This window comes from Pelmatolapia mariae, linkage group LG10_11, assembly GCF_036321145.2.
Source record: "Pelmatolapia mariae isolate MD_Pm_ZW linkage group LG10_11, Pm_UMD_F_2, whole genome shotgun sequence".
In the NCBI taxonomy this organism is placed as follows: Eukaryota; Metazoa; Chordata; class Actinopteri; order Cichliformes; family Cichlidae; genus Pelmatolapia; species Pelmatolapia mariae.
Window position 1 is genome coordinate 56,100,468 of NC_086236.1, and position 72,089 is coordinate 56,172,556.

The following is a 72,089-nucleotide window of genomic DNA, read 5'->3' on the forward strand; positions in this document are numbered from 1 at the left end:
AGTGGATGCAAAGAAGTACTTTAACTGTGTTTGTATTTGTGTTTGCATATCAATCCCCTGGGAAGACTCAATAATGAAGAACAGAACAGAAGCAGCTCGGGACTCTGTCAACATTGAACCATTGTGTGTGTTTGAGTTTTACTGTGTGTGCACAGGCAAAATGGCAGCATATTTGATAAGCCGATGTATTGTCTCTGTGTGTGTGTGTGTGTGTGTGTGTGTGTGTGTCAGAGTGGCAGTGATCCATTGACCTGACAGCTCTTCCTGAGGGAGTGCACACATCCCTGTCATTACTGCAGTACCCACTGCTGATTGACTGCTTTCAGCACTGCTCAGGAGATGTCTGTCAGTCAGGCAGTCACACTGTTGATTTCAAACCAAAGTCAACACACTTGAGCGCCGCTGACAGAATAGACTGGTCATTGATGAATTTCAAAGTACATTTGATAAACAGTTTTATTTCTCAAAGTTGGTCAGCAAATGCACTGATTTAGCTGAAGAAGAAGAACAGCACTGTTATCTTGGCATCAGTAGTTTTTTGTGCTTTTGTAGAAAAAAAAAACCTATAACAGTTATTTAGAAACTGTGTGGCTTTTTGTATTGTAGTTGTACTAGTAGTAAATGTGAAGCTCGTTTGTCAGCACAAGCAGATTCTTTTTTTGCCATGTTGTGGAGATGACACTGCACAGATGTAGTTTAATAAATAATAATAATAATAATAATAATAATAATAATAATAATAATAATATTGAATTACTAAAGTTATAATTTACTGGTCACTTTTTCTTATGTATTTGTTCATCAGCTACAAATTAAAGAGTGAAAAGTAACCAGTTAGAAATCTCTATATAGGAGTACTTTGTTAAAGTGTGTCTTACTTATACATGACACCATCTCTTATATACAGTGGCTTGCAAAAGTATTCAGCCCCCTTGAACTTTTCCACATTTTGTCACACGTTCGATACAGTGCTTTCGGTTCGGTACGCATATGTATCGAACAATACAAAATTTTTTATTTATTTTATCAACTTTTCTTCTGACGATGCTGTCTGTGTTGAGCGCTCAGTGGATCTGCGTTCGACTACTCCGCCCAGGCTGCACTGTCCAGTGCAGATCCACTGAGCGCCGCGCAAGCTAGCAAGACAGAAGCTAAGCTCGTTGCAACATGGCAACTGCCTCAACGCTACCCGAAATTGAACCTCCCCCACCCTCATTCAGATCTGGCGTTTGGAACTATCTTGGTTTTCGTGTGAAGCATGACCCTGAAGGTAAGCGCGTCATGGACAAAAGTAAAGCAGTATGTCGGATATGCCACGCAATGCTCAATTGGTGGGAAGTAGTGCGTTAGCGCAGTTAGCTTGTTAACGTGTTGACGCCGTCCAGCCCCACGCACGGGGCGATCCGCGGTAACTCGTTAACGGAGATTTGCCGCGTTATGGCGTTAATGTCATTTTAACGAGATTAACGCTGACAGCACCAGTGGGAACAGAACGAATGTGACTGCACATTTACGCCGACATCATCCTAGTGCGAAGACAAGTGGAAGCAGACAAAAACAACAAGCACGAATGCTACAAACTTTACCCGAGTCATTTAGACAGCCGTTAGCACATGATTCTCCTTATGGGGACCTGATATGTTTAATATGCTGCTGAGAATACACCCCAGAAGAAGGGTATAGTATAGCTTTTATTTTGGAAAGAGCCATTTCTCTGTAATAAACTCTCTTTTCCAAAGATGAGTGATTTCTCGATCAGATAATTTTTTTTAAAATTATTTTGTTGTTTCAGCAACATTAAATTTAAAAATTGTACTTTTGAGTTAAAATATATATTTATAATTTTAATAAATGACAAATTAAAAAGACATGAGCAATTTTTTTGTATCGAAAAAATATCGAACTGTGATGTTTGTCATATGTTGACTGGCATATTGATGGTTAGTATAGTAGGACATGCTACAAAAACAAATAGCTAGCATATCAGGCATGCTGTGGCATTCTGTTAGAGTGTGCAAGGCAGTAAGTGCTTGCCCTATGAAATATAAAAATAGGCATCATCAATTAAAACCTACCCAGGTGAAAACAAACTCTTTCCTTACATCTTAGACAATATTCAGTTGCCTAAAGGATCTCTTATTGCCATTCAGTAGATGCTGCCATCTTGAGGCCACAAATGGCAATTGTCTCTGGAAGCTAGATTGACTGTGCTTGACTCTGAGCCACTGGAATCTATAAGATTTTCTCTTAATAACCACCTCGGCCAACATGTATTGTAGAAGAGTTAGTGTAGTAAGAAGAAACATCCAATAAGTCCTTTAGCACATAAGCAAGGAAGCCCTAATAAACAAGAGGGGGCATCCAATCCTAGCATGTCCAGTTTATTAAAACAGGTGCAGGCTGTTTTATTGAACAGGTGGAGGCTCAGATTTACATCTGTGAGAAATCATTGGTTGACTGAATGTACTAAGTTTAACCAGCTGTTTTGCTAATAAACCACCTTAATTTTTCATTAGCATTTTAAATCCCCCTGTAGATATTGTCAGTAAACATCATCATCATCTAACTAAACAACTAATAATACCTTAAATTGCTTTAGACAGGAAGGAGCCCAGAAAAGGGAAAAGAGTCCAGAAAGACCAGCTATCTGGTCAACATCTCTGCTTGTAAAAGTCACTACATGTCACTCCAGATAAGCTCAATTTTTTTTGTCTTTAGGACTTCAGCAGCTACCATTATACCATTTGAGGGCAACAAGGGCTGCCGTTCATCTGCTTTGCTTTGTTTTCTTTCTCAACAGTTTAGTAAAATAGGTAGAAAAGGCTGGCAATGAAACTATTTGATAAAGGATTTCTATTTTTCAGTATAACACATATATCTAAGCTATCTCTATTCACCATGATCACCAGTATACTGTAAGTGAAGGAACACGGAGGTCGCGGAAGGTTGCAGAAGGCAACATTAATCAGATGTAATTTAGCTTATGTATGTATGTAGCCCAAGTTTCAAAATACCACAAAGCTAAGGAAATAATGTTAACACAGATACTCTGAGGAAAAATGAAAAATGAAAGCATGATATAGCCTTGAAACATACGAAGCACCCATGCAGTGTTTTGGTATATAAAACCTGTAAGTAATCTATAAACCTTCTTTAAAGACCTGCTTCAAGTATTTTAATTCAAACTTAGTTGTTTGTTTTTTGGGCTTTATTTGTTGTTGTTGTTGTTGTTTTTTTTAATGAATGGATGTTGGTAGTCACATTTAAATCATATGAATACTTTTGCCATGATTGCATGTATATATAAAATGTAGTTTTGCCTGAGGGGAGTGTAGGTTTATTCAACAAGGAAAAGTTAAAACACACATACATATGCAAAGTACTTAATAAAACATTTTAACTGTTTTTTGTGGGTGTATGGAGTCTATATTTTTACATTATACACCAACATGGTGAATTAAATATGTGATTTCTTTCATCATACTAAAGGGAAATAAACAGGAACAAAACCAGAGAGAATGATAAGTCGAAAATAGTGCAGCTCCCATTTGACACACGCACAAAGAAAAAGAAAAAACAATTTAGCAGTTTCAATTTATTTCTTCAAAATGTTCTGATCAACAGCTTATGACACAGGTTATTAAGCACAGAAACTTCACACACACACACACACACACACACACACACACACACACACACGCACACACAAACACACACACACACAGACACACACACACAGTGTTTTTGAACTCCAGCCTTGTAAAGGATTGTTCTGCTCAGCACCTTCACATCTGATTAATTGACTTGTCAGCACAGTATTTTTATCCTGCTCCCCTGTGTGTGTGTGTGTGTGTGTGTGTGTGTGTGTGTGTGTGTGTGTGTGAGAGAGAGAGAGAGAGAGAGACAGAGAGAGAGAGCGAGAGGGAGAGAGAGAGAGAGAGAATTGGTATGTGTGTCTGTGTCTGCAGTCCTTCCCAGTGTCCTCTCTGTACTGGTGTTACTCCCTAGGTACTATGGCAAACAAACCTATAGGAGAGTCTTTGCGTGTGTGCGTGTGCATGTTCGCGTGTGTGTCTGTGTGTACAATTGTGCTGGGCAGGCCTGGGGGGTATTTTCCTGCTGTGTGCTGCACTCTGATAGGCTGAAGCCTGTGGGCACTTCCTGGTCTCTTCCTGTCCCAAAGCTTTCTGTGTGTACTTGTATTTCAGATGTTGTGGGGACATAAATATGTTTACAAATCAGGGTTTGTTTTTAATTTATTTATTTATTTTGGTGCTAAAAGTAAATCTCCACAATTAAATCTTATGTTGAAGTTGTGAAATGCGGTAAATGAATCTAGATGGAATGCTGATGTTAACCTGTGATAAACTAATGACTACAGTTAATCTGGCTTAACGAATATGAGGCTTGAGAGCTCACAGAATTGAAAAAGGCTTCACAGACAGATAGACACAGAGGTTTAAAGAAAATGACAGTATATCAGAGGAAAAGTGGCTGAACTTGAGAATATATTGTAAAATTGAAAATATTGTACATGCTGCAATGTTGCACCTGCTTATACAAAAAGATTGTATTTCTCTCATTTGCTGTGGTTCCTGTTGCTTTTTTCAAAAATTATTTAAAGGCAAAAATATATCATAGTGAACATAAAATCAATTTTAAGAATTATGTTCAGTATCATAGATGACCCCCATTTGGGCAAGCATTTGGTGACAGTGGGAAGGAAAAACTCCCTTTTAACAGGAAGAAACCTCCAGCAGAACCACGCTCATCGACGTTCAACCAGCTGGACATGAGGGGAAAAAGACAGGGCAAAAGACACGCTGTGGAAGAGAGATTAATAATAATTCATGTTTAGATACAGAGTGGTGTATAATCACATAGTGAGTGAAAAAAGGTGAGTGAAGAAGAAACACTCATCATGGGAAGTGCCCAACAACCTAGGCCTATTGCAGCGTAACAAAAGGAGGATTCACAGGCACCTGATTCAGCTCTAACTAAAAGCCTCATCAAACTGGAAAGTTAAGAGGGTGTCTGTCTCCCAAATTCAAACTGGAAGCTAGTTCCACAGAAGAGTGGTCTGAAAGCTGAAGGTTCTGCCTCTGATTCTACTTTTAAATATCTAGAAACAATAAGTAAACTAGCAGTTTGAGAGCAAAGTGTTCTGTTGAGGTGGATCTGGTACTGTGATGTCCTTAGGATAAGATGGGTCTTGATTATTTAAGACCTTGCATGTGAGGAGAAGGATCGTAAATTCAGTTTGGGATTTTGTAGGGAACCAATGAAGAGAAGAGAAATATGCTCTCTCTTTCTCGTCCCTTCAGTACTCGCTACAGCGTTCTGGATCAACTGAAAGTAATGAATTACAATAGCCCAGCCTAAAAGTATTAAATGCAATGAACTAGTTTTTCATCGTCACTCTGAGACACAGCATATCAGCACAAACACCTCAAATCAACTGTCAAGCATGGTGATGGAGAGGTGATAATTATGCTTTTTCTTGCAACCACAGGAGCTGGGCACTTTGCAATCATTGACTCGATGATGAACTCCTCTGCATACCAAAGTATTCTAGAGTCAAATGTGAGTGAGGACATCCATCTGACATCTAAAGCCTGGACGAAATTAGGTCATACAACTCTAGGACAATGATTTGGGATCCAAATCCAACAAATGATACAAACACAACAGCAAATCTACAACAGAATGACTGAAAAAGAAACGGATCAAGCTGACTGACTGAAAAGCTGTGGTGGGACCTAAAGAGATTTGCATAAATGAATGCCCACAAACCTCAATGATCTGAAGCAATAAAATAAAGACGAGTGGGCAAGTATTCTTCCAGAAAACAAGTAATTCAACTTATTGTTGCTGAAGGAAGTTCTACAAGCTGTTTAATCCTGTGTACTTAGTTTTTCCACATATTTTTTCTGCAGTTTTGGCTTAGCTTTTAAAAAAAAAACAAAAAAAAAAACAACAACTAATAGCTGTATCAATTTTTATAACACCCTGATATGTAAAACATTGTAATCGACCAAAGGTGTACTTTCTTAGTATGCCAAAGCCATGATGAATTTATTTCTTTTAATAACACGTATCGTTATTGACTAGCCGTTGCGGTTTACCCAATCTGAAACCTAATTATGAGAGTGATGACAACTGACAACAGCTATTTCATGAGGTGATAACGTTTGACAACAAATACAATAGATAGAAGAATTGACTCTTCTGTTGTGATTTATAATTGTATCTCCATCTGCCTGGTAGAAATTGTTTTGCTTTATTTGCAGCTCCAGTGTAGAGTTTAAATTACTTCCTCGCTAAGAAAAGAACTGTATTGTTAGTCCTTCAAACCTGCTGCCTATTTGCTTTGTTGGCCTTTTGTTTCTCATCCAGTTCTGTAATTATTTCTATGTTGTAGCTGTTGTTCCCACCTCAAAAGATTCACCTCAAATGTGTAATACTTAATTGAAAATCCTTTCTAAGGCAAAGTAGAGACACACATCAATTTTCTAGTCATTTATTAGGTATTATCAGGATATGTGGAGCATGGCTGTGCTGATCAGCACTAATCATTTCTGATTTGACATAAGTTTATGGCATTTCAAGTTTCATATGTTGTAAGGATAATATAAACCAGGAAAAACTATACCGTTGCCTCTTGCTAAACAATATCCTGCAGTTTAGGTGATTTAAATCAGTGAAATTTGCCATCTTGCACCACATGGATAAGGAGGAAAATGTGTTTGCCCTTCATCTTGTTTAGTTACTCTCACTGGGATCATTATGGATATCTGTCTCTTTGCCTTTATCCTCACAGTGGAATTCAAAAATTGGGAGCTGCTTCTTTCTTCAGGCTCTGGCTACAGACATCGTAGCTACTCAACACTGACAGAGATCACAGTCATTAATCTGTTAAAAACAATAAACATCTGGCTTTCTGTCTTCCACATATTGCACCAATATGGTGCAACATGAGCCAATTAAAAACTTTTATACACACAGACACAAGCTTTTGTTCAAACACTCTTGATTACACTCTGTAATTCAGAGGACTGCATACACACTTACTGGAATTAGCATGCGCATACACACACACACACACACACACACACACACACACACATGTTCACGCATTAAAAATAGACAAACATTAAAGAGTTTGAGGAAATTAAGAGAAACACATAAAGAACTTCAGAACTCCAATTCCCAACCTCCCACTGGGGCAATCCCAGTGCTTTTCTTGCCTTTAGAACCAATCGGGAAAGAGCTAAATGAGCCTCAGTCATCAGAGGACTGAGTGATTGGTTTGGGGCTTTGAGGACGAGATAGGAACTCTCAGAGAAACACATTCATTCCAAAATCCCAAGCAAGACTTAGTCAGGCACCACATGTTGAAGACAAATTTGTTTACAGAGGCTGATTTTCACAGTGATGTGGCTAAATCTCAGATGAGTCACATGAGTGAATATTACAGATATTGTTAGAAAATGTGGCATTAAACCTAACAGTGCAGCCTCAGATTGTTACCTTCTATATTTACAGCACTGACATTAGCTGTTGCAGTTTGTGTCCCTCAGGATGCTGCAACATCGTCATAGGTTAGTTGGGTGTCACATGCTTCTTTTCTTGAGATCACAGCTTCATTTAAAGATTTCATTATGCTGTGCTGTAAAATCGCCTTCATAAATTGCCAAGTTAGTGCGATGAAGGGGTTTGTGTGATCCCAGGAGCTATGTTGTCCAGGGCAATTTGCGCCTGGTAGGATCTCCACAGGAGGGAGATAGGCCTGTGACTGACAGACAGATTGGTGCTGAGCTGAGCAGGAAAGCAAAACTGTGAATATATCAGTCAGTCTACATTGTCACTGTCACCTACGGCCACAAGCTATGGGAAGTGACCGAAAGAAAAAGGTTGTGAATACAAGCTGCAGAAATGAGCTTCCATAGAAATGGGGAGAAGAGCTTGGTCATTCAGAAGAAGGAGCTCAAAGAAGAGATGCTCTTCCTCCACACTGAAAGGAAAGAGTGGAGAAGGTCCAGGTTCTGACTAGGATGGCCTTTTAGGTGAGGTGTTTGAGGAATGTTTAACTGGTAGAGACCTCAGGGGTAGACCCAGGATGCACTGAATGGATTAGCTCTTGGCTGGTTTGGTATGTCACCAAAAGAGTTTTAGGAAGTGGCTGGTAAGAAGGAGTTCTGGGCATCTCTGCTGAAACTGCTGCTCCCAGATAGGATACCTTTGTGTTCTTCTTCCTGACCAAGAAGAACACAAAGGCTCATCTAACATTTGTCAGAAAACATCTTGATGATCCCCAAGACTTTGGAGGAAATATTCTGTGGACTGATGATACAAAAGCTGAACTTTTTGCAAGGTTTGAGTCCCGTTACATCTGCATAAAACTAATACAGCATTTTATAAACAGAACATGATACCAAGAGTCAAACATGGTGGTCTTTGGCTGCTTTGAAACCACAGGATCTGGTGAACTTGTTGTTATTAACTCAAACTCACTTGGTTTCTGCAGCAGGACAATGATCCAAAACACACCAGCAAGTGTGTTTAATGGCTCTGAAAGGCACAAGAAAATAAGATATAGGTTTTTGTGTGCCCTAGTCAAACTCCAGACTTAAATCCAATTAAGATAGCGGACCTTAAACAGACTGTTCATGATTGAAACCCTCCAATGTGGCTGAATTAAATAAATTCTGCAACAAAGTGTGGGCCAAACTTCCTCCACAGCATTGTGAAAGACTCCAGTTACCTGTTATTGCAAACCCTTTACTGCATTTCTTGGTGCCAAGGGTGGCACAACAAGTTATTAGGTTTGGGGGCAATTACTTTTTTACACAGGTAGGTTTGGATAACTTTCTTCACTTATTAAAGGAATTCATCATTTAAAAGCTGCATTTTGTATTTATTAGAGTTGTCTTTGTTTAGTCTTAGAAATTGTTCAGTGATCTGAAACATGTAAATGTTATACATGAAAAAACAAAATAACAAGAAGAAATCAAACAGGAGGCAAATACTTTTTCATAGCATTATAATATTAACAAATTATAATAAGAAGAAACTGATATAGATATAAACAAGGAAACTACCTAAAGCAAGCATACTGAACATGGAGACAATAAGACTCGCAGTAAACATAAAGATAGATACAAGGGAACATGTGAGGACAAAAACATGGACAGGAAGAGAAAGATGAGCCAGAGGTCGGAGCAGATAAGAAAACACAGAAGAAACTTAAACTACTACTGATATAAATCAGAAGTCAAAGATGTCAGAGGAAATAAAGCTTCCAATATACTAGAATAAAGACATCAAACCAAGAACCCAAAAATCTAACAAGCACAGGAATCAAAACTTCGAATACCTGGAATTTAAAAAATAAATAAATAAAAACATCATAAACTGAGAAAAATTCTAAACTCCCAAATGGCAAAAACCCCTCTGATAATAACAACAGATGTTTAGTACATGGACTTCAAATAAAAGAGTGTTTTGCTTAGTGTGCGTACACTGAGCATTGGGCTAGTAGGGTTCTTACTCTGTGCTGTTAGCTAACAGAATCAGTGCATGGACTCCTGTCATATTATTACATTTGAGGCGTTAGCTGGCGAAGTTAGAATGGATATTTTCCCTCCCTGGGTGCTCCTGGGAGGATAAACAGGCCATCCATAATTAACAGCCGCTCCGCCTGCATTCTGATCCACTCTGCTTTAAAAAGAACAACTGTCACCATCAGTTAGAGAGGGGGAGAGGGGGATGAGTAGCGGTAGAGTGGGTGAAACACAGACACACACACACATAGATGGGGAGATCACGCTCGGGAAAAGATTTGCTTCCTGTATATTAAAAGCACCGTTACACATTCTCTCTCCTAGTTTGATGTGCTTTGCATTTCTTGGAAAAAGCTGATCCAGTCAACTTCACTGCTGTTTGGTTTACAGCTGGAGAACCTAGGAAGAGTAGTGTGAGTTAAGTGTAGCTGTTTGGGTGATCTTCATACTGTGTTGTGAGTATGATATGTGTTGTGCTTAGCCTGCAGTGTGACTTTAATAACTGGATGATCATAGGCTCTCTAAGGACAGTGTCTCCACAGCAGCTCACGAGCTCCATCTCATTCTAAACTCAAACTGTAGGAAACTCAAACTGTAGGAAACCTGCCACAGCTTAGTGAGGTCTTGTTTTGGATGTTATCTTTAGTTACTATCTGCTGCTTCGCTATCACCGCAGTGGTTTTGTCACACCTAATAACGGCTGCGTTTCCTCTTTGATTTACCAGTGGCTGGCTCTGTTACTATAGTTCCTTCCATTAGTACCTACTTGGATCGACTCGCCACGGCTCACCACAGCCTGACTCCAATCAACTGGTTTTCCATTGGAATCGAGTGCCACCTAATGTGCGTAGTTGTTGTTATAACAATGCATTCCAGCATCCCGTGACGCAATTATTATGCGCCACAAACGCCACAACAAAGGTGGACGTCGAGGCAATGATATACCTGTTGCTCAGTCTGTGGCTTTTCATCAGACTCAGGGGAACACGGCGTTGTTTTTTGTAGCCATTTCCCTCGTTGCCAGGTTTCAAAAATGGTAGTTTTGATTTTTGTGAACAAGACGCTCTCATGACTCATCAAGTGACACCACTAACTAAAATGTGATGACATCACATTTTAGTTAGTGGTGTCACTTGATGGTGTCACATTTGATGACATCACATTTTAGTACCTGCTCAGATCACTTGGAACAACACCTGAGCAGGTACTATTTTAGTACCTGGTACCAGGTGCTATGACCTAATGGAAAACCCTGAAAACCATGGCAAGTCAACCCGACTAGGTGGTAATAGAAAAGGGTTTTATTAGGCTGGCTTTGCATTTTTTTTTTTTTTAATTATAGCAACACACAGGGAGCAAATTGCACTAACTGTAAACTTCCATGGATCTGGATTACAGTCCAAGACTAACACTAACTAACACTGCAATAGGTGACTTGCAGTTCTTGATCTTTATATTCTTTTTGTTGTTGTTGTATTGTGATAACGGTGTTTCCTCTCATTTAACATGGCAAAACACCACCAAAACCTCTGACATAAAGTTAAAGATGATTTTCACCGGTGGCCTTTTTTTCCTCAAAATTTTTGTCTTATATTATGACAGCATTAGTAGGCAACTAAAATCAGCTGTTTGCTCTAGTCATTATTTCTTGGATTGACGAACGACTTCAGTCACAAACCCATGCCAACTTTCCATACAGACATATTTTAAACAGATTAGAGATGATGTCACTGATCAAGTTCTTACAATGACTCACTGATGACGATGACTCCTCTGGGTCCTCAGAATGATGTCATCAGTTTAAATAACATGCCGGTGATACCCTACAGCGTTACTAATTTTAAAAAAGACACGTGTTTAATTCAAAACATGCACACATCAGGCTCACATATGTGGGAAAGGTACACATAGTTCCATGTAAGTGCTTGCATATGACACACACATTCACACGCACAAGCCCAAACACAGGGAAAAACATATATTTTCTTACTCACCCAGAACACATTTTGCCTCTGGCTCTCAAATGAACACTCTGTGACTTTATAATGTATTTAGTCAGAACATATTCAACATGAAAGCAGGAAGCTTCTACTGTGCTTCTCTGGATGTAAGGATGCAATTACCCAGAGCTTTTACAAAACAGAATATTTCCACCTGCTGAACCTGCCTGCTAATTCAAACAGTAAACAACAACAATGCAATATTTTATACCTCCACCAAGGCTGACAAGTTCCCTCAACACTATACATGGACTGAGGTTTAAGATCCAGAAGTATTTCTGAATCTGTATTAGTTTGTGATATTACCTTAAGAAGATCAAGACAATATATGCCAGTTTTGGATATTTCAATTTGACATGCATATAAAGATATGATATGAAATCTACAATTTCAGTGTAAATTGCAATGGTAAACTGAATCCTTCCAGTCCTTACTAGATCCAGATCTAAAGTCAGATTGATGTTCAAATAAGGCAAAGCCCCACCTTCGGTAAAATTTTAATCCAAATCAGTGGTTAACACCAAATCGTGTTTATAGTTAAGGCAAACCCCCCCAAAAATAGTAAAAAAAAAAAGAAAGAAAAAAGTACAGGCAAATCTAGATATTGTACTAAAGTAGTTGTACTTTTCATTTTGCATTTTTCATTTTGATTCATAATTACAAATAATATTTAACTTAAGTAATTGAAATAATAACCTCTTGTGAATCACCACTCTACCATGATGAATGGGTTTTTGTGTTCCAGTGATTCCAGGAGCTCTGAATTGTTGTTGTTGGGTTCAGTTTCCCCATCACCAAATTGATCCTGGGTGAGGACTTGGAGTAGAGCTGCTACTCCTCCACATTGAAAGTGCCAGTTGAGGTGGTTTGGGTATCTGAATAAATGCCTCCTAGGTGAGGAATTTTAGATATGTCCTACCAGGAGAAGAACAAGGCAGACCCAGGGTATGCTGGTTATCCTTTCCAGCTCACTCTGAGCTCAAATGGATTGCCAGGAAGGTGGGTCGGTGGGTGGATGGATGGATGGATGGATGGTTATTTACCTTATACTGGGCCTTGGTTCAGCACCTATGTTCAAGCACGAACCATTTTAGTACTCTCTCCCTCCATTTGAGCAAACTTTCTTCTGATTGTCCGAAAACATTTGAACAAAAGGTTTGGACTGCAGGACGTTATTGGGAATGCTTGCTATCACTGGCACCATACTACCATACAAAGCTGAGACAGAATAAACAAAAAGCATATCACCAGTGTGGTATTTCTTAACTACTCTGCCTACTGTGTCCTGCATTTGAGTTGTTAACCTGTTGCTCTGTGTATATATCGATAATGTTCTGGATTTTAAATGAATGAGCACATTTGCATACTTTTTTTTGGCAGTTTTACATATTATGTCTGATTTGCAGCTTATTTATAATAAATGTGTGTTATTGTGTAAGATGCTTGCATCAGAATCCAGGACAGTTGTCATGGGGACCAGACGGATGGTGAAACAACAGTTGATTGTACTGAATGTTACTGGCACGAAAAAGTAGCACTGTTCCTTTGTGTCTTCTCTCCTTTGTACCATCACTCCTCCTTTGTCCCCCCTTCTTCTTCACTCTCCTCTCCTGTCTTCCCTTGAGTTTTCTCTCCTCTCTCTTCCTTTCTTTTGCCCCTTGTCTCCCCCTATATTCTCCCCTCTCTCGCCTTACTTGTGCTCCCATTCTCTACAAATCTATATGCAATCATCCTACTGCAGCAGCCGAATTTAAATGTGGAACAAATGTTGTGACAGACTAAAGCTGGATAGAAGTCCTTATCCGCAGAGTGAGAACTGAATTATCCTGCTTGAGTGAGCTGCTGACACACACATATTGAGAGGAAGAGAGAGAGAGAGAGGGCAAGTCTCAACGGAATTAAAACAACCTTTCTGTCTGTCTACCAGTAACCCTGGAAGTCAGTAATTCCTTAATTCCACTGTGGAGACATTCAAACATTTTCTTTGACTTAAAGTTGTCAGGTTTTGCCTTTCCTCAGCGGTAGCCATGAGCCACCAGGACACCTGTGGAAGGAAACTTAAATAGTTATTCCAGCAATGTAGCATTAGCCTTGGATAGAGTTGGGAGGCTTTAAATGAAAGGACTGCATTAGTCAGACCTTGTCTGAAACTCAATCAATTAAAATCCATATTGGAGGACTAAAATAATCTGAGATAACCTGAGACAACTAAAATAATCTGAGGTGTGGCTCTTTGATTTTTTTCTCTTTATTCTGCTAATCTTTTAAAAACAATAGAGTGTGTCTGGTGTCACAAACAACTTAAAATAAAGCACAAAGGAAGTGATCAGGTAGTTTATCTTGAGTAAATACAAAGTAACTACAAAGTTACTTAAGTTGGAGTTAAGCATCATCTCATGCTAGAGGTGCAATTTTTTCCCATGTTTTTTCTTTTTCCCAATATGGAATCAAATATCATTAACACGTTAATGTGGATAAAAATGCTGTGGGAAAAAGTTATGCTGCATAAGAATTTTAACTTTCTGTGGGTTGCAATTCATAACTTGCTGTACCAGGATGTCATCTGGGAAATACTGCAGCATTTCACATACTTAAGTATTAGAAAGAAAAGATGAGGTTGCAGGACAGCTGGTTTAAATTCATTTTATTATGGTGCATGGAAGTAAAGAAATACAACACAGCTTTCCTCTTGTTTTATCTCTTATTATCTTAATAGAGATTTATAAAGATATCTTAAGTAATCAGGTAATTCTTGGATCTTTTGCAGTTTTGTCTACATTTTCATTCAAATATTGCAAACTGGTTCCTACCCCCCCAAAAAGCTTCTAAAATTAATAACTTCCCAAAATGATTATTTTGCACCAATCGGGTCCCAGCAAAGCTTGCTCTAATTGTTCACTGCAGACAAAACAGTTGTTTATTAGAGACTCTGTGTTGTTGCAATCCAAAATGTTTTTATTTTGGGTCATTCAGCCTGGATGATCCAGATTGCTGCTGTTACAATAACAACACATCAATGTTTAATAGTCTGCAATGCAGAGATAACGCCTCTGATAGTCAGTGTGTGTGTGTGTGTGTGTGTGTGTGTGTGTGTGTGTGTAGGTGTGTGTGAGAGAGAGGGAGAGAGGTTTTGCATGTCAGTGACAAAAAAGAAAGAGAAACAAAAATGATCAGTGTGAGGGATAACACTGAGTTGTTTGCCATAAATACATTCAAGTGTAACCATATAACTCAGTTTCCATTAACATTTTTTGAGTCTCACAATCATCCTCAAAGTTGAACTGTTATTTTTGGTCATCCCAGAACGGCGCGCCAATCCTGTTTCATAACAATTTGATTTATTCTGCCAACAGGGACAACGATAAGAAAGCTGATAGTGCTGCCAAGTCCTCAAAGAGCAGAGTACAGAAGACAAAACATGAAACATTCAGCAGAATTTGGCAGCTGCTTTTTGAGCGTAAATAAATCAATTAGATGTACAGTGCCTAGAATAAAACACATTTTCCATTGCTATGGGCCCATTTTCTGGTCCAGAGCTGCTGGTGTTCTTATGAAATGGAGCTCATTTAGTAGAAAAAAACATTATTAAAAAAAAACCTCAAAAGAAACCAGGAGCAATAATAATCACAAATATTTTCACTGCACCACAGTAACTCAAGAATATGCAGCTTACCATTTAATACACTGGGTTAACAAAAATCTGAAAAATTATCTTGTATTTTGCTTTAAATATTTTTTCCAACTTGTCAGGAGAGCAAGCTGCAAAAGTCAGACATCAGCCAGGGGTGAAGTGAAACTATAATTCATGGCTCAAATTTGACTAGGTGCTAATTATAAGTGTGTTTTTTAAATGAGACTTTTCATATATAACTTGCCTGTGTGCACCACAACGTTAGATTTGAAATCAAACAGTCAAAATGTAATCAAAGTCCAGACATCAGTATCATTTCAAGAGGTTTGAATGAAATATTTAACTGTTCAGGAATTATAGCCACTTTTGTACACTGTTCCTCGTTTTCAGACCCACAAGAATAGCTGGGCAAACTAACATTAAAAAAGAACGGCTTGGTCATTGAAGAATATCTCATTTCTTTGCCTCAGTTTTGCAGCATTTGGCTGAATCTGAGCACAAGGTGTAGCCATGTACATCCAAATTTATCCTTCTACTTCTATCAGCAGGCACGTCATCAATAAACACTGGTGACCTGGTTCCACTGGCAGCCATACATGTCCATGCCATAACACTGCCTCCACCGTGTGTGACAGATGAGGAGGTATGTTTAGGATCATGAACTGTTTCTGTCCTTCTCCTTACTTTTCCTTTCCTATCATTCTGTTCCAAGGACTTGTATCATCCTTTCTTGTCACACCAAACCACTGCAGGTCCTCCTTCAACACATCCACTAATCAAAAACACTTAAGATCTTATTTGGTGGCAAAATATATTTTGCTGCTCATTATAAACAGGCAGTTTTTATGTCCAAGTGATCGTTGCAGTTAAAGTTTATTTTGTTAATGCTTTAAAATAACTGCTCACATAAGTGCCTGGAGGCATTGCAAGGTGGCAGCAGCAGGTCTCAGCGAGTCTGCAATGTGCACTTGAAAAGCAGATGTGTTGTTTTCAGACCTAAGTTGTGTTTGCAAAATTATTCCAAAGTCTGTGACTGGTTTTGTTACTGTGTTTTCACCATTGTATGCCCGAAGGCACATACACGCAAACACGCACACAGGTGGCTGTTGCTTTATGCCACGTTGTGTTCCCCACGGCAACCATGCAGCGGTCTCACACGTACACGCACACACCATCCACTTCTTCTATACAGGCTTCTTCCCTCCTCACATAACCGGCTGACAGACAGCTTAGAGTATCTGTTATCTTCCTGTACATGAAGCACCACATACCCCGGTGGTTTTCAGCATTTTGGTGGCACATTTACAAAAAACAACACGATTCTCAAGCAAACTGGAATGACCCAAATTTGTTTAGCTTGGAGGAGAAAAAAAAATAAGCTCATTAGATTTAATTTTAGACATGTGGTGGTGATGTGGACTACATTTCAAACAAAAACGTAAACTTCCTACATCAATGTGGCATCTTTTACTCTTTCTGGAAAATAGTACACTTGAAAGAAAAGTAGACTCGTAATTCAAGCTCGATTCCTGCTTGTTTCCATCGCTTGGTTTTTCCCACCTCTTGGGCCATCCATTATATTGTTGTCATCTCGGTTTTGCCAGTCACTTCATTTTTATTTTATCTTCTCTTATTTGTTTGTGTGCTTGTGTATGTGACCATGACTAACAGGTCACTGCTGTTCAGCACTGCAGCCAATCCCTTTAGGTCCTTGTTTCTGCTGCTTGTTTAGTGACCTTGACAGCTTTTTCCTGTCCCTCTGAGTCTCACTATTCCCACTCTTTGTTCCTGCTCTTTCCCTACATCTTTCTCACATACTTCTTGAAAATCCCATTCTCTTCTATTCCCTCTTTTCCTCTAATCCACCTCTTTTTTTTTGCGCTTGTCCTGGTCTTTCCTCTCCTCTTTGCTCTATGTTTAGCTACCTTCTAAGGGTTTTCCATCCCTCTAGGTCAAATCTTTCCTAATTTGCCTCGATGAGGCAATGAGAGAGCGATGAGGATGGTACCCTCATCGCTCTCTTTCTTTCTTTCTTTCTTTCCTCCTTTACATTTTTTCTTTTTGTTCCACCTTCTGCCATCATTTGCTTCTCCTTTATTCAGCCAGGGTGAAAAATATCATTACAGCATAAAATCTAATGGATTCTGTCAGTATTAAGTGAATGTTGGTGGTTACCTAGCGAGTGATGTCAAGCAAATACTTAAGCATATATTAAGACCTTTGGTCATGACAGCCTAGAGACTCTACCACAAAATATCTAATTATTTGCTAGGTTCGGCATTCAGTTCTGTTTTGGTTATGGTTTTGTCGTATAATAGTCCATCCATCCTTGCATCCTTTTCTTTCTACTTATCCATCTCATTCAGACTATCCCAGGTGTCATAGGGCAAGAGGATCACAGATAGAGGAAGTGGCTGATATTGAGAAATCTTACCAATGGCTGGACAAATCTGGACTGAAAGACAGTGCAGAAGCACTAATCATGGCAACACAAAGTACTGTCAACATCAAGTAGCCATAGCGTGGATGACCTCTGGGGTTATTTCCAAGGCTTCTGCAGTGGTTATTCATTGTCAAGGTTGCACAGATTGTTTTTGTCTTTTATGAGATGAACACAGACTGTTTTATCCATTGCACCTGCAGCTACACATCTCCTACAGTGTAATGTGTTTGATTTTGTCATTATGAGAAAAGACAGTATTAAGGCTGCGGTGACTGAGTTTTATTTCTTGTGAGTGTTGTAACTCCCACTTGGAAATAAACTCTGAAATCACTTCAAACACTGTCTAGTTTAAGATCAGCATGAGCCAGCAGACTCTTTGACTTGCCTCCTCCCATTCGTCTCTCTCCTCCCCCCCATGTCCTCTCCATCCCTCCTCTTTCCAACCTCCCAACATCCTTTTTCTCTAATTTTCTCCTCTCTTTCTATTTGTACCTCTATTTTCCCCTTCTTCCTCCTTCTCTGTGTCTCCCGCCTTTCTTCTCACTTACCCGCTCTTCCTCTGCCTCTACCCTCCTCTTTCTCTCACTCCTCTCCTAATCCCTCCTCTCCACCCTAATTTAAACTCTTTGAAGCCTTCAATAAGGCTCCATAATAAGCTTCTCCCTCTCCAGGCAAGGCAAGGGAGCAGCCTCTCAGTTCCCTTCTGCCTCTCTGTGAGTGGAGGCATGTTTGTGTGTGTGTGTGTGTGTGTGTGTGTGTGTGTGTGTGTGTGTGTGTGTGTGTGTGTGTGTGTGTGTGTGTGTGTGTGTGTGTGTGTGTGTGTGTGTTCGCTGTTTATTAGCATTCCTGCTTGTGAGCTTTCATGCCTGTGTTTGTGGATGTAGCGTACAAGCATGTGTGTGTGCACACTTGTGTCTGTGACAGAGAGAGTAGTGTGAAGCTAAATGCTGAGCAGAGAGCCCTGAGGGGAACTGAGGAGCATATTGTGAGCAGATCAAAATACGACTCAGCTACAGATTAAACTGTATAAGTAGGTTATTGATGCAAAATATTCTGCAAAAGCTAGAATTCACTTAGAAATTAATGAATTGAAATTAATTGAATTCAACTGAGTTTAAATTTTGAACACTTAATAAAACAAATAATCAAACAAGAGGGGCTGTGGCGCTTTCATCTTCTCTCAGTAACTACTACAACTCGCATAATGCAGGCTATCAAACAAAACACAGTCAGTATCAAAAAGATCTTTTTCATTTGAGCAGGTGCAGGTTTTCATAAAGGAAATCTCTGTATTTTCCTAAGTCCAACTCCCTTAACCCCCACCTGTCCACAACCCTCATAGCATGATTCTGCCACCACCGTGCTTCACCACTGGGATGGTATTTTGTAGGGAGAACCTGGTTTCCCCCATGCATGATCCAAGATTAAGGTCAAACAGTTGAATGTTCGTTTCATCAACCATAGAACCTGCAAATGGGCTTTTAAGTGGCTTTCACTAATATATAGGTGGCTATTTGGCCTTAAAGTCCAGATGGGTGTAGTGGCACCTATGGTTGTCCCTGTGGAAGTTTTTCCCTCAACCCCTGTGTCTGGCTCGTGTGTCAGTCTACGTGTTTCCTGTTTTATTGAGACAGTCTCACATCCTGTGTTAGTGTATTCGGTTTTGCTTCCTGTTTCATTTTGTTAGATTAGCTCCAGCTGTGTTCCCACCTGTTCCCCATCCTCTTACTACCCCTCTGTGTATTTAAGCCATTTGTCTTCCTTTGTTTGTTGCTTCTGCGTATCTCCCCTTGTGTTTCCTATGGTCCAGGTTTCTGGTTGCTATTTTCTATGAGCTTATGTTTTAGTTTCTTCCCAGTTTAGGTTTTGTTAGTTTAGTCATTGTCTCTTTTCACATTTAGTTTGTGTTTTTGTGCCTGCCCCTAATAAAGGCTCACTTTCAGTTTAGGTCCATTGTCAGTGTCTGCATTTGGGTCCACACTCTCTCTCATCTCCACGCCGTATGTCACAGCAGACGTGACAAGTACAGTTTTGTGAATAGCTTGCAAAATCTTCTGTAACATTTTCACTTTGTCATTATCTTAGATTTTTTCAAACATGACAAAACGTGAAAAAAATAAAGGGCTCCGAAAGCTCTCAAGCTTTCATGTTATCTTAAAATCTGATCATGATGTCTGGTCGACTTTTCGACGGGTCGAGCATTCTCACAGAGTTTCTGCAATCGAATTCTCCTTTCAAATGGATCTTGGCAGTTTTGAAGGAAGTTAAAACTCTTAGTCTTGGTCACCCATTTATTCAAGACTAAAAGCTGAAGAAGATGGAAGATGCTAACTGGCTATGTTCATGTGGCTGTGTGTGTATGTTCAGTCTTGATAAATGACTGCATTTACGTAGTGATATTACAATTTAAAAACAGGAAACAAACAGAAAACTGCTGTGCACATCCACACCAGAACAGCTTAGGATTTTAGTAATGCTGAAGGCTGCTGTGGAGATTTGATACCTCTGACTGCATCTAAGCAAAAAATATTCTGACATAATTTAGGCATTTATGTCTCCAGAGAGAACTCACTTCACTGGTGATGGACAATGTGTCAGTGTTTGGTTCATTATGGGAGTCCGTGGCAAGGATTTGGCCGGTTATCTTTGTCCACTGTACAGTACATCTCTTTGAGCTATAATAGATTAGAGAATGGTTTCAGCACACACACACACACACACAAACTTGTGCACATGCACATACACACACAAATCTCTTAGCACTTGTTTGACACACATAGAAGTACAAAAATAAGCAAACACACAGTATACACGCACATCCACACAAATATTCACATGGCACACAAATACACATTGCCTATTGGCTAACTGTCCATGCACACACACACACACACACACACACACACACACACACTGCTCCATGGGTTTATCTTCATGATGATAGTAATCAGTATGAAGCCCACTGGCTACAGCAGCAGGCTGCTTGGTAGTCATTACCGTTAGCTTAACTGTTTACACTCGTTAATCAAATTAGCAAGTCACACACAAGCCCCGCACACACTCACACACTAAACTGCACATACACACACACATGCTTTGCATACACTTTGCTGAAACACACTGGTAAACACACACGCAAACAGGAGATGTAAACATGAAGAAGGGCTCTGAGTTCCATGTGAGATTAATTATCTCTGTCCTAAAGCAGAGACACAGCCAGAGACAGGGAGGTGGAAGGGAGGAGGAAAACAGATCTCCACACTTCTGCAGGTAGAGAGATAAAAATGAGATAAATACAGCAAGAGATGGTGAAGAAGAGAAACAGACACCGGGAGCCGGTGGGTGGTAGACAGATGGGAACAAAGATGTACACGGGAGCTGAGGTCACACCTCTACTTCTGATCTTAAAACTGAAATCTCAGAGTACTCTAAGTATCCAAAAAACAAAAAAAAAAACCAGGCAGAACAACAGTGACAACCAGAGCAGGGAGCCTGGAGGCTATTAGAGAGTTTTTAGTGTCTAGTGGTGTCTGCATGTTTTGTCTTGAGGCCAACTTGTTGAGGCAGTGGTAAAGTTTTGATTCCAATGAGGATGGTGAGCAGCAGTGAGGCAAGATATGATATAGCCACACTGAGGATCAGTGCATAGATAAAATAGGTATAATTGTAGGTTAAATAGTCAATGAACATTACCTTAAAATCTGACAATGTAGCTGCCGCTATCAACCTCTCTTTCAGCCATTACGTTAGAACATGTCTGTGAAACACCATACCACATAAATTTGCTGTATGCAACACTCCCAAAGGCAGCAGTCATAATCAAATCATCAATCTTGAGTATAGAAGGATTTTCTTCTTTTAAATTACAGTCTGAGCTCAGCATGAACATCAGCCTTAAAGCGCTTGGTCATTATTGTCCAGTGACAGTTCTAATAAAGTTTATTTGACCTATGCCCTGACTGTTTACCAAATGACAACAGGCAAGGGGGTTATGAGCTTGATTTGTACGAAATTTACAGGAAAAGAAAGAGGCTTGCTCTGGTTCTGAAGCACAACTTCCATTGTTTTGGGGAAGCAAGGAGGCTAATCGCTGGTAGAAAGGTTAGTTTCAGAAATAGAAAGTGGAGAAAGACACAAACTGACAGTTTTAGTGCAGTTAAATTACTGTGGGGGCTACCTGTAATAACCCAAAGATGTGTTAGACTTTACAAAACACAAAGGCATCAGCATAATGGGAGAAAGGAAAAAATATGGAAACATTTGTCAGAGCTTTGTAGCACTCACTCACGGGGGAAAAAAATAAACTTGGCAAGAAACTCAATCCAATAACAAAAACAGAATTGACTCTATTTTTTTTCCACAGCTTTCCATAAGCACTGAAATGAGGAATGGATTTTAATTGTTTTATGATTTTTTTTTTTTTGGGGGGGGGGGGGGGGGGGGGGGGGGGGCAAAAAAAACAATCAGGCCAGTGACGTCACTGCCTCAGAGATTTGATGCATCAGTTTACACTGCATGTTGGAAAATGTTCAGCAGAGGACGATGCTGTCCCCCTCGCTCAAGATGTTCTCAGTAAAGATTAATGGAGAATAGGACACACTGTGCATGTGTATGTGGTTGTATTTTTGTGCCTGGTAGTTGCCCTGTATTTGGTTTCTGTATAAAGACGCAGAAAAAGGATAAGACTAACTAAAGCAGCCAAAGCACAGATTAGCAGGCAGCAATCCACTCTGTGATCCCATCTTGCAACAGACACGCACCATTTTTATCATGGCCATACATTATATAAATGCACATTTTACCATTTGCACACACATGCACATACACACACAGATTAGCAGGCAACCATTTATTTGCAATATAATCTTTCAATCCAGGACTCGCTGCAGTGAATTTTAGTGACGTTACAATAATAACTGCAAAATCAATTCCCATAGCAGTGCATTATGTGCACATTATACGGCAAGCATTCATTTACAAGTAAATGACTAACTCGGGTCCTGAGGAAAGGGATGCTTTGAAAAACAGTTAATGTATTTACATACATATTTCACAATACAGTAGATCTTTTTATACATACAGTATACCGGTGAACTTCACTTGAACGATTTGTTTCTATGGTTATCAAGACGCTAATTGAACCTACTCTGCGTATAAACAGTGCTTTCTTTTAAGCTCAATATAAAAATGGGAGTTTCTAAGGCACACTTCCGATTCTGTTCTTAAACACCTGATCCTTCTCTGGTATTTTACAAAGTTATATAGCATGCGCTCACTGCCCACTTTATTAGATGAACTCTTTTACTTTAAGAGCTATCTTCATGGCACAGATTCAACAAGGTGCTGGAAACATTCCTCAGAGACTTTGGGTCCATATTGACATGATAACATCACACGGTTGCTGCAGATTTGTCAGCTGCACATCCATGACATGAATCTCCTGTTCCACCACATCCCAGTGATGATCTACTCGATTTAAATCTGGTGACTGTGCAGGCCATCTGAGTACAGTGAACTCATTGTTTTTGAAACCAGTTTGAGATGATTTGAACTCTGTGACATGGCTCGTTATCCTGTTGGAAGCAATGGTCAGAAGATCGGTGCACTGTGGGATGGACATGGTCAGCAACAAAATCCACGTAGGCTGTGGTATTTTCATGATGCTCAGTTGTTCCGGAGCGTTACAGAGTAACAGTTACTTTTGCCTTCCTATCAGCTTGAAGCAGCCTGGTGATTCGCCTCTGACCTCTGACAGCAGCAAGGCATTTTCACCCAGAGAACTGCTGCTCACTGAATATTAAAGATAGAGAAAACTATCTTTTTCAGACTATTCTCTGTAAACCCTAGAGATGTTTGTGTGAGAAAATCCCAGTAGATCAGCAGTTCTTGAAATACTCAGAACAACCATCAACAACCTTGCCGTATTACTACATGCCTAAATACATCGTGTTGCTGCCATGTGATTGGTTGATTACATATTTGCCTTAATGAGTAAATGTGTATCTAACAAAGAGGCAGGTGAGTGCCTATGACCTCAATCATGCCATCACTTTCTAGATTGTAACCCAAACATCACTGACATCTCTGAAAAATATATATATTTAATATAGTTACACACCTCATAATTATGCCTGATTATCCTGATTTTTTCATTAATCCTCAAGTAATGAGGTTGATTTGCTGCGTCGCATTTTGCAGAGTTGCTTGTTATCCTTTTCAAAATCCAGCAATTAACTTCTATTCTGTGCAGCATTCTGGGTTTTTTCTTTTATTATTCCAATAAAAATGTCTATTCTTTAATAAATGGTTTAATTTATACCATTTTCGGAAGCAAATACTTGCAGGATGTTTGTTTTTTTTATATTGACGTACTATTTTATATTATCAGTGGCTGTGAAATGTGGGGCAAACATCCCCCTTTTCAGCATGTAGTGGGGTTGTTTATTGCATGTTTACAGCTATGACACATTCATATATGCATGAATGCACTCAAACATAAGCACACAGATAAGTGTAGACACAGAGACCATAAACTCACCCAGACACAGCACACATGCAGACTGCAAAAAATATAGACGGAAACCCTGCCAGGCGCTGAGAAAACACATAGTGAAAGAAAGGTAGTGAGGAGATAATGAAACAAGACAAGAAGAGCTGGATAAAACACAACTGGAGGAAAGTGGAGGTTAAAAACAAATGCACGCGCGCACACACACACACACACACACACATAGACAGCGAGAGGAAGGTAATTCCAACGTAGAGAGAGAAGAGAGAAATGTTAAATAGGTGGAAAGAATAAGAAAGTTATACAATTAGAAGGTAAAACTTGAAGTAAATAAAAGAGATAAAAGGACATCGTCAACAGAGAGAAGATAGGTGTTGTAAGAACACTTAGTTCTTACAACGGTTTTATGCTTCCAGTCTGAGGCTATTCATTTATTTATTTATATAAATACATCCTTTTTAAATAGCTATCAGTTTTACTGACCAAATAAATAAGTTAGAAATGGATAGTCTGCCTGATGATGATACTTAATATTACAATCTGCTTTCTGTGAAACAGCAATACGCTATGCAGCCAACACTTGTTAAATTAAGAATGCCACCTATTGACCCACAGTGGTTTAGACAAAAGCATGACAAACCTTTTATAGCATACTGTGTTTAAACTGTTTTTCTTTGATGCTATATTTTTCCTAACAAACACACATGTCGGATATTGTTAGTAATATGGCTACATTTAGTTTTCTCCTAAATTCCAATGTATTTTAAATATTAATGAAAAGGTGTAGTTCATGGCTAAATTGATCATGTTTTTTCTTAGGGCAATATGTTAGGAGTGGATAAAAAGCCTGATGGACTTTTTAGAGTGGAGCTCAAACATTGTATGTTTTCTTGCATGGATCCATAACATGGTATATACAGCCTTAAAGTCTTAAGATATCCTTAATTTCTGTATATTTTGTTACAAAATTAGAGTTTATCGAAATGTGCAAACATACATGGATTACAGTATATATGATAAAAACAGAGTTTGTATAATTCTACTGAGCTTGAAAGTCGAGATTTGGTGTGACTATCTTTAGTCTTTATCACAGCCTGAACTCTCATAGGCAAACTTTCTGGTAATTCCTTTAAGTAGTCTTCGGGAATAGTTCTCCAGGATTCTTGAAGGACATTCAAAGCTCTTTTTTGGCTGTTGGCTGCCTTTTTGTTCCCTTCTCTGTCAAGATGTCAAAGTATGTTTTTTGCTGCCTTGGCAGTCTGTTTGGGATCTTTGAAAAATGAAGGAGTTGCTTCAGATGAATATATTCCAGATGGTACAGCAAGATGGATCAAAATCTGAAGATACATTTCTGTGTTCACATTTCCATCAATTTTGACAAGCTCTCTAACACCACTGGCTGAAATCCAGCCCCAAACCATGACAGAGCCTCCACCGTCAAACCTGTTGCCACTAATTTTCAGTTCAGTTCTTGTGTAACTTAGCACACCTCAGCCTTTTCTCCCTGATTCCCTTCCTTTAGAACTGCTTCTTGACAGCCACCCTTCCACTGAGACCATTTCTGATGAGGCTTCAGTGAACAATAGATAGATCACCTGAAATGCCTTCAGGTCCTGTGTCAAGTCTTTGATGATTTTTTTTCCTGACAGGACAAGATACTGTTCATCTAATGTAGATAGTTTTGTTTAAGCGTGTCACTTTTTTTGTCCTCCACTTTTCCTGTTTGTCAAAAAATTGAGGAAACACTGCACACCATGCTAAGATATGCCAAGCTTTCAACTAATACCTGTAATAAGAAATGAGGGGTAACAGTAAAATCAATTAATGAGGACAGGTTGTTTATTTTTAAACCCTTAAAGGTGACATTCCCTCCTTATCTTGTGGTAATAATGCAGGTCATAAATACAGTGTAACAAATTTGTCTGATTTCAGTCCATTTTAACATATGCAGTTTTGTTGAATTACTATTTTGCATGTATGTTTTCAAAGGAAATGGGGTTTTTTTGCACAGGGAAAAAGCCATAGTGATTAACAGTATTAGTTTTTCACTCAATTGCATATTACAACCAGAGTGAATAGTCAAAACGAGGCAGGTAGCGGCGGATCAGTAGGAAGCAGTCAGAAGAGACAGAGTTGTTGTGCTAATTGTAGTCTACCCCTGGTGTGGGTGGAAATGAGATCCTGAAATAACTACTTCCTGGTTCTATTTACAGCTGAGGTCAGCAGCGGAGGAGTACATCATGCTGAGAGGTGTGATGTGGCTCTGTCGGTTTGACCCTCACCTGCCGCGTATCCTTTACTCAAACCCTGGAGGGCGAGTGTGTCAGTGTGTGTAAGCAGACATGCATACATGCAACACATGTGTCCAAATACAAACAAGTAACTGTTACAATGTGTCCACGGTTCAAGTGGGCGACCTTGACTGAGAACAGAAGGAGACACATCCACACACACACACACAGACACACAGACGTGCCTCACTAGAAATATATAGTTCTTTGTGTTTAGTTTTTGGGGAGTTTTTTTTAAATGCAAACGCACAGAAATTCTTTCATATGTAGGATTTGGTAAACTTCCAAGACACACCAACATATGCTTGCACACACACCTCACCTATTACCAAATCATTATGTACAAATAGCTAAAAGAGTACAGAAATAACTTAACCTTGCAAGCTGACACACACAAACATATTCTGTCGCTCTCTCTCTCAATTTGCATCTGACACAAAGACACACACACACACACACATACACACACAGTATAGGCTTTAGCGTGGCATTGAGTCATCAACCCTCTGCTGTTAGTCTTCCTCTTCCCTTCACTGCAGGGTCTTTGGTGCTGTGAAGGTCATGCAGACTAATGAACCTACATGAACACGTGCACACCTACACAGTGCACATACAGTACTGTGCAAAAGACGCACAGATACCACCTGGAAGGCATCTGATTGGTTCAAAAATGCACTACAACAACCCTAAACATGCAGCCAATACCAGCTTCAGTGACAAGAACAACAAAAAGTTCTGCAGCAGATGGTCCAACTTCTTCAGAGTCCAGATTGCAACATCATGACTTCAATCTGGGATTAGAGCAGCTTGAAGACCAGAATAACTGTGGCAGGTTCTCCAAGTACCTGGAAATACTGAGTGCATGCTCTCACCACTAAATTTTGTTTTTGTAAAAGTTTCACTTAAAGTTTACTATGTGGTCACTGAAATAATAAGTAAAACCTATTTATAACATTGTTTTAGAAATCCTCCTTGCTCTGCTTTTAGAGATCTGAACCTTTGCTCTCCACTCTGCCTGCCTACGTCACATGTGCCGTATGTACGTAATTCAGCTGTTAACATGTTGTGTGAGTTCAAATTTATATTTTCTTTATGTAATTATACAGACTGTGCAAAAGCCTTTAGCACTGAGATTAAAGTGAGCCTGCTTTAAGAAATAATTATATTTTCTTGTTCCTGAAGGTACTGTGGCTCTTTAGCACTCTTGTTGTATTATCAGGGGTCTTTATCAAAGTACTATACCTTTGTACTGCATTTGCACATCCTTTGCAATCATGTGCTGTGCATAACTGTAGCGGTGTGTGAATTCGATTTAGGTGAGGAATGAAAATAGCCGGTTATGGTTAGACACAGTTGTGAAGGTCAAGGTTAGGATAACTGGCTGGGGATTGCATTATGCCGGTAAATATCCCCACAAACATAGCCATACACACTTGTGTGTTTGTTAGGGGCCTGGTTTTCTCCTGCAGGCTGGTTTGAATCGATAGCATGGGAAAGTGCTGAAATAGCAGCCTGATGCATACACACACGCACACACACACATACAGATACAGAAGGGTGAGTCACAGAAAACATGAACAAGAATGCTGACTTCTGAAATAAGGCAAACATAGAAAGGAAGAAAGAAAGAGCCGAGCTTTTAATGGTGGGAGTATTTGCTGCGCACTTCTCATAATGTGCTGCTAATTCTTTTCCCTTTTTGTATTTATCATGCAGCGTTATTGCTCTCAGCTTTCACCTTCACTTGACATCCATTTTTTTTAATGACCGCTGTCGTTAGTGTGGCAGAAGACAGAGTAGGAGGTTCCACCCCACACAGGGTCCATTGAGGCTGTAGATGAATCACACTTGGCTAAAGAGTGACTACGTTGATGGTGTTAATAAAACCAAGTTACGTTAATGTGTTGAGCATGTAAGAGGGCGGGTTGAGGAATCTGAAAGATTACACTGTAAACCTGCTGTCTTACAGTAATGTTGTTTGCAGCTATAATGGGTGGTGGTGTGTGTGGTAACCGTAATGTTAATGGTTGTCTGGTAACAGTTTAGTGTTGAGTGAGGTGCTCGTGGAGGAGTGGTGGTTTATTTTCTGTGGACTGCTGCCATCCTTTTGTCTAATATTCCCCTTCATACTGTCACATCTTTTAGAGCATTTTGCAAGGTCATGAGGATTAGAAAGAAAACAGAGAAAGCAGTTAAGAAGTTATGTCCTCTGTTTGGACTTCACGCCTCCGTTTGGCCTTCTTAGTGGCTAATTCAAAGCTTTTAAAGGTCAGTGCAGCACAAAGGTAACAATCCCCTTAATGCCTCAGATTATATTAAGACAGGTGTGGAGAGGCTGGGCATTTTGACATGTTTAAGTAGGAATAGCTGTAAATAATGACAATAATCAAAACTGGCTGACATTTATGTAGCTGCTTCAGTTTCAGGGTACTGGTAATGTGCATACTGGCTCGCTGCCACACTTAGATAGGACAGATAAAGTATTTACCAAAAGTATTCACTCACGTATACAAATGATTAAATTCAGGTGTTGCAATCTCTCCCACGGTCACAGGTGTATAAAATCAAGCACCGAGGCATGCAGACTGCTTCTACAAATATTTGTGAAATAATGGGTTGCTCTCAAGTGCTCAGTGAATTCCAGCGTGGTACCGTGATAGGATGCCACCTGTGCAACAAGTCCAGGCATGAAATTTCCACACTGCTAAACATTTCACAGTCAGCTGTTAGTGGTTTAATAACAAAGTGGAAGCAACTGGGAATGGCAGCAACTCAGGGTCAGTGGATGCTGAGGTGGAGAGACTACAAGCCAGTCACAAAACAAGGTCTGTAAATACATGAATGAGTTTGGTGTGGAAGAACTTGACTGGCCTGCACAGAGTCCTGATCCCAATCTGATAGCACACTTTGAGATGAGTTAGAGTGGAGACTGTGAGCCAGGCCTTCTAGTCAAACATCAGTCTCTGACGTCATAAATGTGCTTCTGGAATAATGGTCAAAAGTTCCCATAAACACACTTCTAAACCTCATGGAGGTTCACTATCTACATCATATCAAACCCTCTGGATCAAGAATAGGATGTTTCAAGTTCATATGCATGTGAGGGCTGATGAGTGAATACCTTTGGCATAAAGTGTACTTTGTTACTGTTATTTGTTATTTTTCTAAGACTTTAGGTAAAAATGTTCTGCTGTGTAACATCTTTGGCTAATACTAAATAATGTTTTGTAATAAACAACAGTTCAAAAAGCTAGAGAAACTCTTACAACTTGATGAGTTATCGATATGATGTGGTAAGATTAGGGATGGGTATCGTTTAGGTTTTATCCGATACCAGTACCGGTACCGGTGCTCAAACCGGTGCTTAAAGAATGGAGAACACAAACTTTGTCCAAAAACCTCACATGTTATGCTGTTATTTTGTAAAAAGATAACAATGTTAGCCTTCTGCAGCTATAGGGCATATATTGTATCACTCTTGGCTGGAAGCAGTGCTTAAACAATGGAAAAAAACACAAACTTTGTCCAAAAACCTCTCATGTCTAGCTGTTTCCCACTGGTCATTTTAGCCTTTTTGGCCAGGGTGAAGGGAGTATCTGCCGTCAAACAAGAAGACAGCCACATGAAACTACGACGGTGTTTGCTAGTTCATCTTACATGCATTCATTTAATAACGTGGTTAGCCTACTCAACGTAAATTACACACAAACAACATTAAGCTACTCACGCAGAGAAGAACGGCTGCTGCTGCCATCATCATCCGTCATCATTTCTGTTACACTGGCAGGGCTAGGGGCCAGGACTGTCCTCTTCGGGTTCTTGGGGGATGTTGCTAACTCCGGGTCCGATAACAGGCACCACACCCGCAGTAGATGTCCCGGTTTGAGGTCTCGCAGCAAGCTATCAAACACGGCGCATTTCTCGGCTTTTAAAAAAACGCTATGCATCGCCAGGTGTTTCATCAGATTCAAGGTGTTACCTCTTTTGCACAGTATCACCTTAAAGCACTTGTTGCAGGCTGCTGAGTTTGCATCTTTTGCTGTGAAGTACAGCCAGACTTTTGACCGCTTTGCCTTGGGCATTTTTTTATCTGTAGCTCTGCTCTAAAAGAACGTACGTACCTGGGCCCGCCTACTACGCTTGCAAAGGTAAAATGATTGGCTAGAATCCAAAGTGTATGACATCTCAGGAAAAAATAAAGCACCGAAATAAAGCACCAAAATGTGCACTGCGTTTCAGTCTGGTTACTACCGTTTATGTCAAAACCGGTGCCATTATGGCACCGGATACCGGTACCCATCCCTAGGTAAGATACATGGCAAAAGCAAAATGCATGGCTGTTCTTGTGAAACTTTTGATGAATTGTTAAAATTTCCATGCTTCCTATTATATTGCATTAAAAGAGATTTCATTTAACCGTGATGGGAAGTCAAATAAAGGAATAATTGTTTATTACATACTAGAAACAGCTGTCGACTTGCGGTTTTAGCTCTGTGTTGGGTCCACATGTCACATGTGAACACACCAAATTTGGAAGGATAACTTCCCATCTCTGGAAATGCAACCGTCCAAGAAGCACACTAATGCACAGATGGTATGTAGGACATTATGTTGCCGTCTTTCACTCTGACTCTATAGACTCACCCTATGTGTGCGTGTGTGTAACTCAATGTCATAGCAGAAAAAATACTTACAGCACAGGTACCCCATGTGGATTAAATGATCTGATTCGATTTCTCTTACATTAAATTTGCATTAAAAAATGAAGGAAAGCTGCCAGTTTAAAGCAATAAACATTTTATTTCAGTGTCTGAATTCTGTGAATTTTATCTTTTAGTGAAAAAGAAGACACCATAACACAATGAAAAAACTCTCAACGGCCTTCTGCTGACCATCCCATGATGCAATTTGATGCATTTTATAGATGCAAACAGAAAGCATTGCAAATTCACTGTGGGGTGTGGTGGTGGTGGTGGTGGGGCTGGGGGGGGGATTTGACAAACACCATCCTCACTGTTCTGTTCTTTTTCTGGGCAGCTAATAGAGTGCTGATAACAAAAAATAAATATTTAAATACCATAATGTTGCAAATGTTGGGTGGAAGATTTCCACGTTGAGTCTGATTCCTGTGCTCCTGCAGAACCAGATGTGGGCTCCGCTTACAGCCTCACCCACCAGTATCACCAGTAAATCCGGTGCATGGTAGGGGTTTTTGTTCTTTTCATTCCACATACTGTAAAGTGATTCAACAGGCGCAAGCTTAACTCCAGCAACAAGAGTCCTAGTCAACAGTGTCTGTGTGTTTCTCTGTGTGTGGGGGTGGATGGATGTGTGCATGTGTATGTGTGTCAGCGTGCAAGTGGTTGCCGCTATTAAACATTCACCAGCTCACTCAGCTGCTGCTGTTGCTGCTGTTAGGCTCCCAATCTGGGTCAAGTCTCCCTCCTCTCCTCCCCGAGCTACCTCTACCCCTCCACCCCGCCTCCTTCCCTCTCTGTCTCTCTCTTGCCCACTCACTCGGTCTCTTTCTCTCTCTCCCTCTCTCTTTCTGCTCAGCTCCCTAAGTGCTTTCTCTCTGTGTCTGTTTCATTTCCTCTTCTCCCTCTTTCTCCTCCCACCTTCTCTCTTTCTCTTTTGCCCGTTTCTCTTGTCTCCTCTTGCTCTCTCTAAGGGAGTATTTGCTTAACTACACAGCTCAGAGGCAAGCCCGTGCTCTCTTCCAGTGTCCAAGTCAAATAAAAGACTCTTATAAATTTTTGAGTGACATGATGAATAATTTGTTATTTTTTTATGTGGTGTTTTCAGCATCATATTTTTTTTGCACTTCTTTGCTAATGAGGCATTGTGTTCAGGCAGAGCACCTACATGGCATCAGCTGCTCCATTCATGCTTCACCACAAGTGGCTCCTTCATCAAGGGCTTTGCTATCACTTAACTAATAACAGAGCTTATTCTAGTGTCACAGACAGTTTCACAGCCACTCTTGCTGCTAAATGCAACATAGATTATCATGTTTGAAGCTCTTATATGTGTCAACAAATATGATGATGACTTTAAAAAAAAAAACATGTTTTTTGTTTGCTTTTTTTGTTTTGTTTTTTTCAAATAAACTGGACAGTGGAAAGACCAGGACAAGGTAGGCCTTGGGGTGGATTCATATCCAGTGAGCTAAACCAACACCCAAGATGATGATGGCTTTAGTAATTGCGGCTTTAGAAACAGCAGCATTATTGCTGTGCTGTGTTTCCTCACGACAACGAGGAGAAACAGCAAGTGTCCTTGTTCTTGCAGAGTCTCTAAATGTAGCATTAAATGGAGCAATAATAATCAACCTTAACATCCTTTATGTAACTTCAGAGAATAAACAATAAATGCTGTTGTCGCGCATGTATACGTGTATACAAAAACATACATTTCGGTAAATGAGTGAAGGACATTTCAGAGCAGGCTGCTAAACAATAAATAAAACATATCGGCGTCTCCCGTCGCTGTAAGTGCAAGCACCGCTGCTGCTGACGCATCAGATGTGCTGCCTGCAGTGCACCACAGAAGTTGGGAATTAGGAGTTACAAATAACATATGTCATGATGATGTCTGGACTTTTAGTTGGACTTGAGCTTAGTTTTCCCTTCTGTCTTCATGACTGTCACCAGCCCGACACATTGTGCTTGGTAGTGAAACCATTTGATTGACACCGCTGTAGAAATAATACGGGCTTGCCTTTTCAGCTCACTTATTTTCTGGCCCCGCAGCTGTCCTTGGAGCAGTTTTGTCTTCTTGCTAAAACAATAAATCATCCACTGTAAGTGAACCACATCGCCTTTGGCCGAACAACGATGAACACACATGCACATGACTGCACAAAGAATTTAAACACAGACACATGCAGAGTGCTCGCAATATCGCTGCAACCATCCGACTGAGTAGAGCTGTTGAACTCACATTTTAACATCCCTACTGTGTAACGTACGCAAGCTACAGGTAAGATACGTTGCACACTGTGTCTCCTGAATGCATCTTACATATGAAAGAGGTTCTTTAGCTATTAGGTTTCCTAGCAGCATCCATCCTGTTTCCTCCTGCAAATGTTTTAAATATGTTTTTCTTGCCTGAATATTGTTGTTTGGCGCAAAAAAGCATTAATAATAATGGCATAAATGTGTAAAGCTGCTATCACAGTATGTCAGCTATCTAGAAATATATAAAAATAATAATAAAATGTTATCTGTTTGCAGCAGCATGCATGAGAAAAAACTGCAAAAGAACAGAAGAAAGAGAAACAAGGAAAGCAATCGTTCCCCAGCTATCTCACTACATCAGTATTGTCTGCTGTATATATTTATTTTTGCTAATGGCATAATCACTAAGTCATGACAGGAAACTCCTTTCTGCAGCTTTGCATTTCATTAACTGCTTGGTGATAAATTGAGAAATTTGAGCTCAACATCTCCCCTCTGTTCCATCTACACCTCCACCTACCAGAGTTGTGAACAGCACTTTTTCTCAGCCTGTTGATGTTTCTGATGACAGCTGCCATTTCTACAAATAGCCTCGGATGTGGTGAGAACATTCACAACCCTGTCCTACACCGCTTTGCTCTTGACAACGTGCACGAGTGGGTGGGGAAGCTGTAGCTACATGGATACAGATATTTTACTGTTCACTGTTTGCCTGCTGATAAAGCAGGATGCAAATCTAATCTGTGGAGTAGATGCACGTACTGTTTATTTATCCGTATCCGCATGGGATTATATCGAAGTGGTGCAACATAGCCTCATTTATGATGGTAGCAGCTCTGGGAGGGTGTGTTTCATTAGGATCACTTCTAAAATTTCGAGCCTAAAACTCAATTACAAAGGTAGCATTAAAGAAAAACTGCAAATTTTTATCAGATCAGTTGAGGAACAGCAATGCTGCCTTCATCTTTTTGCCCATAGCAGTTATGAGTATGCCTTCATTGTAAGAATAGCGCATATTTACATTTCCTTTATCACATTCAACAGAGTTAATTTGGACTTCAGTTAAGAAGTGCAGGGCAACACACTAAAGCAAAATGAAAAATACTGTTGAAGCTAAATTTTTCGGTCTGATCACATTTCAGCTTGTTCATCATTTAAGGCATTTTCTAAATTAATAAGTGTTTTCCCTGCACAGCATGGCACTACTTAGTTCATAAAGCACATTACGATGCCTGTTTTAACAGATGACATCACAGAACCCAGAGGAAGCCGGACTTATCACTGCACAACCTCATATAACGAATGAGATGGGAGGAAGTGAAATGAAATGATGAATAATGTGCTCGTTAAATTTGTACTTTTTCAACTTGCAAAACATTTCCCGCAGCTGATCACACGACAGACAAACCCGTGATATCACTGCTTCTCACATTATTAAATATCTCTGCTCTCTGATACCTGGTGTGACCTGCTCTGCAGGAGACAGCACGGAGGAATTAGATTCACTCTAAATGTCCGGGTCAGGCCGAGAGTTTTTCTTTAACGATGGACATTTGGCAAAATCCTTTGATCCAAGTTGGATCTCGCTGAACTAATCTTACACCTGCATGAGTCAGCAAAACTTCCAAAGCACAGTTTCCTTTACAGCCAGGACACACTAGAAAGAAAAATAGGATGACAACCTCCGTGGGACTTGGAGAAATTGATGGTTATCCAGAGATCACAAAGGTTTTTTTCACTTTCAGCGACCGACTCCAAGTTAACCAACTGAGCTGAGTTTGCAACCACTGGCTGACCACAGGTCGAGTAGTGGGAGGCAACCGGTCTCCAATCACTGCAATCACTCTCAGACAGATTGGTGAAGGTTCACAAAGTATTGACATGTAATTTATAAACACAAACAGATTCCAACAAATTTCTGTTAAGTGTGAATTTCTCTGTGTATGTCAACATATTTGCAATTTTCACTTATCACAAACAGATTGCATACAGTCTCCAACTTGATTCCACTCAATTGCAAACTGACACCAGACTGATTTGGTCTTATTGCCATTTCACTATAAGTTGGGTGCAAGAGGTGACAGACCCAGTATGTTTCTCCAAAACAAAAGTCAGAAAATGTACACGCATTCTGACTGGATATACTATTGTTAATTGACAGTGTCATCATTTTTAGTTCACTTTTTGCATTAGAATTAACATAGACTGCATCAACAACATGGTGATCAAGTCAAATACTAATGACAAAGTGCATTTTGTGAGGATAGGAGTGTTGAAAGGTTCACAGAGTTAAACGATGTGAGAGAAAGACGGGTGGAGGTGGACAGCAAAAACGATGACATCAAAGAAAGTAAAAGAGTGTGGAAAAGAGGGCAGGTGTAGACATGGAGGTTTCTGCGCTGTTATCAAATGCCATCGAAATTAAAGTCAGCGTGAGGTTAAGTGAAGAGGTTAATGTCACTACTGGAGACCTTTAAACTTAACTACAGTTTTCACAGATCAGATGTGAACTATTTGAATATAACCTGTGGTATTTTGATTTTATTTTGCACCCTCAGCAGTCCTTCACTTCCTGTTACAAGTAGTGGTTGATACACACATGCACACACACACCCACACACACAGTGTTAATTTGACTTGCCAGGGAGGAAATAGTGTGATTCGCTTGAGTAGGTCCCTGGACATGAATCTAAAGACAGTAGGGAGCGTGCAGAGCAATCAAGTGATAAAGCTTATTATCTGAGAGGAGCTATATTCTAAGACTTATTATCTACCAGGAGTTAAATGACTTTCAGGTCCTCAAAGGCCTGGTGGCCTGGTTTGACTCGGCAGGAGAGAGAAAAGAGAGGTGGCAGGAGGAAGAGGGATGGTAGAGAACAAGTGAAAAGGGAAGGAAGAGAGATGTGTGAGAGAAGCAAACAGGTGATGCCGGTGAAGGGGAGGGAGATGAGAGGGGGGAGGAAAGGAAACCCAGATGTTAAGAAGGAGGAAGAGGAGGCACAGAGGTGGAAGAGAAAGCCAAGAGGATCAGAGGGGAAGTTGAAAGGCAAGGTTGGGAGAGGAGAAGGTGATTCATAGGTGTGGGCAGTCACTTTTCTGTCTTCATACAACTGCTGAGAAACCAATCTTCTGTTTAGGGTTGGCAAATATACTCCACAAAGCTGCAGGGTTCTGCATTGTGTCTTTGTTGAAGCAGTTCAGGTAGTTTACCACTATAGATACTGTAGATAGTTTATTGCCTTGGATACCACAGGTGTTGGCATAGCAACAATAGATTTGGAGTGTCTGTACTTACTAGGAGCAAACATCGGGGCTGAACTGTTACTTCACTTAAGGATGAGCTACCACATGATTGATACAGTGGAGCAGACTTACAGCTGCAGCTGTACTGTAGTGCATGCTTAATGTGTTGTCCATTATCAGAGAAACAGATGTAATATAAAACAATCAGATTGGGTTTTTTTGCATTTTTTCCAGCGTGAATGAAACAAGCTGAGGGAAGGAAGTGATGTGATTCATTCTGGCATAGCACAGCACATGAAAACAGCGATGTCACATTTGCAGTTTACGTTGCAAAAGCTTTGAGTTAAAGTAGCACACATAGTACTTTTTAGGGATGAAAAGTGACTAGACTACTGTCTCAAACATGTAGGACTGTAATCTATAAATCCATGCTTTTTCTGTTCCCTCAGGGGTCTACTCACTGGTTTGGAAATAATTTTGGATCACATACTTCTGAGCATCAATCAGGGTTTGTTTGTTTTGTTATCTTTGACTTAGATTTATCCAATAAGGTTATTAACAAATGCCTTACTGAAAAAAAAAAAGTCCAACATTTCCCTACTTAACAAGTGTTTAAGGTCCTAATACAGAATTATCACGGTGAACATATTTAACCATCAAGTCAGCTTTGAGTTTAATGTTAGCCCAGTGCCTGTCTAAACATACAATATTGACAAAGCTAATGCAAAGTATGGGCTGTTTAATCAGAGCAAGTGTTTTTCTATGTAAATGAACTGAGCACTCTTCTGACTTAAAAGGCAAACTCACTGCAACAGCATGAACTGAAGAAGGAAAAAAAGCTAACAGGAATTTTAATAACTAAATCAATTAACACAGTGTCCATTACCTGCAGGTCAAATTACTTCCTGATTTCTATTATCTTGGAAAGTAGGAAATACTTATTTCTTAAGACATGACACAGACTACAACAAATTGCCTTGGTTCGTTAAGATTATTCTTTATTATGAAGTGCCACAAAATGCTTTGTGTTCATTGTGCTTACATTGTCTGAATACTGGCTCAAAAAAACCCAGGAGGTCCTCACTCTGCAACAGAGATCCAACCCTCCTGAGGTAAGGTGTGTCAGATATCACTATACAGCAGTAAAAATGTCTCAATCCAAAGGATTCTTTACAAACCCTCTTGCAATAAATGATTATTTAGGTTTATTACCATTCTTTAACTTGAAAATACAAAAAAGAAGAGAGGTCAAGCTAGTACAAGGTTTTTAATTCTTCTCTACCTGAATTCTAGTTAGTTTCATTGTGCTACTTTCTTTAGGGTGGAGATGACTAAAATGGAAGTGCTTAAAGAGGCCAGACCAGGAGCTTGGCCAGAGACAGACACACAGACAAACAGACTCAAAACGAATCCTTTCTCCTTTAAAAACCACTTAACAGCCACACGTCCACTTTAGCCCTAATACATTTAGACTGCAGTGCAAAGTTTCAACCAGAGTTTTAATAGACAATGATACAATTTGGGATAAGTAAACAGTTAGAGAAACTGCAGAGATCATACCTTTTTTGTCCTATTCTTACGTCTACTATCAGTGTCTGAGAAACGTGTGTAGAAAAATAAAGGTGATGCTTTTGTTCTCTTTGTGTAAAGGGAATCGCAATCATGCTTTTAACACTGTTTTTGCAGCTGTTTGCCTATTTTGTATTTATAACTGTTGTTGGGTATTTTGGCCAAAATCATACATAAAAAGGCAAAAGTGCTCAGCCATAACAGACTGGAGCGCTATGACTAATCATCTGATACAATTCAAGTAATTGCAGCTCAAATCTAGTTCATACATCAAGAAAGGAGATAAGACCTACAATTTGCTGACTCACACACTGATTCCCTCAGTCACAACAGAAGTGCTTCCTTTATATTACCTTTAAAAAAAGTTTCTTTGTAAAATATAATTGTATTGTATTGTGTTATTGTGCAGCAAAGCATTTATCACAAACTGTAGACTTTTTGACTTTATAAAATTATCAACCATGGCTGCCTTTGATCATTCATCTCTGAGATAAAAATTAGTTTAGCTAATGCATCCACATAACCGTGCTGTCCTTTTGTCCGTGTGCCCTTATAAACTGTCTTCAATACCAGCCAGTCCGGACTTACACTGAGTGTGTGAGGAAGCACTGCAATTACAAAAAGCTTTGTTTGTTAAAGATTCACATCTGAATATTAAACCTGTTCTATTTTTTTAATTGCTCAAGCTTCACTGTACACAAAAGTTTAGTCACCCCAAATGGCTCGTCAGCAGGCACCGTGTGCTCACATGTGAGGACGTGCACCCATGCATCTGTGCACCCATGTTTATGTTTCTATGCGAGATTACGATGTCGACGTGCTGCATTTTATGATGAACACGCAAACATTTTCCTGTGCAAATCTGTGTGTCCTCAGTCTGTCTCCTGGGAAGCTCCATGAATCTGTAGAAAAGGTTTCTGAGCTGCAGAGAACTGGGTTCAGCAACACTGGTATTGACCACCTAGATTAAAGGTTAAATCTTCCATGGGGTCGGGGTTGATTAAAGTTAGCCTGTCCGTAGGTTTCTCGATCTTAGAGTTACCCTTCAGTTGGCCCAGTAGGGGTGAGTGGGGCCTACTGCAGAATAATCAGGACTCAGTCTGGTGTATCTACAACAGTTGTAGCTAAGCTGCAATCAGACCATCAAGCTAAAGTGCATGCTGTTCCTGTGGTTTAAGAAAGCACGCTTTATGGGTTGGAAGCGAACCGGAAGAGCAGATGAGTAATTGCATTTCGGCTGAAGTCGACTTTGGTTCAACTTCAACTAAACTTTGTTGTTAACAGATAGCAGCTGCATGTCATATATGCTAGCTGTCAATTAAGGGTGATGAATATCTTATTGCATATTTATCCAATCTGATTGCTATTTTAACCTTAACATAAAGATAAAATTGGTGTTATTAAACTTGGCCGACTGTGACAGGAAATACTGTTTAAACACATTTAAGTGTCATTTTGCCATCTCATAAACATCAGTAAACCACTGAATTTTGATGTATGGCCAATTATCCAATCTAAGTATAATGAAAAGGCCTGAGCCAAAGTAAGGCCTTGTTTGTTTTTGTTAACAATTGAATCACTAGAGCTAGCGCAGAGCAGGGCAGTCAGGGTCATACAGTAGTTATCCTACAATAGGCCTCTCACCCAGCAGGCAGCTGATCCCAGCCTCTCTAGTCTACATCCTACATTAGTTCTACTCACTAAGAGGCAGGCAGTGCATAACAAGAGAGGAAAGACAGGACTTTTCTTTTTGATACTCTAACACTACATTGGCATGTTCCCTGATGTCTGTAATATTAGTATTTTTTCTGTTTATGACTATAGGTGAAGTAAAACATACCTGATTTTTAAACTGCTATACAGTAGTAGGTAATACTTCATAACTTCATCATAAAATACCATGCATTAAGTGATTATTGCTTTTAAAGAGTCCTATGGAGGCTCCAAGAGAAAAAAATAATAATATTGCCCTCGGGTTCTAGCTATAGGATTTTGGCAAAAATCATAAGCTTTTTATGATGTTGGCATAGGTTTTCATAATTTTTTTCTTTTTTCTTTTTTTTTGCATGCAATAACGTTAATAAGAAAAAAGGTATTAACAACATAATAGGAAAAAATAGTACTCAAAAAAGTGACATATGCTTTGGCCTGTAGTGGTAAAAAGAGGTTGGCAAATATCCTACATACATATACAGAAATTAAAGTGCAACAAATAAATGGCAACACTTTTCATTGTTATCAAATCAAGTATAAACACATAAAAAAGAAAAAAGAAATGTCAAAATAAATAAATCAATAAATAAATAAATAGTATTTTGACCTCAGTAGTGGAGAGAATATGGTCACTTGGTGCAGCAGAGCATTATTATCATTATTATTACTATTATTATTACTATAATTCTTCCAAAAAAGAAACAAAATCAGAATGAAAAACCTTTCACTGCATTTGAGTGCAGGGAGGAAACTAGTAGCTATAGGCTTACTATTGTCTTTGTCGTCATCCTCATCGTCATCCCTTTTTCCAAAATATACGGAGTCATACTGTATTTAGAAGCCAGGAGGAAGCCGTGTTAGTATTAATGTCTCCATCCTCAATGGACAGAGGAAGAGGACGTGAAGAGTTTTGTTTTTGTTTTTTGTTTTTTGAGGAAGTGCATGCGTCGATCAGTTAAATCCTTAAGTGGGCAAATCTCAAGGAGAAAAAAATTGTGCTATCTTCATCATATTCATTATCACGAATAGGCTCCAAGGGAGGCGAGGCGGGGGAGGGGGCAGAGGGCCAGTGAAGAGGGGTGAGGAGGGAAAGCAAGGTCATATTCTGACCCAAAAATATATTGTTTGTGTCTGCAGTTAAGTCTGTAAGGGTAATTGTAATTCACGTCTGCAGTTTTGTCTCGTTTGATCTACATGGGGGGTCATGCATCTAGGGGGCCGAGAGGAGAGAAGGGGCCTTTGAAGCAGGCAGACTCATAGTGCTTGTTCAGGTAACTCTTGAGCGCGAAGGTCTTGTTGCAGCGTTTGCACTTGAAGTGTTTGAAGGCCGAGTGGGTCTGCATGTGAGCGCGCAGGTTCGAGCGGTCTGCGAAGGCCTTCCCGCAGTGGGCGCACCCAAACGGTTTCTCCCCTGTGTGCGAGCGCATGTGGCCCTGTAAAAGCCAAGGTCGGCTGAACGCCTTTCCGCACACGTCGCACTTGTGCTTGAGGTCATGAGTGAGCAGGTGCATGGCCATGGCGGGCATGGACACGTACACCTTCCCGCAGGTCGGGCATTTCTTTGCCAGCTTGCTGTCCAGCGAGCGATGCGTTTGTTTGTGCCGGCTCAAGTTGGAAGACGTGGCATAGGTTTTGCCGCACTCGTTACAGGTGTGCCTCTGGATGGTCCTGGGGCTGCCGAGAGCTTTCCTCTTCGAGCGGCCATCGGTGATGAAGAAGGCATCGACTGTGTAACCCTCGCTCACTGCAGCATCTCCATTGATATAACCATCTGTGAGTTCTGAGCCAGGGCTGTCAGGAGACTCAGAGTCGGGAGCCCCATAGTCACTGTGGATACCGTCGTAGAGAGGATCAGGAGAGGGGACCTTGATGCCGCTGTCACTCTCACCATCGTACACAACAGGGCTGATGTAGTCACTGATGTAACCAGCTGTTAAGAGAAAACAGACAACAGTATTAGCATATTGAAAAGAGAGCTCATCTTAACATGGTATGGAAATTTAGTGGTGTACAGGACTTGACCAAAACATTAGTTACTGGTGCCCCTATTGACATAACTTGATAGGTAGTAAAGAAACTGCTATGTTAAGATTAAGGTGGCAAAACATTTTCTATGATCACAGAGAGACCCATACCAACAGGAAATGTGAAGGCATTAATTCCTGCACGTGGAGAAAACTGCAGGAAACACATGAATAAGTCCAGATTAGCATTAAACTGCTGTAGCCTGCTAAACAAGCTTATCTTTCAGTACAGATACAGTAATGACAGAGATTCAGTACGCTGACCAGAATTACACAATCTGAATTGGTGGAATTAAATAAGCGCTTACTCACTGATGCAAACTATTATAATATGCCATTTGTGATATACAGCTGGCTTTACACAGCTGTGTGATGTTTTCCCCTGAATCTTCTTCCCACTCGAGTGCATTTATGTTTATAATAAAGACATAGAGATGGGATAAATATTTCAAACAGCTGGTTCATCCCACCAGTAACTTGTTGCTGACATGTTACTGTAGAAACACAAGAAAGCCTCCACCAAGTGTTATGGGCAACAACAACAAAAAAACAGTGACATGACAGGTGTTACTGTATTATATTTGATGAAAAACCAATTTGAATTTTCTTTTAAATAAAACCACATATGGCACCAAAGTATGTGAAACATAAGGCAACAGTAAGATCTATTCCTCATCTCACTCTAAATGTAGAGATATAGATTTTAAGAGGCTTTTCAAATGTGAGTGAGCACACCACCGTAATACTGCCACATCTGTGGCCAAGTCAGATCCCTGCATTTGTCTTGCAGATATGACAGTCTCTGTAATCAGCTCACAAACAGCTGATCAGCAGCAACAGGAGCTGCACGTAAAAAAATGTGAATAGACATTTTAAAATACTGAGCGTTAGTCACTTGCCTGCATAACTGTGGACCTTAGCGGTGTATTGAAAGGGTCTGCAGGGTTAGGGTTTGTTCACGGATAATTCAGCAATACATTTCCCTTAGCCATCAAAGGCTGCAGTCAAGACACTTCTTCTGTAAATGGTAAACGCACACAAGCTGACCCTGAACTCGAGAGAGCTGATTTAGCGTGTGAAAATGAGCATCAGCACCACGGACAGATCCAGTGCAGTGCGTGTCAGGGGCACGATGACTGCAGGCCTGCAGTACCGGCTTGTGGTGTAGTGTTTCTTTTCTTTGTTTCACAAATCTGTGGAGTTGATGACTTGGAGGACAGGCTTTAATTACAGGAATCCATTCAAAAGCTGTACAGGGACACACAGCACAGTCAGCTTAAGCTCCTGTTCCCTGATGATTGATGCATTTTTGGAGAAAAATAACGCTCATTCAAATCTTATGTGTACAGTAATGCATATGTACTTCTTTAGTGTGTACTAACCAGCATTATATATAAACAAATGGGTCATACATTTTTAGATTTAAGCGTAAATCAATACATTTGTCAGTATGCACTTGTTGTACACTGCTGTTTATATTTTTAATATGGATCCACAGGTTGGATAAGCTAATAGCTCCAATTCATCCTTAATTGTCCCTGAAGACAAGCTAATAGTGGCAATATTATCTGAGCTTATATCAAGCTGCTCCAACAAAAACTATCAATAGAAACACATTAGGTTCAACACATAATAGAGTGTAAAAATGAACCGGAACAATAACTAACCTATAAGATAAGATCCAACTAATCAATGTTTTTGAGATGCTGTTATTATGATGAAAGCACGAAATAATGACCACAGGTTTTAGGACACCTGCGTCGTAAATTCCTGTGCTCATTACTTATGTGGTCTCGGTAAAGAACAAGCAACAAGCTCCATGTGACGCACATATTCTATCTCTCCACGTATGATCACAGCCATGTAACATCCACTACAACGTCCCGTCACATCATTCACTCACAGAACGCAGGGCGGGACATAAATTATTCCAAAGCCGGTTCGTTCAAGCAGAAGGTTGTTCCCAACACTGCGTTCTGCTGTGGGCTGACTCTGCTCCGAGCCATGTAGAAGCTGCATTAAGCTGTTAACATCGCATGTTAGGGATGGAGACAAAAGGTGGACGGGACAGGCTGAACAGGCGGCTGATGGCGTGTGAGACTTAGCAGGGCTTGTTAACTTCGACGTCATAAATACATCGCTGACAGCTTTCTTGCTTTACGTGCTGAGAATCACAGACAGGTCCGCGCATGGGACGCACATGTTAGCCTGTGGATGACACTGGGGCGGGAGTCATGCGGTCTACACGGGCAGAGGCATTGCTCTCTTTCTTTTCTTTCCCCTGTAAAATGTGACGCACATAGTTGCAGGTTGTGTGGAAGTTTGCAGCTTTGGAGGAGCACAAAACAGCCAATCATTTTGAGTCTTTTCGGGATAATTACAAAAGTCACCCTCACGTTTCTAAAGAAACATCTGAAAATGGTATAAGAGAAGAAATGCATCCACATTCAACAGTTACAGCGTCATAGCCACGGTGCAGAAATCTGCCAACACTGCAAAACTGGGACAGGCACACCTGTACAGAGCACGAGGGGGAAGGGCCACGCACAACGTCGAAAGATGAGCCTGAGATGAGACTCATTTTATATGCAAAGAAGAAAGCAATGTTTCAGGGAAACACTAAAAACCTGTTAGAGTGTTTTACAAGACAACGTTGTTATATAAAGGATGTTAAAACGATGTGTGCGCTTCACCTGCAGGCGAAGGTGAAGACTTATGTCAGAAGACCATTATGCAGCTTTTACACACACACATATATATATACACTTATCAGGAGATAACCACGGTGTTCCATCAGATTATTTTCTGCAAACTCAGAGCTACATGGGAGGCAGCTCTTGTGCATCTCAAACATCACCCCGAGCTTGCAGAAGCATAACCGCAAAGGGTTTCGACTAAAACCAACTGAAAGTGAGCTCGATATGAATAACCACTGTCCCGTTTCTGTCTCGTTTAACCTTACTTACACTGCGAAGGGAGAGAAAGACCCCGCTGGGTGTAAGCCAGAATCGATGAAACATGCGACGCGCTTGATTTAGTTGATTTCACAAGTGACCTTTTCGCTTCGGCGGCAGCTCAACTCCGAGAGTTGAGCCCAAACGCTTCGACCGAGGATAATGTAACTTATGTACTCCGGTAAATAAAGTCTTAGACTGTGCGGTGTGGTAACATCCAGTTATCAGAATGCATAGTTTTATGAGATTGACAGGTCTTCTGTGTTTTACTGTCTGAGCTCTTTTGCAGAAGTGAAGCAGCATGCAATTCTTTCACAGTCTGTGCTATTGATAACGCTTTGCTCCACTTTGATATTTTTCAATGCGCTGATTAGTGGAGGGCTTTGAAGCTTTTATTACCCGTGAGAAAAGTAACAAGCGTGTGGTAACTCTATGCTGTCTGATGTTTTGTAATTATCTGCCTTGATTACACCCACATCACCCCACAGGTAGCCAGCCACTCTGCAATAAGTTTCAGAGGTTATTGATGTTAGATGATGCTACGCAAGATAAAAGGTGAAGAAAAAAAGAAAAGCTGTGCTGATACACTCTGAGTTCACGCTTACATTTTATAGTTATTGTTTGGCAGGAATGTGCACCGGTGTATCAAGCCCTAGGGTCAATTTTTAACGACCAATCACAGGAGGGAATCCCTTTAAGGCACAACAGGTAAATCCTGTTGAAGTCTCAGTCTTATTTCGGAAACATGTTCCCACCTTCGCCAACCTCCTCCTCTGTGAAATCGATTTTCTTCCGAGACACCTGTTAGTGCGCGCTGTGTAGGCTGCATGACCTACCTTTGTCATGTAGCCGCAGGCTGAGGTCTGTCCTGTGCCGGTAGGCGTTCTCCAGATCCGCCCCGGTGGAGAAATCATCCAGTTTCACCTTTTTTACCAGGAAAGACCTTGGCATGGTGGTGAGACACCGACAAGCTGCGCACACACACGCACTCACAAACACAACGACACACACTCGCAAACACAGCCGATCGCCGACAGGCAGGCCAGCGTGGTGATTCGCCTGTGACACACCAATCAGACCGGCGGGCCAGGGGAAGATTGTCTTCAGATTGGGGAGAAAGCGCGAGCCTTGAATTGATCCGGTGAAAGAGTTGACGATCAACAAGCGCTTGTGTGTTCTTCCTCTTCTGCTCCGGTCTCTCTCGCTGTCGTCTGTCCGCCCCGTTTAGTCCTCGCGCACAGGAGGAAAGAAATGCAACTTCAGCACCGGACAGCTCCCTCCGAGGCGCGGGGAGGGGGTACGGGGGAGGCGAAGGGGTTGCCTCGTGCTCTTTTGAGCTCGCGGGAAGGCTGCAGACCAGGGGACAGAGGGCTCGCGAGCAGTCAGGGGAGATAAATAAATAAATAAACGAAACAGGCGATGGAAGACACCCCGCAACGCGCTCGGGCCTCTTTAAAGAAGAGGAAGAGGAGATGGAGCAGGGAGAGGAGGAGGAGGAGGAGGAGGGAGGGAGGGATGCGAAGAAAACAAGAGGGAAAATTGAAGGATAATTTTTGGAAGCTTTTCAGTAAGAGAAAAAAACGGTCGGACACCTCGTCCTCCCCTCTTTGCCAGAGAAATTAGTCCTTTATTCCACCTGATGACGACCACTCAGGCCGGTAAGAAAAAAAAAGAAGAAAGAAATCACAGTAAGACTCCCTGCGGACGGATACATCAACAGCATCCCTTCTTTCTCTCCTCTCTGTATCCCTCTCTCTCTCTCTCTCTCTCTCTTCCCCTCGTCTCTCTCTTTGCAGCTTCCGCGAGGTGTTCCCGTGAGTGTGCCGTCTCGCGATCAGCTGTTGGCATTTATACGGCGCAGTGAGAGAGAGGGAGAGAGAGAGAGAGAGAGAGAGAGAGAGAGAGAGAGAGAGATGGGGGGGATGGATAGACGCACGAGTAGAAGGAGTGCTTAATTTAATCCATCCCACATCCCCGGGGAGCGGCGACTGGCCCGGATGATTTATTGAAGCTGTTATCACCCCCCCTTCTTTCTCTGTCTTTCATTCTCCTTTCTCCCCTTCTCTTCATTTGTGTGTGTGTGTGTGTGTGTGTGTGTGTGTGTGTGTGTGTGTGTGTGTGTGTGTGTGTGTGTGTGTGTGTGTGAAAGACAGAGAGAGAGAGAGAGAGAGAGAGAGAGAGAGAGAGACGCCATGTTTTGAGGAGATAAGACTGAAAATTATTGTTATGGTTTTTTAAGCTCTCATCGATTTGATTGCGCTATCGCGGAGTGTAACACGAATTTTAAATATTGTCCCATTGTGCACGATTCTTAGCAGTCCATGTACTTTCGTCTTTTTGGGTCTCCCCCTACATTTGAGCATATTGTATCTTTTCTTTCTCTCTCTCTTTCCTTTCCCATCACATGGATTTTACGGCGGAATATTAACTAGCATGCTGAGAGCCTACTAATTATCATTAATGTCGCCCCGAAGGCAAATGGTTGCAGACCAAATGGAGTGTTTTACAGTGGCTGAAGGTAGAGTACTGTCAGCTCCAGGGTCACACCGGGTTCACTGAAAACTTTTCCTGCAAGATGTCGATATTATGTAATAACAACAGCGATCTTTTAAGATGAATGAATCACATGTATTCAGATTTTTCATGTTCCCTGAGTATGAGATTAATTCAAGTTATTCCACTGTGAAGTGGAAGAGGGGAAAGTCATCATTTCAATTAGGCAGTCCAGTGTTTTAAATTTGAGTGTCATGCATGATCTAAAATGTGGCTTTGCATGGGCTGACACAATAATTACACACTGCTGTGTTGCTTTTGGCCTAAATGCAATTGCAAATGTCTAAGATTAAAGGTAAAGCGTTGCTTTAAGTTTGTGAACAGCTGGAAAGTTGATAAACATCTGTTACAGGTTAGAGGGAGCTCAGTGGATAAGTCAGATCCAGAGAGAACACACTTAAAGATCACCAGTTTGTCCTTTTAATAACTGGTGTTAGAGGTTATTGGTGGTAATACAGTCTGCATAAACTTGGTTTCACCTAAACCAAAATCTGTGGGAAATTTGAGGGTAAAAACATTTAGCTTCAAAGGTATTAATTAAAATTTAAATAAACACATCACTGTCTTAATAAATGCTTTAATGTGTGTTCAATCATCTCTATCTGCTATTCAGAGAAAAATATTGCATTATCGCATTGTCATTATTAGATTAATAGTACTGTTCTGGTTCTCAGCTCCAAAACTATTTTATTTGAGGAATATAAACATGTGAGAAAAAATTATTCGCCAGATAAATATTAAAGATTTAGACTATTTATGTCTAATGACAGAAACGTAACAAAAGGGATTTTTGTCGGATATTTATTTTTTTTAGTTATGAGGATCATCCTTGACTAAGACTTTTTTTTTAATCTTCAATCTTTCTTTTGAAGTAAATTAACTCATAATCTCTGTCAGACAGACAGATGGAGAAGGACAGCACACGGATGTCAAGTTAGAGAGGCAGATTTGGAGAAGGAGGGGTTTATTTTCTTTGTTTGCAGTGATGATAAGAGCTTGTTTGAGCTCAGTGGATGGATATCTAGGGACCGGAGGAGTCATGTGAGCAAAAATAAGTGTGCAGAAGTTCAAGGTGGTTTGGTGTGACTTGTTTGTATGTGCACCTTATATTGATTACAGCCTATGTGACCAGTGCAGTCTGTGTGTTCAGTATTTTTTGATGATAAATCATGACTGTGAAAGCATTCTGTGGATTGTGTGTGTGTGTGTGTGTGTGTGTGTGTGTGTGTGTGTGTGTGTGTGTGTGTGTGTGTGTGTGTGTCCATCTGTTGTCCTTAATCAGGGAAAGAGCAGATGAGTTCCGTCACCTGGAGACTGGCTCAGGGAGGTCCAATTAAACACACACACACACACACACACACACACACACAACTGGCCTCACACATGCACACACAACACCCTCTACAACAACTGTCAGTCGACTAAAATAACCCACAACATTAACAATGTGTTTCATCATCACTAGTGGATATGTGGGTACACACACATACACACTGACAAACACATATGGACTAATAAGACACACACACATACACACACACACACACACACACACACACACATCCGATGCACTGAAACAGGTCTCAGTACACACAGGCACACTTAAGACTCATGCATAAAGGTTTAAAGTGCTTCCTGTGTTTAGATTAAGTATTAATTGACATTCGGCATTTTGAAAATTAGTTTTACTCTTAATTCAAATGCCAAAGCATGCTAGGCGTCACTCATTGTGTCTGTATCAGACCCAGGAAGTGAGAGTAATTTCTAAAGATATTTCACTGCAAAGTACATGAGTGTGAACTGTAGCCAAAAGTGGAAAGCTCTGGGTGTTCTCTGTTTGCTGTCATCCTCACACTTCGCTAACAGCGCCATACTTTATTTTTAGGGAGGTTTTTAATTTGTGAGGAATATATATATATATATACTGTTTGAATGGTGTAAAATGTGTACTTTCATGTGTCTTATTTATTATTGCAGTAGAAACAGAAGTGATTACACTCCTCATAATTTAAGGGGAGCTCCCTTACCTCCTTCCTGTGACTTCATTACTGTTTTAGTAAAGTTTAATCTTGTAGTTTCTGTCAAAGAGCACCCAAAGCATTTGTTTTAGGTATTTTTCTCCACCAGCATCCACAGAGGCTGACATTATGCAATGTCCTTCACACTGTCCGAGCTGTCACAGAGACTCTGACTTGCACTGATAACGGTTGTGCAAAGAGCCGGACTGTGCAGTAGTCCATGGACAGCCACTGGCACTATGGCTACTTGTATACCTCCTGATTGTTGCTTGAGCTGAGCACCACTGATTTTTGGGGAGGGGTTTTAAAGGGCTCATTGATCTTCTTGTATCCTTTTTCCATTTTTGTAAAGTCTTGCGGTTGGATTTTTCAATTCCTCTGCTAATTCTCTTCAATGTAGAGGCACAGCGCAGAGAAACAGACACCATCATCTCCTTTTCGTTTCACTGATGTTTTTTTAATCACAGGTGTAATTAGTTTCACTGCGTTGGGTTTCCACTTGTTTAACAATATAGTTTTCCTTAAGCATTTTTTGAGCAGTTAATGAAATATTTTTTACTTTAAAGGAAAACTGTGCTCTTCAATTTTGAAATTAGACAGGTATTTGGAGCCGATACAACTTTGAATCACGTAACATGTAAAGAATATTGCTCAGCGGTGCGCTCACTCCTGTTGTAATCATGTCATGATGTTTGTTTTACATTGTAAGACTGATAATGATTCATAGTGCCAGAGAAAAGGACCTTCTATATATTTTTGTTTTAAACTAAAAATAGAAAATGAGGCAGTATGGTCGTTATGTAAAGAGTGATCCATCCACTGTTAAGGTAACATTTTCTTCTATTTTCCCCTGTTTTTCTGTGTGTGTACATGCTGTAAACCCTGTTTAAGCAAATTCTTTAATTTGGATTTTGAGCAAAGAAAAAAACTGGCTTAATTTGTGTGTGTGTGTCTGTGTGTGTGTGTGTGTGTGTGTGTGTGTGTGTGTGTGTGTGTGTGTGTGTGTGTGTGTGTGTCTGTGTGTCTGTGCATGTGTCAGGCCTGAGGTTAGTCGTGATAGATGTCCGGTGCAGTTTAATTGCTGCGGTGCCACGTCAAAGGCCGACACCTGTGTTGTACACCAAACACAGAGACGCTGCCCATCTGCTCTGTGTGCATTTTGAGTGAGGATGTGTGTAGGTGGATGTAGGTGGGTGTACAGGCAGGCATGCGACAGGCAGGCAGCATGTGCAGGTCCACTTGTTTTTCATCATTGTATAAACAGACCTAATTTTTTCAGATGTATCTCTCATTATCATATCTCACCCCTATTTGACTACACTTCTGCAGTATTTAAGCATCTTTCAGTATCGCTTAGTGTATCAGCATTACATTTAACTTATTATTTGTGTTATAAATTTATTGTAATCATTTGGTTTGGGTGTTTTTTTTTTCTTCACTTAAAACAAAATATTTCAAGTGTCAAAAATCACATTTCTGCCTCTTTCCCACTCTCTGTCTCTTTTTGCCTCTTATTTCGTCTTTCCTGAAGGTGAGTCTCTGTTCCGTCCTAAAGCTGTTCTGTCGCAGTAACGCTAAATATTGCTGAGCAGTTCTTCTCATCAGGCACACACATACACACACATACATACACACATGCACACTTGCAGACACGCAAAAGTGCTGGGCTAGGGGAGAAATGTGGCCTGTTTCTTTGCAGTTTTTGATGACTCCCACTGTACTGGTGAAACAGAATGCAGTGTACATTAGCACAGGATAGAGTGTCCCAAAACGGAGGAGAGGAGAGGAGAGGAGAGGAGAGGAGAGGAGAGGAGAGGAGAGGAGAGGAGAGACATTTTTTTCCAGTAGTCCACTTTGGTTGAGATGATTTCATTTGATTTATGATTCATCTCAGCTTGAAAAGATAAAGAGATCATATCTGTGGGTTGTACAGGGTGGGTTAAATATCAGACAGTATCACTCTAATTCACTATACATAACTATGATCAGTTGATTCCAATAAAAAGGGATCATTCTATATTTATTAAACACTTTTCATGCCAAGAGGGACTCTGTCAGTGACTTTAAACAGGATAAAACAGTTATCCTTGCTCGTTGCAAAGTACTGACATCTGCCTTTCAGCAGCTCAGTAATTAACAATTTATGTCCTGTTTGTGTCATTTGAATCCAAATAATAGTGTAAAAGCTACAAGCTGTAGCACAGGTTGCATGCAGGATTACCGCTTTAGTGGCTGCACTTGCCTGTGTCACTGTTAGGTTGCCAGATTTACCTCACATAGCCCCTGAAAAATCACATCCTATTACACTCTGGGTTTCTGAAGGAAACCAAATATAATATGTTCACTAATCATCTATAGAGGTGCTGGTAGGCAGATTTTATTACATTTCGACAGAGCTGCTTTCCCTTTAAGTCTATGTGTTAAATAATTCTAGCTGTCTGCTGGCTCTCAGTTAATACTGAACATATGAACACATTAGGGGTATTGATTTTGCTATCTAACTCATGCCGAGAATTTGAGCGTACATGTTATCTCCATAAAATATCACATTATTACTATACGAGACAGAGGATCAATGCTATGGTTGAAAAATATAAACCAAATAGACAACAACAATAAATCAGTCATTGTATTTTGTGGTTCAGGACTTTGTCCATTAATATTCAGGGTTGGTAGTGAAATCATATGTCGAAGTGTTCTCAAGCAAAACACATTACTCCAACTGTGTAGATTAATATACATTTACTGGCCACTTTGTTAGGTACACCTTTCTACCACTGTTGCTTTCTGAACTGCTTTAATTCTTCATGTCACAGATTCAACAAGGTGCTGGAAACATTCCTCAGAGGGTTTGGTCTATATTGACACGATAACATCACAAAGCTGATGCTTATTTGTCAGCTGCGCATCCTTGATATGAATCTGGTGTTCCACCACAACCCAAAGGTCCTATATTGGTTGAGATCTGGAGACTGTAACATACATGAAAATAATCTAATTTTGAAATAAAATATCTCCCTCTGTTACTGCAACTTCTGCATGCGTGTCCTGTTCATGTTTTGGAGAGGCAAAGCGTGAAATGGACACACTATCGGTAACGGATCAGCCTGTCAGTCACCAACAAATGTGCCACATTTAGATTAACCTCAATCACTTTTCTTCCCCATTCCGATGCTCAGTTTGACCTTCAGCAGGTCATCTTGACCATGCCTACAGTGCATAAATGCACTGACTTGCTGCCACTGGCTGATTGAAAACCTAACCCAGTGGCTGATGAGTGCATATGTGAGGAAACTAGAGAAATAGTGGAGCAATAAAGTAGAAAACCATTATATATTCAGTCTATATAACATCATACCACTTTATTGATTTAAAAAGCAAAAGTGCATCGGCATCGAGATTCGATCAGTTTTCATACAAATTAATATTTTTGTTCTTCTCATGACAGAAACTGTGATTGCGTTCAAATGTATAAATCAATTCTTCTTCAGTCTTTTGGTCTCGCCAGCACACACACACCCCCGTTCTCTACTAGCCATCGGGGCGGGGGGGCTGGGAGGAGGTGTTGGCTGTCCGATGGGCCTCCCTGCTGCCGCGGAGCCTGGGGCGGTCTGCTTGCCTCCACCCCGGGGGAAAGGGTCACATCTCTTGGGTCTGGATGCCGTTTCCCCCTCTGGGGGTGAGGGTACCTGGACCCGGGGTATAGAGTATGTTTGGGGAGTGTGATTGTGTGTACATGTCCATGTATGTCTATTACTACGTTGGATGAGTGCTGAGTGTTTGTATATGTGTGCATGAGGGTGGGAATGCATGTTTGTGTCTGTGTGTGCCTGTTTGTCTGTGTCTATATGTCAGGTCGGGTCTTAGACTCCACCTCTCTGGGAACACCCAGGCCCTCCAAAGTGTGGAGGTCTATCTCCCCTCACCACACTCCCTGCCAGTGACTGATGCCCTCAGCGGTTGGTGCATTGGTGGTTCTTGGTGTCCGGGGCTGGGCGCTCAGGTATGCACCAGCTCACTCCCGGTGGCTACTTGGCGGGGCCTGGTGCCTGTCGCACGGTCAGGCCTCTTCCGGGGCAAAGGGGACCCCCCGGGCCTCCGGCCTCGGGGTCTGCGGCTCGGTTCACTCTGGCACAGCTGGCTGCCGGCAGAGCCGGCGGGCACGCCAGTGCAGCCCCCTCTGGCTTCTGCTCCGTGGCTACTGGGTGACCCCTCGTCTGGGGATCTCCTCAGCCCTTCCCAGGAGGGTGGCACGGATGTCCCTCCGGTGGTCCACCTTGGGCTCTCGCACTCTGGGGCCTCTGGATGTCTGGAGCCTGGATCTTCTCCATGCCTGCTTCATGCCCTGGGGGACGGGGCTATGGCCCCCCACACCCTCTAGCAGACCATTACATGGAGAAACCTTTTGTATACAAGCGCGCTGATCCACACAGGTGTGCACACGGGGTTTCACTGTTCGTAGACATAAACTACACCTTTCTTAGCTGCTACTTCAAAGCACATTGTGCGCTGTCTGTCCTGTGTGCTGCACAACAACATTCAATATTTAGTATTTACTGCTGTTCACACTTAGCTAGATTAACGGGATGGTGTTGTGTTTAGTATGTTGCTTTGTTGTTGTTTTTTTGCTTGTTTTCTCTTCTTTTTCTCTCAACAGGTGATCCAGGAGATTTTTTTTTTCTTTTTCTCTTTGTCTTTGTAAGTGCCCTTTCTCACTGTCCCTCTTCCCTTCTGTTTTTCTTTTCCTTCCTCTCTTTCCTATCCCCCAGTCATGTCTGTCCCATCTGTAACAACCGAAAATAAAATAAATAATAACAACAAAGGTTGATCAAATGGACCAATACGGCAATGCCATGATGATCCATTTGGCAAAATAAATCCATTTGGTATCCTTGTTGGTCTTCAGACAACAATTCTGACGGCTAAAGAACCAAATGAGACAGACAAAAAAAAAAAAAAGATTAACCTCAATCACTTTTCTTCCCCATTCCGATGCTCAGTTTGACCTTCAGCAGGTCATCTTGACCATGCCTACAGTGCATAAATGCACTGACTTGCTGCCACTGGCTGATTGAAAACCTAACCCAGTGGCTGATGAGTGTATATGTGAGGAAACTAGAGAAATAGTGGAGCAATAAAGTAGAAAACCATTATATATTCAGTCTATATAACATCATACCACTTTATTGATTTAAAAAGCAAAAGTGCATCAGCATCGAGATTCGATCAGTTTTCATACAAATTAATATTTTTGTTCTTCTCATGACAGAAACTGTGATAACGTTCAAATGTATAAATCAATTCTTCTTCAGTCTTTTGGTCTCGCCAGCTCTCCAAAGCTAACAAGAAGCTTCATTTCATAAATAAATCTGGAAAACTATGTAGGATCAATGAGCTCTCGTAAAACTGTTTAATGCAGTTGGATTGTGTATGTAATGAAGTGATAACAGAAGATTTCACACTCAGCAGAGTGGAGATGAATGCTTCTGACATTTATTTCCGTTGTAGGAGACAAACAGTACACGTATTCTCCAAACAAACAACTCGTGTTCAGACACAGACTGCTTGCTCGGTTGAAAAAGCACTCGGGTAGCCTTTCTGTGTATTTCCCTAAACTCCTTCTGACCCACAATGCTACTGTGAGAGATATTTCTCTTCCTCTCTCTATCTTGGGGTAATTGTGTGAATCAGGAGAGATTGCATTTACCCAGACAGCTGAGTGGCGAGCTGGCAGGGTAATAAATGGCCTGATAACCAGCACTACTCTCATCCCTCTCAACGCAGAAATAAGAACAAAAAAAAAAAAAATCATTACCTCCTTCAGACAGGCCTATTCTGCGATGTCACCTGTGATAAAGAGATACATATTTCGGAAACACAGGGTGGCAGGAAGGAAAGGAAAAATGGGAGAAGGGATGAGAGACAGAGTGATATCTTAAGTAAAACAGTTATGACAACGTTCCAGGTAACAGTTTTATTTATTTTACAGATTGCCCCATTTCTTCGATGTTTTTGAAACAAGGAGCCTGAAACCAGATACAACAATGAAATGGAATAGTGCCAGTGCCAGGGTTTTGTGTTACATCCTTCACCTGCAGCAAACGACTTCACGTGGGAGCTTTAACAAAAAATCAGAGGATGTGTGACCTGTTTCACATTACCTTTAGTTTATGTCCATCCTGACTGTGTGCACCTCTTAAGCAAGATCAAGCCAATCAAGGAAGTAATCAAAAAATTTGGAAGTGAAATGATACCAGTAGACCCACACACAGTCTCAGCAGTGTATGCAAATACAAGCTCTGGCTTTGAAACTGGCATTACTTATTTAGCTTGCGTTCATGTACAGTACAAAGGCAGTCGCTGCAGCATCAGGTTGATGTTTTTAGGTTTTTGTTTGTTCCAGGACTCGATCACATGACTACAAAGCTATGCAGACAACAATTTGTGTCACACTGAGGCAGATCTGTCCGTAGCTCCAAGAGTAACTGGGAATAAAGACGAGTTTCAAAGAAATACATTTTGATCTCTAAAGCCGCTATAATCAGTATTTAGATCACTACGTGTACATTTCAGGGCGATGAAGCCGCAGAGAATTATTACTTGACCTTTGCTGGGCGTTTAACCGTCCTTAAGCCCAGCATTGTTTTCAGCCAGAGCAGGCAATTCTTCTCAAATGAATAGAAAGCTCTAAAAAGATGCAAGTGGGACTGGTGTTTCCCCAGGAGAACAGAACAGTTTAACTGGACTAAGTGAGCAAAAACACAGCTTCAGACTAATGTCCAATAAATAATAACTGCTTGGGAACAGCCCAAGCAGCACAGTGTTGGAAAGTGAGGACAATTCCAAATACCCTGGAATCCACATCCACATGAACCTGATACAAACCAGTCACGGAAATACCGTCGATTAAAAGGCCCGACAGCACCACTGAACCCTCAAGCCCTTCAGCCTAAGGCCTCAAATCCCAGTGGACCTCAAGTGAAACGCCACAGAGAACCTTCTGACAGGCTGCTTCACCACCTGGTGCCTCAACCACATCAGCAAGGACTTTAAATCTTGTAGAAAGCAGAGCATGTGGGACAGCACATAACTGGGTGCAAGCTCTGCAGCCTGCAAGAGCTGCACACCCAATGGTGGCTCAGGAAGTACCAGAGAGTCCTAGAGTCTCCCTAAAATCTCTGGAAAGTGATGCAAGATTGACAAATTGTGCATCAGCAGATTGAAGAGGGTTTTTTTTTTTCAATAACTCATAGGACCACACACACAGATTCAAAACACAAAAAATAGGAAAAAAAAACCCTGCACTGCACGGTTCTTTATATAATATAATATATTTAAATTCTTTTAAATATATTTTATTTGTCATAATGAAGCATCCCAGCTTGCATGATTGTCCACATGACCTCACAACTTTTTATAACCAAACAAGGAACAAACACTGACTGGAGTCAGCGTTTTCTGTTCTCATGACATAAACCATCCTGCTGGTACAAGACTTGATTCACAAACTTCAAATACACCTAAATGGTTCCAGATTTTGGTTTAACCACCCCACTGACAAACTTTGTTCTGTTTGTTAAAACGCTCTTTATAAAGTCTTCTAATCATGGCTCTGAAGAGTGCAGTATGAACAGCGCTCAGTGCTGGCGGTAACATGGAGCGAATATGTTTCTTATTTCAAAATCATCAAAAGGAGCCAGATAACCCCTCAGTGGCTACACAGGCTCACTGCTCTTGCTCCCTTCTGGCCTCCTCCTCCTCCACCTCTCAGAGTGTTTCCAATATTATCAGGGGTTTCATCCCTTTGTTCCATCTACACCACTATTGCTTCTGCCTTTTTTTTCAACCCCATCTCACACACAAGCAATCTGTCTCAGAAGCAAACACTCGCTCACACACACATATATGTGCTATCCTGATTACAGATACACATAACCACCCTGAAGGGCACGTGCACAGCACAAACCCCTGCTCTCGCACACACTCGCACATGCCCTGCGTGAATGTTCGCCTGAGGCTGGAGCTTCAGTAGCCGCCTGATGTTCCATCAGCAGGACAGCACATAACTATTCCAGCAAACTACGACTCGAATCTTGCAATGTTTTGTCAATACCGCTAAATCAACTTTATTTGCCCCCAAAGGCCAAATGGTTTACAAACGCACTTCTATTATGAACAAATGAACTTTGAATGAACCCATTACATGATGTTTTTTTTACTCACGTTGTTGTTGTTTTTTTTATCTATTTATTTTACAAAAGTGCCCCTGCCTATTTTCTGTTACAGCAGACTAGCCCTCTGAGGTGCCACCAAACTCTGTGTCACCAGATGTAACGTGACTGTGGATTTAATGCTTGTTTCACAACACAAAAGCATGATGTACAGTCAAATAAACGTCTGTAGGTGCAATGTCGGGAAGGTTGTGAACAGACGTGACAGCCGAGAAATGTGAAAGGAATTGCATTTACATAAATATAGTGGGGAAAGCTACGAGAAGGTGAACGATACAGGTGAGTGAAGACTTGACTGTTTCTAATTCTGGGACACAGGCGGTGAGGTCTGTCTCCAGGGTTTCTCCCAGTGTTTGGAGAGTGTCATGTGAAAATGTCGCCTCTGTAGTGCGTTTTGTGTAGCGGTGACCTTTTAAGGATCACAAGTATGCAGGAGCTCCACAACACAAAGAAGCCAGACTGTTGGAAGTAGATTATGTTTAGGTTTAAGCAGAAGGACTGAATAATACAAACTATCCTGGGGGGGGAAAGTGTTCACTGAAAGGAGTCACAATGCCATTGCAGCTTTCATGCCTCAGTGACTTGAATTATTTACATTTTTTTCTTTTCAGTTTTATTTATATAGCATCACAACAACAGTCACCTCAAGGCGCTTTATATTGTAAGGTTAAGACTCTGCAATCACACGATCTGCTATGAGCAAGCACTTGGCGACAGTGGGAAGGAAGAACTTGATAATATGAGTCAAGTTTCATATTATCATTATTCAATATTATTGCAACCTCAAAACATTTAAAACATTTTTCAATATACTGAGTTTTATATAATGTGACTGATCACCTGTTTCTTATGTTCCCCACAGGTAAATTTGTCAATATCTATTTTATACATGCGATAAAGTTATCAGTCTGTTCCTTTCACTTCTGCTGTTTTTATTCTTGAACAATCCTTGAGCGCAACGATTCTTGTGCATCCTACCACACAGGTAATTTTACATTACTGGGTTTTTTTTCCTTTGCATTTTCACTTCTTTGGTGAAGTGGACTCCTCAGATGACAAAACACAGGTGTGTTCCTTTATATATAGTCTGAAGCTGCTGACTCGAATTAAAATTTACCTGCACCGCGTGCAAATGCCTTCAGGTTCTCGTCTCAAACTATGTATGCCACATGTGTAAAACATGATTAAATATATCCATTGTATTCAGCCACTGTATTTAAGATAGAGGGGCAACATGGCCCAAACCACAAACCGGCACCAGCTCCTACATATTGTTAACGGATTACTTCTAAGTTTGTGAGAATGCATCAGATTGCTGGAAGATGTAATTACACACAAATCAATGTATATTTATGTATACATTATTCTTTTTTTTCTACTAAATAGATTTTTCAAAATTATTGACTATACCTTTAAGAAAAGATGAACGTATTAGTATAAACAAAGGTGATTCATTTGTTAAATTTTGCTCTACTAACAGCTTCTTTTTAAGGCTAATTTAATCGAGCACGCTTATGACTAAAAGGAAAATATTACAGCCATAAAGTATTAACATTAATTATGTTATTTCCTTTTTGTCTCTGCCATTGTTTTGACTGTGAACCTAATAATAACCACGAATATGTTATATACAGTTAAAATATCATAGAAATGATAGGATAAATAATGGATTATTTTTCTTTTCACTAGTGTTTTCCTCACTTTGCACTTTAGAGACTTATAATAACTAGGAAAGTAGGTAAAATAAGTACTTAGTAAATTAAATGTTGCTTCACAGCAAGAGGGTCCTGGGCGCCTATGGGGTTTTCTCTAAGTGCTCCTGCTACTATCAAAAACATGTTGGATTAATGCTGCATTTATTTGGCCCAGGACACTCATAATTAACACTGGAGCTCTCTAGATTAGGTTCTTATTTGTTTTAGTTTAAACATGCCCTCAGCTATAGCTGGCAATGGAATATGTACAATAAATTAAGAAGACCAGCATGGAAAAACTTATATACTGATGTTGATTAAGTAGATGTCAGAGCTGAACCTGCAAGGTTAGGCACACAGAAATGAAAAATCAGATGTCTCCTGGTGGGTTGGACTACTGTATTTGACACTGAATCTATTTGAGAACTCACTAAATAATAACCATGATTATCACTATGACCAGATCCTGGACTGAAAGAGGTTTCCTATTTAAATCCACTTCCTGCAATATGTATCAAGTGATTCAAAACACTCATTTTAAAAAGTTATTTGTAAATCAACCAGCACTTTCTCTTGTCTTGTTGTATGCAAGTCACTGCGCTATTTTAAAATACTGCTAATTATAAAATGACCATATGATCTTCCATATGGCTCATTCTAATTGCATCTCTTCTCATCTGTCATTACACACTGATAATCAGCTACAGCTTTCTCTGTGTTTATACCTGTTCTTTTTCAGTCAGCTTTTTGTGCCTCTGCTCACGTATCTGCGTTAACCGAAGACTCAGAGACACAAATAAAAATATCACCTGGATTTGTTCCATCATCTTCTCTTTGTCTCACACAACTGTTTGCCAACTTCTCTATTTATTACCTTCTTGTCATATTTGGTTTGTGTTTACACATTTCTTTCTTTTTCTGTTGCATCTCTTTGAAGATGCACTGTCTCCTGCCAAGACATCCCTATCCTCCGTAACATTTCATGCATAAATGCCAGGAACCTGCAGAGGCAAATTAAAACTCTATCATTTGCCAGTGGTCATTTGTGTCAAGACTAACTCAATGCAAACCAATTTTCCTGAAGTGTTTTAAAGGACTTTGACATTTTAGGAAGCTTATTCACATTCTTCCTGGGACTAAGATGAGGAGATCAGTTCCAATGATAGAAAGCATTACCTTAGCCTTACATTAGGACTGTGAACAATGGGAATCAGCTATCCTGGCTCTGTCTTCCATACACCCACCAGTTTTTAAATCTCACTAATTAACACTTTCTATTTCAATTGTTTGAGATATATTACCAAAAAAAAAAGTACAGAACAAAACATTGGTGAATTAATTTTAAATCAGTCTCTCTATTTCTTCATACAAAAGCTTGGAGCAGTAACTTCCCAGCATCTTTTGCCAGATGTGTACATACCACCCAAAAATGCCCAAATTCTATTTTTTACATGTCAGCTCTGGATCATTCTGGTGTGTGTTAATAGACTGCCATGAAGAAAAAACATCAACAATGATATTAAAGAAGCAATTGTTTTTATCCATCAATCTGGGAAGGGGTTTAAGTCCATTTCCAAACAATTTCAAGTTTGTCATTATACATGAAGAAAGGAAAACACTCAAAGAAGATGCCAAGTTATCTCAGGAGTGGACATCACAGCAAATTCGCTGCAAGGTCAGATAGTGCAATGCTCAGAGAAACTGCAGAAACCCCAAGCATTACATCTCAGATTATAAAGGCCTTATGACAAATGTTAAAAGTTCATGACAGTACAGTTAGAAAATGTCTAAAGGGTTACCAGGACAGTCTCTTCTCTCTAAAAGTAGCATGGCAGCACAGCTTAGGTTTGCAAAGTTGCATCTGAACAAGCCACAAGACTTTTGGAACAATGTCCTTTAGAGCTGATTGGTTACAATACACAGCAAGCATAGTATATCAGCACAAACATCTCATACCAGCTGCCAGCACAGTGGTGGAGGGGTGAAGATTGCAGCCACAAGAACTGGGCACCTTGCACTCACTGAGTCAACCTTGGACCCCTGTGTGTACCAAAAAGTCACATGTGAAGCCATCTGTCCGACAGCTAAAGTTCTATAGGAATTGAATCACGCAACAGGAAAATGTTCCTGAGCACAGCAGCAAATGAACAAAAGAATGGCTGAAAAGAAAAGAATGAAGGCGTTGCAGTGGTCCAGTCAGAGACCAGACCTCAACCTGACTGACATGCTGCGCTGCAAACTTAAAAGAGCTGTGCATAAACTCAATGAACTGAAGCAACACTGGAAAGAAGAGTGGGCCAACATTCCTCCACAACAGTGAGAGACTGATGACATCATACAGAAATACTTCAAAATGCTGCTAAAAGTGGTTTTATAAGCTACTGAATGATGGGCTGTACTTAGTTTCTCGCATACTGCTTCTGCCTTTTAGGTGAGTATGTGTTAAATAAATAATAAAACAGTGTCATGTCACATGTCGTCATTCTATCTCAGGTTGTCTTTACCTAATTTTAAGACCTGGTAAAGATTAGATCACTTTATTTTCCTGATATACAAAACCTTAGCAAAACCTTAGATGTGACAGAGGGTGTACTTTTTTCTTTTTTTCTTTCTTTAATATTCGCTGTTGTACCACAGATTCCACCAACTCTGTTTCAGGGGTCAACGGTCATCTTAAAAATGTATTTTTTTAAAAGCCTTGCATGTTCCTTTTTCTTTTAGCACACTCTAATTACATTATTCTAATCACAGAAATGAAGTGCTAATAATGTGCATATTTTCTATAGCGCTTAATGAGCACTCCACGAAGTGCAGCTGCTGCTGCTGCAGTCGATAAAAAACACGGGGAATTAATGGCAGTCTGTCTGGTCGGGTGGGCAATTTGTTTATACTACAATCTTTGTATTAATAGCAAAACAAAGACCTGGTGATAAAACCACTGTAGCTACCTGCTTGTTCAGGCAACAGCAAAGTGGTGTCCCATCAGCGATGTCAACCAGTTGAAAGCACCTGTGTGAGGAGGACACAAGAGGAGGTAATGGAGACTAAAGCGATAATATTTCTGCTCTGCATACTCTCATCCTCCCTTCCAGCCTCTTTCCATACACACTGACTTTGTCCCTCACTGTCTCAGTCTCCACGCTGTCATTCTCCTCTAACTCTCTCGGTACCTCTTTCAGTCCCCATTTGTCGCTCCCTCTTTCTTCCCTCCCTCCCTTTCTCGCTCTCCACTCAGTCGGTGAAGATGGATCACTCTGTGTCTGTCAGCAGTAGTATCACAGAATGAGAATGTATTGTCTGCTGTCTCAGATAATAAATGCTGCTATCTACGCTGCTGTTCCCAGTCATAATAGATGGCCCATATCTACACAGCTACTGTTTATGAGATTATCACAACCCTCTGCCGTCCCACAAGCCCCCAACAGGAGAGATGGAGAAATTACTTTATCGCTAGGGGGGCCCGAAAGTTATCATTTGTGAGGAATTCATCGAGTGGGAGCTTTGTGAATTGGCAGTTACTGCCAATTCTGCTGTGGCATCACACGCACTGAAAAGTGTGAGCACAGAAGCAGGAGAGGTTAAACTGTTCTGTGATTTCTCTTTTATGCAGCGGGAATCTGTGATGTGTTATATGAGAAAGGCCACCTGAAGGAGGGAGAAAGAGATTAGCATCAAACAAGACTCTCTCTGCTGTCTGTAGGGGTACATCACTATTTATCTTTTTTTTTTATCTTGTTCAGATTTCTCTAAGCATGTACTTAGTTCATATAAGTAATTGCATATAGAGAACTATATATAGTAGGGACACTGCTGAGGGCAGTATTAAGATATTTGGAGCTCTTTCCAACTGGCTTTTATGGCTGCTAATTCAAATCAGTGCAAGTCATGTGATAAATGAAGGTCTGGACAGCAGAAAGAATCAGTCACAGTCACTGGTCACAAGGTTGGCGGTCATTACAGTATGCGTGTTTGTATGTGTGTGCTGGTCACTGAGGGAGTCTGCTGACATTTGACCCCACTCTTGACCACCTGACCCTTGCTTGACCTCGCTGTCTGGCTCAGACTGCAGAGCAGAGGGTCTTGATGGCTCAAGCTGCTGACTGATGGTTCTCCTCTCTTCTTTTGGCTAAAAGCCTCGACCTGTGCCTGTCCGCAACAGGACTGAGCAGGGTGAGCCAACCGGGGCAGCTCAACATGACCATCATGTCCAAAATACTGGGCAACTGGATCATGTGGGGCCTGTGATGGAGCCTGTTTGCTTTTCTCATGTCTTCATGTTCAGGTAGTCACCATGTATTCAATTTTCAATTCAATTCAATTCAATTTTATTTATATAGCGCCAAATCACAACAAAAGTCGCCTCAAGGCGCTTTATATTGTACAGTAGATAGCACAATATTAAATACAGAGAAAAACCCAACAATCATATCATATGTATGGTCTTATTCCACAGTACAATACAAACGCTATAATAATTAACTAAATAATGTTATTATTGTTCATACCAAGCGGAAAAAAACAAAAAAAAATTAAAGATATTCTGTCGATATCAACATCAAGACAGGTAGCATTAAGTCCTCTGACCGATATGCCATGCATGTCCAGTAGTCTGACCAATAGCTCTAATTGGCCCAAGACCTGAACAAGGGCATTAATTGGCTGCTGGCCCGGTCCGCAGGAGCAGAAGGAGCCGCTGGCTCAAAGCTGTGCCGCCTGCTCTGCTGCACATGGCTGTTAATCTGAACTTCAGTGGAATTTTCCTGAATTTTATCTTCACACAAATCTAAAAAGTCAAATTTTTTAAAAAAAAGAAATGTGCACATACTATTTCTGCAGTTTTTGTGAAATACATATCAGATAACATTCCTCATAAACCCAAAGCAAAAGCAGGTGCTGAGACCAAGACTAATGATGTATGTTGTTTTTTTAGAAATAAAAAAGTAAGCTACTGTACTCTGTGTCTAGAACTTTAAGTACTGCCAAAAGCTTGGAGTTGCATTGGAGATTAACTTATAAAGGTCATCTGTGCAGCATCTGGCTTCCAGCCTGTGTCTCTAAAAAGAAAGAGTCTTTATCTAGAGAAGATAGGAAAGATAGAGAGATAAACATCTTTCAGTCATGTTTAATGTTTTAATGAATTGGGTCTTGTTAAATTAAGCCAAATTCTACTCAGAAGGGAGGTATTTGTTGTATTTTGTCCAATTCAGCTAACTGGTTAACCAAAACTTTCCCACTGCAGGGCATCAAACATAATAATAATAATTTTTGTCAGAGATATGTGGCTTTGATGGTATGATACACAGTATGTTTTAAGGAGTGAAAATATCTTAACACTTAGACAGTAGTGGTGTGTTTTTAGGTTTGTTTAACATTGTTTCTACACACTGATAAGTCATTAGGCACCAAAACACTACTTGGTATCATATAAGAAAAGGAGGCTGGGGTTTCGCCTGCTAAGTGGTACTTTAACTTGTGTTTCAGTCACTGTTTGTTTGGGTTAAATATATACAACTATTTGGTTAGTCAAGGAAAAGTCATGTTTGGGGTTAAAACTGACCCCGTTACTCACATGTTAGAAAGTTTTCAGCTTAAATCTAGTGATATTTGCTGTGTGCACAGTATATACATAAAAGATGGACGTAGGCACAGTGGCAACGAAGTAAAGTCTTGTTGTGAAGTTTAAGCACAGTGTTTTGATCATTGCCATGCTGCTATTTTGAAACCAGGCATTATGTGGAGGCGTGGATCTGACTGTAAAACCAACTAACGCTGCATGCTCATACTGTAGTAACCGACCAGTCATGAGGTAGACCAACTCTAAAACATACCCTTCTTTATCATCTATTGACTTAATGTGTAAAAATACAGCATCATGCTGAATTCAGTATGACTTGAAACACAGAGGGGGGAAACAGTTTATAGCACTTCCACATTGGCTTTTCAGAATTTGATGGTACGTTCATCTTTTATATACAGTCTATGATTGTGATCATAGTCTTTATTCTACACTTCCCGAGTCACACTATGAAAAAACAGGCTTTACAAGTAAAAGTAAATTGAAATTCAAACTGAGGGGGAACAAAGTACGGAATGTTGATATGAATATGAGAGAAAATGACGTGATCTACCACAAACAGAATGACCTAATATTTATATTGTGAATACGCAAACTGACATGAACAGGTCAACATCAGGGTACACACGTAATGAAGTGCCACACATAATAGAAAAAAAAAGAATATATACTAGCTGCTGTATATACTAGCTGCAGATGCAATTAGCAGCTATGGAGTTATTTGGATAGCAGCATATCTCGCTGTCTCCCATATCACTTCCTCCAGATGGAGACACCATATGTAGAGGAAGAAGTCCTTTAGGAGTGTGTGGAGATGGTCTTTTGGTAATTCTAATCTGCTGTACAGTCATCATGTCTTTCTGTATGTGAATTCAGTTGATTCATTCAGTTCATTTATTCATTATCAGCTTGAGATACAGTGCTTAATTTACACCATACACTGAATCATAGAATTTTACAGCTAATTGGCCAACTGTTCCCATCAATCAATGGACAAATAGTTCTCTCAAATAATTTCAGAGTCCAAAGATATCACTCATGTCTTTAGCCAGAAGAAATATTTGCACACTTTTTGTGGGGTGGATACATAAAAAGATAAGTGTCCTATAATGTGCAGTAACTTTGTTACCATTCTGGGAACCCACTGGCTAGTTTGCAGACTAAGTCGGTGGGAACAACTTTCTGGGTCTTTCGGATACTAGACCTGAGTTTAACGACCTCGGTTTGGTATGGCTGTTGTTTCTGAATGCAGATATTTTTTTAAAAAGCTAAAAGAGAATAAATCAGACAGATTTTACCTAAATGCAACAAAAATCCTGCTGCAATGTTGCTCATAAACAGAGCTGGAATTATGAGCTGACTACAGACAGAAATCAGAAAATGCATCTCTTGCTGGTAAGGTACTGTCCAAAAGTCTTGAGCCACCCTCCATTTCTTCAGATTTGGTTTCCAAGGAGCCAGATTTCTAGGAATTGCTCTTGAGCAATAGTTTTCCTGACTTTGTGAAAGTTGGGGTTTTTTTGTTTGTTTGTTTTTGGACATATGCTGATTTTTCATTTATTTTTGTCTGTTTGTTAAAAACACAGAAGAGGTCAAGAGAGAAAACAGCGAGTGCCTTCAGCCATTTGGAGACAAGTTGGAGGCTCTGTCATGGTTTGGCTCTGCATTTCAGTCAGTGATGTTTTAAATTTGATCCACCCTTCAATGCCATAGGGAAAATATCTGCTTACCTAAAGCTTCATTTTTCAGCATGGAGACCACACAATGGAACACTTATTGGTCATGGATTGGCCTCCCCAGAGCTTGGACCTCAACATTATAGAAGCAGAGACAGTGAACAGAGCAAAAGGCAGCCAACATCACATTTTCCTGGAAAAATATAAAGAAATTAGTGATGACTAAAAATGTTTTGCACAGCACTGTAACTCCACATTCATATACAGATATCTGCTTTGAAACTTTTGAACTTTGATGAAAGTTAGTCATTTAGACCATAAGTTTTGTGTCTGTTGGTTTCAGGATTTTGTTGTTTTATCACATTTGACATTTCTGCCTTTTAAGCCACGCTTTAAAATGAGAAAGGTCCATGCTTTCGCTAAAACAGTCCAGAAAAGGTCAAACTCTTCAGTTATTGGATTGAGTCAGGATTTCTCAAAGCCTTTAAGCTCATCGTCTGAAAAAGGGAACAGTGTGCTGATATGGTCCACAAAATATGCTTCCCCAGTTGCACATCCACTGTCTCCTATTAAAAAATGCTTCTGTCATCTAGATTGTAATGATTTGTAGACCTTGACAAATGTCAGAGGAGACCAGGTGCAAAGCAGACAATTCTATACTGTAGTGAACTGTAGTGTGTGTTTTTTTTCCTTCCTTTTTTTTGCATTTGAGGAAACACAACAATGAATCTGCACCACATGTTTGGACACATGTCACATTGGTCATTCTGCTCCGGTCGGTCGTCGTGTGTTTTGACTCCATGTGTAGTGATCAGCTGGTGTTTGAGGGGAACATCCATCTAACTGTCACACTTTACTCCATAGGGAGCAACACTAGGACTAAACACACACACAGAGACACACACATACACACACACACCTTATCTCTGTCTGGCAGACCATTGGTTACTCATTAGATACAGGGGGTAGAGGGACAGACTGGAGACAAAGAGCAGCTATGCTAATGCTCTTTGATTTTTGTCTCCCCTCTCCTGTCTCAGCACTTGTGAAATCTATTCTTCTTTTTTATCTGTATCGCTTTTTTATACTCTGTGTGCTTGATATCATGGAACAGCAACATAATATGAAATTTATCTCAGATGTAAAAACACGCACGTTTTTTATTCTCTTATTGGGCTAACTCCTACTCTACACACAGACTAGACTAATAGGGACAATTTCATGTGTCACTGCGTGTAAGTCACTTGAGTGTGTTTTTTGTTTTTCCAAGTAGAAACAATACTAAAAGAAGACATTAGAAATATCTCAAGTTAAAATCTTGCCTGACTGGCCTACATCTTTATCACTCTAATTGGGCTCTTGTAGCAGATATTAGCCCTGTCTAATATACAGTAACTGGTTGACCTTTCTACTTCACCTGTCTTCATTAAAACACTAATTAAGAGTGTAATTAATATCTGCTAGCCTGCCAATTAGTAGATCTTTGAAATACAAAGATTGAGGTGTTCCCATTTGTATTTTATTGAGATGCTCACTCATTATGGGAGCCAAATGTCAGCTTAGTATGAAGAATTGGTAGGTTTTCTTTGAAAAAAATCCAACACTGATTTAAAGTGTCATTACTTTAACTCTAGAAACATGAACACCGTAACTCATCAAAGCATAGAAATCAAAGAATATACAGTTGGAAGGTCAGTTGTTGGGCAAGCTCCCCAAAGTTCCCCAATGGATCACATCTGTGTGTCTGATAGAGAGTGAATGTGGTTTGTAGTGCAAAGCGCTTTGAGTTTTTTGTCAAGCTAAAAAAGTGTTATATAAATCCAGCCCATCCGTTTAATCCTAAAAGTGCTTCTTAAGCTTACTTATATACTTATGCTTTCTTTCTATGTAGAGCCTACGACGCAGCCTATGTAAGTGACTGATGCAGTTGGCGGCATTTATAGTTGTGTGCTGCCAAAACACTAGTTGGCGGTGGGTTTTCTCTCTTCGAGTTGATCCATTGTCTTCCAATTGGACTGAAAATTTTTGAAGTGGTCAGAGATGCGTGGGAGGAAAAGACAGAACCGAAGGGCTGACGTGAAGTTTAGTGCACAAGTTTGAATTTATTTTAGGTTTTCTCTGATTGATACAGGCTCAAATGTATATACACATTTTTGACAGTTTCCCTACTTCTTGGTGATTAGATGGCATCTTTTCACATAAGCTTGAGTCTTCTGTGCCTTGAGGCAACTGTTGTTGTAATTTTGTGCTAAATAAATACAACTGAATTTAATTTAATTTAATTCTGTGCAATCTACTGTCGGCCATGGCAACCAGCTAGTGGCCAAATCAATCACAAGGAAGCTTTCAGTGCAGCATCGTATTTCTCTTTGTGACCAGTTTCACACCAGTGATTACCAGCAAACTCCAGCAATCTTCAATCTTTCCAGTCGCAGAAAATACTCTTTTTTTTCTAGCAACCGGTGAGTACCAGTCTCTAGGTTTGTGTGACTGGGCCTTTAGCAATCATTTCAGAGTGACTGCCAGAAATCAACACACATTTTTCTCTTATAACTAGTGATTTCCAAATGGTCTGTAAGAATGACTCAGGCCTAAAGTGTCTAAGTGCTTTTACACTGACAAGTAGCTAACAGCTATATGCCATGTGCTGCGAGTAGCAGGTAGAAAGGTGGAGTCTAAAATTCTGCTCTCATCCTCTGTGGTTGTAAACTCGGCTATGTAGCGAAAGAAGAGGCCCCACCTGCAAATTTTTAACAAGAAGGAGGAATACATTGTCAGTGCAGATGGCAACGCTAAAACTAGCTCGCTAAAGGCTGAATGCTGCAGTTGTGCTTACCAAGTGTTTCAGTTTGAGAATTTTAACACTAGTGGTGTAATGACTGCTGTCGTAATGTTTTCAAATACGCAAATCTCAGAGTGCAGGTGCCTCTCCATGATTGGTGGATCCAGAGGACGGACCATACGGATTGGCTAACTAGCTGGAGATGACACCTATATGATGACTGCTATTCATTCATCCCCGGCTCATCCCAACCAGCAGACCTTTTTGCAACATGCCCAATGCTGTTCGCCTTATACGTGAGCATGTAGGGGTGGACTGCCTTTTTGTTTGATTATAGTTTTCTCCTGTTTTTCATAGTTAGGGAGGCAAGTTGTTGTCATTTGGTTGAATTCTTTTGATTAGCTAAGTTTGGTAAATCCTCAAGATAGGCTCCTTTTGTTTGTCATTTTGGCATTAGGTCCACCCTGAAGCTATAACCAGCTCCTTTTTATATTGTCACATACCATATTGTAAATAAATTATTGTCAAACTTTACCAATGTGTGATGTGGCTGCTTGGGGTCTGACGAGGATGGATCACCCTTGTGTAATGGTCTGGCCATAAGAAATGGTAAAATTCATGACTACACAGGTCAGTACACAGTGTACAAAGTGTAAACGTGGAACCGTACTAGTAGAAGTACCTAAATTGAGACAGCGTAAAAGTGGGTAAATAATTATGTTTAAACTATTTGTGTGTGTGTGCGTGTGTGTGTAAGGCTCTTTTTTTTAATTTGGAGGTAAAACTGAAACTAAATCTAACATCACTACATTGTCACTTTTGTCATCAACTAATTTTTGTATCAAACATTGTAGATAATAAATAAAAAGCAAGTACTTGACAAACATTTTAGAGATTTGGATGTTTTTCAGCCAATTTTATTACGTTGCAGACATTTCTTTAAGCAAAGAGCATGTTCTTTGAAACCCTCTCCAAATTATTAGAACATTTAAATAACAAAAGAAAAAATAATAAAACACTAACAATGACAAGCCATGAACAATAAATGGCAGCCCTAGAGGGAACGCATTGTTACAGTAACTGAGAGTTTAATTAATATCTGGGATCTTGTAAATTATTAGGTTTCTGAAAAACAAAGACTGAGGTGTTACTGTTTAAACTTTACTGAGCTGCTCATTCATTGTGGAAGGAAACCGTCAGAAAACTAGTAGATTTTCCTTGAAGTGCCATGACTTCAAACTTGGAAGCATGACCACTGCACATACTTAAGGCACAGAAAAGCCCTTTGGAAGGTCAGTGGTTCAATTTTCTAATTTGCAAAAGGACTTTTGAATTTCTTTAATTAGTTATTATATGTATAGGTATGTTTATTTATTAAAAAACACAAATACAACAATAACAAAAAGTACAGTCAAAGATTTGTTGACTCCATTGCTTCATGACTGTAGAATAATAAAACGAATGGGTGGTTTATTATTTGTCTAATGTGATTTTCATTTATTTTAAAATGAATACGTTGCTTGTGCAAAGCCTTTGATATAGCTGAGGGACCACAGGGGGTCAGACACAATGGTGAGACATGCATAGACCGTCTGCTCTTGACTACATGTGCACATTGTGGACACGCACCCACACACTTACCCCATGTGGAGCTATAAGGAGGGTTGGTGAATGGATTGGCGGGATTAACAAGTAAACAATAGTGTGAGAATCGCACACACAGTGACACATTAGCATATACATGCAAATGCACACAACGCAAAACCACTCTGCTCTGTGAGTGTGTGTGCATCTAATTTTCATGTAGGTGATGAAAGAGCCCCCTTCATAAGCAAACACAAGTACTGTGAGTATTCATATACTAAAAACATGGATTTGTGCTGGACTGTCCTTCTGTGTGTCTCACATTCCCATCAGTCCTCTCACTTGTCATCATTTTGAAGTGTCTTCAGACACATAGCGTACAGGCATCTGTTTGATACATCCCACCTGCAACTCATTCTTTGAAAACTGCTCCTGAAGAAGTCCCTGGATTATAGAAATTACTGAGTGTGCTCTCAAAGGGAAGGGAACCCCTGCCTCCAGGCTGTGACTGCAGCATCTCCTGGTGTTTCTCTGTATCTTCTGAAAGATGTTCTTTCAAACATAAATCACACTTCCAAGCAGTGATGAATTCTGAAGAGTTTCCGTGATCAAGGTTATTGTCCTGGAGTGTGTGTGCTGCCTCAGACTGCATCGTTCTATATGCTAAGCTCTCTGTTGCCTTGGGACTTCAGTAAATTAAAGGCATGCTGGCATCACTTTCAAGACTTTAGATCTGTGTGTGCACGGGTGTGTCTGTGCAACTCCTGTGAATGTGAATTTTTTACACGAACACAGATCAGCGTTGAGTGGTTGTAAATTCCTGACACAACGATAAAGTCGACCTGTCCAAGGTGTGGCATGCTTTTTTGATGCTTACTGAATTATGTTAGATCCGTAAACATGGGAACATATCTGCCATCAGCACTGATTTTCTTATGTCGTTTTAGCTTCCTAAACCATATATTAAAAGATGGACTGTACGTCCATCTTTTAATATATGCTTCTGCTGTAGCTTGGGCATTTTTATCTTTTTGCATTCCTTTGTGCATGAAAAACTGGATCAGTATTGTTTACTTTT

General features: G+C 40.3%; 1 protein-coding gene across 1 annotated transcript; it reads right to left on the bottom strand.

Moving 5' to 3' along the window:
- Positions 1-37,619: 37,619 nt before the first annotated feature.
- LOC134637433 (transcriptional repressor scratch 1-like) lies at positions 37,620-46,705 on the bottom strand. Its single transcript, XM_063487854.1, has 2 exons — positions 45,735-46,705; positions 37,620-41,850 (listed from the first exon to the last, which is right to left on the bottom strand). The coding sequence occupies exons 1-2, from the start codon at positions 45,847-45,849 to the stop codon at positions 41,123-41,125; spliced, it is 843 nt and encodes a 280-aa protein (XP_063343924.1). The 5' UTR covers positions 45,850-46,705; the 3' UTR covers positions 37,620-41,122.
- Positions 46,706-72,089: the final 25,384 nt, after the last annotated feature.

What these genes read in the sequence shown, in the direction of transcription:
- LOC134637433 (XM_063487854.1), bottom strand. Translation starts at nt 45,849, where the DNA reads ATGCCAAGGTCTTTCCTGGTAAAAAAGGTGAAACTGGATGATTTCTCC. An exon ending in CCTGCGGCTACATGACAAAG is followed by an intron (nt 41,851 to 45,734) that starts GTAGGTCATGCA and finishes TTCTCTTAACAG; the next exon opens with CTGGTTACATCAGTGACTAC.